Raw genomic sequence first — 72,089 nt, forward strand, 5'->3', positions numbered from 1 at the left:
CCCGCGAGGCAGTTTTACTGCTCGCGGGAAAAAGACGCCGACGCCTCCCATTGAAATCAATGGGAGGCGTTCTCGGGCCGTTTCTGCCGAGTTTTGCGACGCGGTTTCCGCGTCAAAAAACTCGGCAAAAGACCCCGTGTGAACATAGCCTTAATGTGTTTTATTTAAACTGCACCTCAACTGCTACATGTGAATATACCTTAACAGAACAAAATAGTCAAGCCTCCCTCCCCCACACAAAAACTATAACTAAACTTTTCCCTCGCATAACATCTACAGCTAAGCCCCCTTACCCTACACAACTGAACTCCCACGCGTTGAGGTCAAATCACGTTTTTTGCAACAGTAGTTGTAAAATTACTTTTAGAACCATGTGATTTGCCACGGATTTGCGAAAATCTCTGCAAATGAAAAACGCAATATGACCATAACCTGTGAACAGATGCTAAAGAAGTCCAAACACATGGAAAATACGGTCAAATCCCCCGCCCATACAAACTAATTAAAGACTATGTACACCTTTGAAAACTTTTTTCTTGTCTGACACGCTGGATCCACCTGTAATCGATCACATCTAAGTTATAAACTGTCAGCACCCGATGACACCGAACCCGTCAGATGCAGAATTCAGCGAATGCTGAATACAAAGCAGCTGTATTTCAAAAAGTAAAAATACATTTTAATAAAATGTAATTACAAAGTTGCACTAGTCACACTGATAAAGATTTTTATACAAAACAAAAGGTCACGTGTTCTGTGCAAGAGAATCACAGGGATTCTCTCCAACGCTCCCCTGCGCTACCCTTTACTCCCTGCGGCCCTAAACCACTAGAGAACCGGCCCGGGGCACGTGCCTCCCTGCCCCTAGTGAATCACCGATCAGGGAGCTCAGCTAAAACCTCCCTGCTCCACCATAGAATTCAATTGTATCTGCGTTCTGAGGACGCAGATATGTGGCAGTCCCTGGGGCACTGGGCCAAAAATCCGGCGACGTCACTTCCTATAACAGGCTCGGTTGAGAATCAACAGGTTGAACCAGCAAAGAAAGGCATTTCTAGCTCAGTAAAGAATAGTTGGGTGGAGCTGGCAAGACCACCAGGAACTCACTAGGATAGACCAGGCACCAGCAGGAAGCTTATTCTTGCTTCCAGTTACAGCCCTCTTAAAGGGGTTTTCCAATTCTTTTTTAAATCAATGCAATGTTCCTCTATTAATATATTAGTGCACTCTGACTATTTTTTTCTTGATAACAAATGGTTTTAGTAACATTACTCCCTATTGTTTACCTTGAGAGGTTTGTTTTGCTCAGTAAGTTCATTCCTCTTCTCTTCCTGTGTTTCTCCTCCCTGCATGCACTGCTCTAGTCCCAGCATGCAATGTGCATGCAGCAGTGCACTTGCTCCGCCTACTACACCCAGCTCTACTAACTTCTGCAATCTCAGTCTTCATTTTGGTGCTCTCATTCTATTACTGATAGCACAAGCTGAAATCACTGGATATCTGCGTTTTTAACCTCTTAACGCCGAAGGGCGGATATATCCGTCCTCAGCAGCAGCTAGTTCGCGCAGGAGGACGGATATATCCGTCCTGTGATGGCGCGGGTACTGCCAGTGTACCCACGCGATCAGCGGCAGGAGCACGGCTGTTATACACAGCCTGGCTCCTGCTGCAACTGCGGAAATCGAAGCGCGCTCCGATTCCAGCAGTTTAACCCATTAAATGCCGCTGTCAATAGTGACAGCGGCATCTAATGTGTTTGACAGAGGGAGGGAGCTCCCTCTGTCACCCCATCGGCGCCCCCGCAAAGAAATCGCGGGTCGCTGTCGGGTTTCCATGGCAGCGGGGGTCTAACAAAGACCCACAGGTCTGTCTTCAGCATCTGCCTGTTAGGCGATGCCGGAGGCATGACCTAACAGGTTGCCTGTCAGTTTTACACTGACAGTATACCAAAGCATTATTGCCTAAGTATACCAAAGCATTATATATGCGATCAGCACATCGCATAGTGAAGTCCCCTGGTGGGACTAAAAAAAAAAATGTCAATCCGTTAAATAAAGTTGGTGAAAAAAAAATAAAAAATTACAGTGAAAATCAAATAAAACTGTTTTATTTAGTAAAAGTGTCAAAACAAATCACACATACACATATATGGTATCCCCGCGATCGTAACAACTTGAACAATAAACTTGAACAATAAAATTAACACATTAATTAAACCGCCGAATGAACGGCGTAAAAAAAAAACGCAAAAAAACAGCGCCAAAATTCGCTCTTTTCTCCCATTCCCCCCATAAAAAATTAAATAAAAATTAATCTATAAGTCCTATGTACCCCAAAATAGTACTAATGAAAACTACACATTGTCCCGCAAAAATCAAGCCCACATACGGCCACATCGACGGAAAAATAAAAACGTTACGGCTCTTGGAATGCGGCGATGCAAAAACAAGTAATTTTTTTCTAAAAGGCTTTTTATTGTGCAAACGTAGGAAAACATATAAAACCTTTACATATTTGGTATCCCCGTAATCGTGCCGACCCACAGAATAAAGTTAACATGTTATTTACGCTGCATAGTAAACGGCGTAAACTTATAACGTGAAAATCAATGCTGGAATAGCTGCTTATTTTCAATTCTCTCCTAAAATAAAGTTAATAAAAGTTAATCAATATATTATAAGCATCTAAAAATGGTGACATTACAAAATACAACTCGTTCCGCAAAAAACAAGCCCTTATACGGCTATGTAGACGGAATTAAAAAAAAGTTACGACTCTTGGAATGCGACCGTGAAGAAACAAAAAATAATCCAAAGTTCATTAACGCGCAAAATGGCCTGGTCATTAAGGGGTTAAACGGTTTGAAGAGGTCTTGTGGTACCAAAACAGTGGAAACCCCTAAAAGGTGACCCCATTTTGGAAACTAGACCCCTTGAGGAATTCATTGTAGTTTTCATGGGGTGCATGCGGCTTTTTGATCAGTTTTTATTCTATTTTTAGGTGGCGCGGTGACTAAAAAACAGCAATTCTACTATTGTTTTTTTATTCTATTTTTGTTACAGCGTTCACCGTGCGCTATAAATGGCGTATTCACTTTATTCTCCGGGGCGATACGATTAGGGCTCATTTACACGAGCGTGTTATACGTCCGTACAACGCGCGTCGCAGGGACCTATGTTAGTCTTTGGGGCCGTGCAGACAGGTGCGTGATTTTCACGCAGCGTATGTCCGCTCCGTGAAACGCACGACGTCCTATATTTGTGCGCTGTTCGCGCATCACGCACCCATTGAAGTCAATGGGTGTGTGAAAACCACGCATGTCGCACGGAAGAAATTCCGTGGGACAAGCGTGGTTCGCGCAACAGCACTGTAAAGGATGAATGAAAACAGAAAAGCACCACGTTCTTTTCTGTTTACAAACATCCAAACGGAGTGTCATAATGATGGCGGCTGCGCGAAAACCACGCAGCCGCGCATCATAAAGGGCTGACACACGGAGCTGTTAAGTGCCTTTTGCGCACGCAAAACGCCGCTTTTTTTGCTTGCGCAAAACGCACGCGCTCGTGTAAACCCGGCCTTACGGTGACAGATGTTTATAGTTTTTTTTTATGTCTTATGGCGTTTGCACAATAAAATACGTTTTGTAAAAAATAATTTACTTTTTGTGTTACCTTATTCTAAGCGCCAGAACTTTATTATTTTTCCATCAATAAAGCCGTGCGAGGACTTATTTTTTGCGTAACGAACTGCAGTTTCGATCAGTACCATTTTTAGGTACATGCGACTTTTTGATCTATTTTTAATACATTTTTGGGGAGGTGAAGTGACCAAACAATTGTGATTGTGGTACGGTTTATTATTATTTTCTTTTACGGCGTTCACCGCGCAGGATAAATAACGAAATAATTTTGTAGTTCAGGCCGTTACGGACGCGGCGATACCAATTATGTTACATAGTTACATAGTTACATAGTTACATAGTTAGTACGGCTGAAAAAAGACACATGTCCATCAAGTTCAACCAAGGGAAGGGAAAAGGGAAGGAAAAATTTCTACACATAGGAGCTAATATTTTTTTGTTCTAGGAAATTATCTAACCCTTTTTTAAAGCCATCTACTGTCCCTGCTGTGACCAGCTCATGCGGTAGGCTATTCCATAAATTCACAGTTCTCACTGTAAAGAAGCCTTGTCGCCTCTGCAGCTTGAACCTTTTTTTCTCCAGACGGAGGGAGTGCCCCCTTGTTTTTTGAGGGGGTTTTACAAGGAACAGGATTTCACCATATTTTTTGTATGTGCCATTAATATATTTATATAAGTTAATCATGTCCCCCCTTAGTCTTCTTTTTTCAAGGCTAAATAGGTTTAATTCTTTCAATCTTTCCTCATAACTTAAATTCTCCATGCCCCTTATTAGCTTCGTTGCTCTTCTTTGTATTTTTTCCAACTCCAGGGCATCCTTTCTATGAACTGGAGCCCAGAACTGAACTGCATATTCTAGATGAGGCCTCACTAATGCTTTGTAAAGTGGCATTATTACATCCCTGTCCCGCGAGTCCATGCCTCTTTTAATACACGACAATATCCTGCTGGCCTTTGAAGCAGCTGATTGACACTGCATGCTGTTATTGAGTTTATGATTTACAAGTACACCCAGATCCTTCTCAACAAGTGAATCCGCCAGTGTAGCGCCCCCTAGGACATATGATGCATGCAGGTTGTTGGTACCAAGATGCATAACTTTACATTTATCTACATTAAACTTCATTTGCCAAGTGGACGCCCAAACACTTAGTTTGTTTAAATCTGCCTGTAATTCATGAACATCTTCCATAGTCTGAACTATATTACATAGCTTGGTGTCATCTGCAAAAATAGAAATAGTGCTATTAATCCCTTCCTCTATATCATTAATAAATAAGTTGAATAATATAGTTATTGTATATGTATAGTTTATTTGTTTGTTTATATATTTTTATTAATAATAAATGACTGACAAGGTAAAAAGGGGGATTTTTACTTTTAAAACTTTTATTTTCTTATTTTTACACATCTTTTTTTAACTTTTTTTTTACTGTATTACTTTGTCCCACTAGGGGACTTGAGGGCAGGAGGCCCTGATCGCTATTCTAATACACTGCACTACATGCGTAGTGCAGTGTATTAGAACTGTCAGCTACTCACTGACAGCAAGCATAGTCTATGGCATAGCCGGACGCCATTGTTTGGTGTCCGGTTGCCATAGTCACCATCGCCGGCCGCTATCACGTAGCAGGCCGGCGATGGCAGCTTAACCCCTAAAAAGCCGCGATCTCTATAGAACGCGGCTTTTAAGGGGTTAATCAGCGGGGACACAGCGATCGGTCCCCGCTGTAGGAGCTGAGACAGCAGCTGTCACAGCTCCTGTATGTGTCGGGAGGATGGCCGAAACGGCCGTTACTCCCGAGACGTACTATTATTTCATGGAGCGCGAACGCTATAGTTACCATGACCTAATAGTACGTCCAGGAGCGGGAAGGGGTTAAGGCTCCCTTCACATCACGTTGTTGCCCTAAGTTTATTCTGTACCTCAGGGAATCTCCTAACGTACACTATAAATAACGTAAACGATAATTCACAGGGCTCCATTATGTCCTTTTAGCCTCCGTCGGGCTGGTAGATGTCGGTTGACCTTATTTTTAAAGAAAGGAATAGCGTAGTACACTTTGCTATTCCATCCTGAGAGATTGCACAAAAAACAGTATACCGCTCCAGAAGAGGCCGTACTGCAGACAAAAAGAGAAAATAAGGGGAGGCCTCCATGACTGGAATAGTTGGGAGGGAATCAGAGTTGGCTGGCCTATGAGAGTCGGGGAAGGATGGTAGGAGGGCTTGAGGGAGGTAGGGGTGGGGATTGAAGGGGAGGTACCTGTTTCCTGTTGTGCTCTTCTCTCTTTTCGCCAGGACACAGAAGCAGGAGCATGTTCCCGCCCGCCCGCCCGCCCTGATGTGGAGTGGTAGATCGCGGCAGAAGGTTGCTGCGGGTGGTGGTTATTGTCAGCAGTTATTGTTTGCATATTAATGTATATCTACGGGGTGGTTAATTTTTGTCATTGCAGCTGCGGGGGGGAGTCCTTGAAGTAGGTCGTAAAAAGTGGTGGGGGGGAATGCATCACGGGATGCACCCCCAATTTGTCGGCTTCTTAGGGTGTTACCCCTTTTTGAAAGCTGGGTTATATATATGGTGGTCATCTGCAAAAGGTAATTGGTGCCCCCGGGCCGGGTTACGGCTGGGGGTAAGGTATTGGTGGGCAGATGGCCAAAATTAAGTATCGGTGGCTTCAAGGACTTGCCCCTGTCATTCTGGTTGGTTAATAATGTTGTGACCCTGATAGGGTCACAGTGGGTTATTTAATGTTATGATGAATCCCTTTTTGGGGATTAAAAAGTTATGGTATTTAAAAAATTTCATTGTTATTTAAATAATAAACGGCTGCTGTGGCCATAAAAATCCAACTCTGTTTCAGTGTCTGCTTTGGGAAGGGTAGTATTACATAGGGGAGAAGTGACTCGACTTATTGGAGTCATGACATTAGTATGTGGACAGTGATGTCAGGAGCTTCCCAATGCCGGAGTCCCCAGGCAGAGCATCACAAGTGCTCTACCCGTGGACTTTGTCCCTGGGAAAGCACCTGACATCGCTGTTCATATATGTAAAGTGACGTCGGGGGATTCTCCAGGGCCAGAATCCCTGGTCAGGGCGTTGCCGACGCTCCAGTCGTGTACTGCAGCTTTGCAGAGCTTGTGACGACGTCACTTTACGTATATGGATATCAGGAACTGCACCATAGTCCCTGGGCAGAGCGCTAGTAGAAGAAGGCTCTAGCCCTGGAAAAGCTCCATTCATGGACAGTGACTTCAGGAGTTTCCCCTGGGCCATTACCCGGGGCGACGTATCCCACTGTATGCCATACAGTGGAATACAGTTTGGCTAAATAGATCAAAATCCAGAGCATTAATCGGTCACTGACTGCTCCATGGTTTCGTTCACTGTAATTGACATCAGCACCAAAATGAGTTAATGCGTATAACATACAAACGTGAGTGCTACACTTTCCGTTGCCCGCCCCCGGTAATGGAGGGTGGGGGCCCCAGATATCTTGGCTGTATGGGGCCCAGAATTTCATGATGGTAGCCCTGTATAGATAGTGACGTCAGGGGCTCCTCTTGGAACGGAATCCCTGGCAAGATTATTGCCGCCACTCTGGCTGGGGATTCCGCTTCTGGAGAAGCCCCTGACGTCACTATCCATATACCCCCAAAGGCGCTATGTACAAGGAGGGGGGTGTAGCGCTATCTACAGGGGGGTGTGGCACTACCTACAAAAGGGGGGGCTATGCGGCAGTATCTCCTAGAGGGAGAGTGTGGCACTATCTACTAGGGCGGAGTGTGGCAATATCTACAGGGGGTGAGTTTGGCATTATCTACAAGGAGGTGTGGCACTATCTAATAGGGGGGAGTGTGGCAGTATATAGAAGGCAGGGTGGCACTATCTAATATGGGGGAGTGCGGTACTATCTACAGGGGGTGTGGGGGACATTATCTACAAGGGGGGACCTGTGTGGCAGTATCTACAAGTGTGGGTGTGTGGCACTATCTACAAGGGGAGGTGTATTGCACGATCTACAAGAAGTGGTTGTTCATTATCTCACCATATAGTCTCTTTAGCCTCAGTTATATAATCTGTATAATCTTAGTTAGGCACACTGACTTCTTTCATTTATTTCCTTTTAATTTATTGTCATGTTAACTACCTTTTATAACTATATTGCTTGGAAATTTCGAAATTGTTTTATACTCGACATACAAAAATTATTTTTAAAAAAGAAAACGTACACCTCATTGATTGGTAGAGAAAGCAAACATGGCGGGGGAGGAAGATATCAGGTAAGAAGTTCGGGGGGGACGGGACTTTGTCCCGGGTGCTGAAGAACCTAGCTACGCCTCTGAATACAGGAACCTTAGCTGGATAATTCTAGGTAGGTTGTTCCAATATTGCTCAGGCATGGGGTGTCCATTGAAGCAGACTAATATACCTGGTGATTGACAGGAATAGGCTGGGGATGGATTTGGGAGTACGCGCTGGCCATATAAGATGCAGGAAGTGAAACGCTCCACACCCCCCCCCCTTGTAGATCGCGCCACCGCCCACACCCTGCAGATAGCACCATTGGGACTCCCGCTAGGAGAAGAATCCCAAGCCAGAGCATAGGCCAGGGATTACGCTCCTAGAGGGTAGCCCTGATGTCACTCTCCACATATGGACAGTGACGTCAGTGGCTACTCCATGGCCGGAGATTCCGCTCCAGGGGAAGCCCCTGACATCAATGTCCATATTTCCACAGTGACCTCAGGGGTTTCCTCTAGAAGCAGAATCCCCAGCTAGATCATCGGCAACGGGTATTCCGCTCAATCGGTATGACCCTGGCATCACTGTCTATATATGGACAGTGATTTCAAGGGTTTCCCCAAGCACATCGCTTAAAGTAGCGCTGTGCCCAGGGAGTCCTCAACGAGCAGAGGAGCTCCCTCTGTTCTTCCGCTATGAACTAATTCTGAAGCAGGCAGCTGATACTCCCCTGCTTCAGCATTGGGTTTAACTGTATCTGCGTCCGGAGGATGCAGATACAGTTGACAGCGAAACATAGCCCAGGCCGCCCCGGCACAGTTGGAAGGTATAGTTACAGTATTTTATAACATTGAGGTAAGGATTTATCACAGCAGCAATTCTTGTTCACTGAAGTAGAATGTGTCCACAAGATGCTAAGGAACCCCACTAGATGGAGAAGTCGACAGACCATAATGGCTACTGGTGGTAAGTGGGAGCACAAAAAACATCCGTGCTTCAATAAATCCTAGACATGTGTAATACATTTTAGCTTAAAGAGGCTCTGTCACCAGATTTTGCAACCCCTATCTGCTATTCCAGCAGATAGGCGCTGCAATGTAGATTACAGTAACGTTTTTATTTTTAAAAAACGAGCATTTTTGGCCAAGTTATGACCATTTTTGTAGTTATGCAAATGAGGCTTGCAAAAGTCCAAGTGGGTGTGTATTATGTGCGTACATCGGGGCGTTTTTAATACTTTTACTAGCTGGGCTTTCTGACGAGAAGTATCATCCACTTCTCTTCAGAACGCCCAGCTTCTGCCAGATCACGCTGTGACGTCACTCACAGGTCCTGCATCGTGTCAGACGAGCGAGGACACATCGGCACCAGAGGCTACAGTTGATTCTGCAGCAGCATCAGCGTTTGCAGGTAAGTAGCTACATCGACTTACCTGCTAACGCCGATGCTGCTGCAGAATCAACTGAAGCCTCTGGTGCCGATGTGTCCTCGCTCGTCTGACACGATGCAGGACCTGTGAGTGACGTCACAGCGTGATCTGGCAGAAGCTGGGCGTTCTGAAGAGAAGTGGATGATACTTCTCGTCAGAAAGCCCAGCTAGTAAAAGTATTAAAAACGCCCCGATGTACGCACATAATACACGCCCACTTGGACTTTTACTTTTAAACACACCCACTTGGACTTTTGCAAGCCTCATTTGCATAACTACAAAAATGGTCATAACTTGGCCAAAAATGCTCGTTTTTTAAAAATAAAAACGTTACTGTAATCTACATTGCAGCGCCTATCTGCTGCAATAGCAGATAGGGGTTGCAAAATCTGGTGACAGAGCCTCTTTAAATGTGTTGGTACTGATTTCCTCAAGCTCATGATGGCACCAGCAGTTGGTGCTGTCATGTGATAGGAAGAAATAAAAAGGTGTGCGATGGCCAGCTATTAAGGGATGGGGGAAGGCCGTCTTTTTTTTTTTTTTTTTTTTAGCACTTTAAAACACGCCTAAGATATTTAGAATATTTTTAGACTACACATAGAGATCTTCTCTATATGCAGTACATGAGAAAAGTTACCGGTACCTACATTCCTCCTACCCATGACAAGTCTGTCCTAGGTGAGGCGAAAAGGTGTGGAATGGCTGGCTATTAAGCGGTAAAGGAGGCCAGGATTTTCTTTTTTTAAATTAACACTGAAGAATATGCCTAAGATAAATAGAATATTTTTATACTACACAGATATCTTCTCTACATGTAGTACATGAGAAAAAGTTACCAGTAATTACACTTCCACCTGCCCCTGACAAGTCGGTCATAGGTGAGGCGAAAAGGTGTGGAATGGCCGGCTATTATGGGGTGGAGTAGGGGTGAAAATTTTTCTTTTCTTAGAAAGTTTTAAAAAATATATATAGAAGTACAGGTTAATGCACAGTGCATTGACATGTACTTTTACTTTTTTTAAACTTCTAAGAAAAAAAACAAAATCCGGCCTCTACGATTTGATGCCTTTGCATATTTTTTTTCCGAAGGGAGATGCCTTTAGCACTTTCCTCCTGAGAAACAAAAAGGATGCCCGTTCATTATTTCCCTCAATAGAATGTCAAAGTACAGTCAAGCAGCCCTCATACATAATACATTGTAGGCAGATTCTGTCAAAATGTATCTAATGTACAGTGGCGGATTTGGCATTTCTGGGGCCCCAAGCAAAGTAGAGAGTGTCATACATAATGCTCCCCTGTCGATAGTGCCTTAAACAGGGCCCCCTGTAGATAGCGTCACACACGGGGCACCCTGTAGAAAGTGACACAAACAGTACCCGCTATACATAGTGCTACACAGTGCCCCTCTATAGAAAGTGCCCCATACATTACCCCTGTAGATAGTGTCACACACAGTACCCAAAACAAATAATAAATGTTATACTCACCCAGCCCCGTTCCCCCGACGAACAGAGCTGCACATAAGACCTCCTCAGCCATGTAAGGCCTGCAGCCTATGAGACTGGACTAGTGCATAGGCTGGAGAGATCCAATGATGTCGCAGGGATCCTATCCCATTATCTTAAACGTTGCAGGCCTAACTGAAGTCTTGGGTCCCAAGCAGTTGCGTAGTTTGCACGTTGGTAAAGTCTGCCACTACTAATGTATGTGGCCAGATTTAGAACCAGAATGTCCGCATCATATCACCAGAAAAACCGAGCAAAAAGCCCCAAACTCTAACGTGGTCATAGTGATATAATCAATAAGCCAATCCAAATAGAAAAATCACGACCATATACTGAATAAAATACAAATCATTATTGATGAACCATAAAATACACAAACAAATTAAAAAAACAGGACAAAAAACAGCCTTCACAGAAATGAAATGGAGTAAGAAAAACTGAGCAGTAAAGGGTCAAGGTAAATACAAGGTGTCAGGGTCCTTCAAGAGAACTACAGGCAGGGGCGTAACTAGGAAAGACTGGACGCCATAGCAAACTTTTCACTGGGCCCCCCCCCCAGGTGCCACACGCAGCCCTCCTTATAGATAGTGCCCTCTGTAGATTGTGCCATACAGCCCCCCCCGTAGACAGTGTCACACCCCACTTGTAGATAGCGCCCCACCTACTCCTTGTAGATAGTGCCATACAGCCCCCCTGTAGATATTGCCATAATCCCCCTGTACATAGCGCCATACAGCTCCCCCTGTATATATGCCACACAGCCCCCCATTAGTAGATAGTGCCACGGCCCTCCCTTGTAAATAGTGCCATAGAACCCCCCTAGTAGATAGTGTCAACCTGCTCCCCCACATGTATATAGTGCCACCCTGCTCCCCCGCTTGAATATAGTGCAACCACGCTGCCCCCTTGTATAAAGAGCCACCCTGCTCCCCCCCTTGTATATAGTGCCACCCTGCTCCCCCCACTTGTATATAGTGCCACCATGCTCCCCCCCTTGTATATAGTGCCACCATGCTCCCCCCCTTGTATATAGTGCCACCCTGCTCCCCCGCTTGAATATAGTGCAACCCTGCTCCCCAGTCTTGTATATAGTGCCACACAGCCCCACCAAAAATATATATTGTACTTACCTTACCCCATTCTTGCGATGGACGTAGCGCTGCACAGGCTCCGGTCAGGTCCCATGCGCAGACCTGCTTGATGCATTGACAATCATGCCAGCCTGCGCATGGAGTTTTCCCAGCACCTCTTAGGCTGCAGGCCACTCAGGGCCGATTCTAACTTTTCTGCTGCCTGAGGCGAAAATTGAAATGGCGCCCCCCCCCCCCTCCCCAGATTTTGATTGAAATCCCTGGCTGTTCTACATCACTACAAGCCTCCTCGAACTCTTGCGGATGCGCCGTTGCCTTGTCCTCCCCTGGCATACGCGGTGCAACAATAAAGCCGGGCAGAGTATAATGTGTGCCGTTTTCAAAGTTGATTTTATAGATTTTGCTGCATCTGAAAAAAGACATACATTTGGAAATAGTCAGGTCATGTATTACCGCATGGTGGCGGTTCAAGGGGTTAAAACTACAAGACAGGTTCCCATTAAATATACAATGAATTGAAAACAATTCCATCTGCCCAGCAATTGTTATTATAAATATATCCTATATAGTTACAGCTCCAGCACCATGCTCATACATATATACAGCACAAGAGCCAAGCTCACTACATAAATACAGCACCAGAACAAAGCTCAGTACATATAGACAGCACCAGAACAATGGACAGGTGTCTTTTTAAACCGTACTAACTACGTAACCAGACCCAAGCTCAGTACATATATACAGCACCAGAACAAATACAGCTCAATTTAGTACAAACCCTGCTGTATAGGTTTGTACGGCGTAAAATTACAGCTCCCAGCATGTTCTGAACAATGGTAAGGCTATGCTGGGAGATGATGTTTCACAAAAAAAAAAAATCATATCCTAATCATACCACCCATCCTCTCGTTGCAGATCCTACAATATTGATTAGAGGCAGAATAAACATTTACATTAAAGGGACAGTGTCATGAATATTTTTTTACATTTGTGTTTTTATTTAATAAAATATTATATTGACATTATTTAATTTTTCACACAGTTTTTTTTATTAACACTTTCTTACTTCACTGGGGGCAGCCATGTTTTATTTCATTTGTGTATGTGTCTCTTAACGACACATACACAGATGGAATGTGGCAGCACAGTGCATAGGACACAATGAACGGGAGCCATCCATTGCTTCTGCCATCTGGCTCTGTACTGCGCAGACGGAGTTCAGAGCCACACAGCAGAGAAGCTGGTTTGTAGGGAGATAGCAGGCGCCATTATGAAGACCGGCTGCACTACAGGTAGGGTATGTGCACACGATAGCTGCCTTTTACGTCTGAAATTACAGACTGTTTTCAGGAGAAAACAGCTCCGTCGTTCCAGACGTAAATGCTCCTCCTCGCATTTTGCGAGGCGTCACTGACGGCCCTAATCTTGAGCTGTTCTTCATTGAATTCAATGAAAAACGGCTCAAATTACGTTCAAAGAAGTGTCCTGCACTTTTGACGAGGCAGTCATTTTACGCGTCGTCGTTTGACAGGTGCGTGCTCTCAGGGCCGAGTGTGTGCCTGCGTGCCTGCTCTCAGGGCCGAGCGCGTGCCTGCTCTCAGGGCCGAGCGCGTGCCTGCTCTCAGGGCCGAGCGCGTGCCTGCTCTCAGGGCCGAGCGCGTGCCTGCTCTCAGGGCCGAGCGCGTGCCTGCTCTCAGGGCCGAGCGCGTGCCTGCGTGCGTGCTCTCAGGGCCGAGCGCGTGCCTGCGTGCTCGCTCTCAGGGCCGAGCGCGTGCCTGCGTGCTCTCAGGGCCGAGCGCGTGCCTGCGTGCTCTCAGGGCCGAGCGCGTGCCTGCGTGCTCTCAGGGCCGAGCGCGTGCTCTCAGGGCCGAGCGCGTGCCTGCGTGCTCTCAGGGCCGAGCGCGTGCCTGCGTGCTCTCAGGGCCGAGCGCGTGCCTGCGTGCTCTCAGGGCCGAGCGCGTGCCTGCGTGCTCTCAGGGCCGAGCGCGTGCCTGCGTGCTCTCAGGGCCGAGCGCGTGCCTGCGTGCTCTCAGGGCCGAGCGCGTGCCTGCGTGCTCTCAGGGCCGAGTGCGTGCGTACAGCAGGGCGGAGTGCGTGCCTGCGTGCGTACAGCAGGGCGGAGTGCGTGCCTGCGTGCGTACAGCAGGGCGGAGTGCGTGCAGTACAGCTGTGTGTGTAGTATGTGCAGTAGGGCTGTGTCCTATTTCTGTGCAGCAGAGCATGCACGGGCGCCGCAGATCCTTCATAGCCGCTTATCAGCTGTTTTGAAGAATCAGCGGCGAGCACCCCCCCCCCCCCCCACACACACAAATCCCCCCTAAACATGCAAAATCAAGCGTGATCAATCGTTTTTTTATGCGGTTTTTGGCACGTAAAATGCGCAAAAAAAAAATTGGCAAATACACGACGTGTGAACCTGTCAACTGAAAAGTCATTCACTTCACTTTCATCATTCTAATGCTATGTTCACACACAGTGTTTTCAGCTGTTTTTCGGGCCGTAAACGTCCAGAAAAACGGCTGAAAAATCAGAAGCAGAATGCCTACAAACATCTGCCCATTGGTTTCAATGGGCAATACGACGTTCTGTTCCGACGGGGCGTTTTTTTACGCAGCCGCTTTCCAAAAACGGCACGTAAAAAGACGCCCGCCAAAAAGAAGTGCATATCACTTCTTGGGAAATTTTTGGAGCCGTTTTTCATTGACTCTATAGAAAAACAGCTCCAAAAACGGCCGTAAAAAACGCCACCAAAAACGCAAGTTTGATTAAAAAATCAGAAGCTGTTTTCCCTTTGTTTAGTAAGCGTGTGAACATACCCTTAGCCTTTTGGTGTGTCCCATAGCTTCTGCCAGCTGCCATTTGTACAATCACCCCCAAATCGACAGCCGGACACTGCTTAGCAATTTGAAGACACCTTTTACATGCTTATATAGGAGGGGGGGGGGGGGGGGGTGAGATTCCCTCCTACATTTACGGCAGCTGTGAGTCAGGTTGCTTTGCCTTATTCACCTTGCTGTAATTCTGGGAAGTGCTCCCTCTGGTAGCCAACATAGGAAAACATGTCAAATTATTATTTAATTTTTAATACTTTCCACCATGTGGAAGGAAAAAATAAAAATAAAGCAAAAAAACTTTAAAAAAATAATAGAAATAAGCAACTTAAAGGGAATGTGCCCTCTTTTCTCTTTTTTTTTTTTTTTTTAAGTGATTCACCAGTGACATCTCAGATTCTAGTTAGTTTCCTCTTTTCTTCTCCATCCGGTCCAGACCTCTATGATGACTACTCCCAGCCACAACCCATTTCTGCAGTTTTCCACTCAGATCTCTTCAGCTTCTCACTTTTAAAACATTTCTGCACCTGTAAACGAAAATAAAATGCTCAACACCCCTAAATATAATAGCGCCATACACTGCACCTCTAGTTATAATAGCGCCATACACGGTGCCTATGATATAATAGTACCATACACGGTGTCCCACACACACACCGTGCCCCCTGTAGATAGTGCCCCCATAGCCCCCCTGTAGATAGTGACCCCCATAGAGCCTCTGTAGATAGTGCCCTACATACAGCCACCTGTAGGGATTGCCCCACATACAGCCCCCTTTAGAGAGTACCCACATGTGGGCTCCAGAGCTTTAAGGCAATAGTGCTAACCACTGAGCCACCATGCTGCCCCACATATAGTTCCCCCTATAGATAGTGCCTCACATAGAATACCCCCTGTATATAGTGTCCCACATATAGCTCCCCCTTTATATAGTGCTCCACATCTCCACATACAGACCCCCCTGTACATAAAGCCACTCACAGTTTAATTAGAAAAAAACACAACATTACATACATGATTCCGTTCCCACGCCGTCCGGTGGCAATGCAGACCTGCTCTCTTCTGAACAGGAATGCTGGGCCTTAACAACGCAAGTGGCGCGATGACATCATTGCGCCGCTAGAGTCTTTGAAAGGCGCTAATTTCGCAGGGCAAGTCATTTTGCTCTGCCAATCAGCGTCATTGTAAGGCGCTGAATGGTCGGCACAGATTGTGCCCGTCCATTCAGTGCTAATGCATGTTTTTGTAAGTGCGTGCTATAGACACAGGTACAATTAGTGCAAAAGGGGGTGGCGGCGGCTGGTTTCAATAGTGCCGCCGCCCCCTCCGAGAGGCAGCAGCAACCTATAATATTTATTTGTATCTACGCAGATACAAGTGAATCTGGCTGTTGCTACCACCAGGGCTAGCAATGCCACCGGGCATGAGGGGGCCCAGGCCATAAATGTTAGAGGCCGGGTGGCACGGGCCCTAGTGGTATCGCTACCGCTGTAGTAGCCATAGCGGCTGCTAGCTACGCCACCAGGCATGGGAGTGGTGACCCAGTGTCGACGGACCGCACGAGCCCCCTCAAGCCGCGGGGCCCGTAGCAGCCACTACAGCGGTAGTTACGCCACTGACTACAGGCATCGTATAATCAGGCTAGCCAGCACACATGTGGCTATACGCATAAACACGTACAAGTTGGTAGTAAAAAAATTGTACTTTAAGTTAATGGTAAAATAGTCGATACATTCAGTATTTAACCCCTTCCCTCTTTGGCCACTTTTGACCTTTCTGACATAGCCTCATTTTTCAAATCTGACATGAATCACTTTATGTGGTAATAACTTCGGAATGCTTTCACCTATCCAGGCGATTCGGAGATTGTTTTCTCGTGACACATTGGACTTTATATTACTGGCAAAATTTGCTCGATACATTCAGTACTTAAATGTGAAAAACACAAATTTAGCGAAAAATTGCAAAAATGTGCATTTTTCTCAATTTAAATGTATCTGCTTGTAAGACAGGCAGTTATACCACACATATAATAGTCGCTAATTAACATCCCCCACATGTCTACATTAGATTGGCATCGTTTTTTGAACATCCTTTTATTTTTCGAGGTTGTTACAAGGCTTAGAACTTTAGTAGCAATTTCTCACATTTCAAAAAGCTATTTTTACAGGGGCCAGTTCAGTTGTGAAGTGGCTTTTAGGGCCTTATATATTAGAAACCTCCAAAAAGTCACCCCATTTTAAAAACTCCACCCTCAAAGTATTCAAAACAGAATTTAGAAAGTTTAACCCTTTAGACATTTCACAGGAATTAAAGCAAACTAGAGGTGAAATTTACACATTTTATTTTTTGTTGTTACAGAAATTCATTTGTAATCCATTTTTTTGTAACACAAAGTTTTACCAGAGAAACACAAATCAATATTTATTGCCCAGGTTCTGCAGTTTTAGGAAATATCCCACATGTGGCTCTAGTGTGCTTACGGACTGAAATACAGGCCTCATAAGTAAAGGAGCACCTAGTGGATTTTGAACAGGCTTTTCTTTTAGAATATATTTTAGGCACCATGTCAGCTTTGAAGAGCTCTTGTGGTACCAAACAGTGGAAACCCCCCAAAGGTGACCCCATTTGGGAGACTACACCCCTCAAGGAATTTATTTAGGGGTATAGTATGCATTTTGACCAGACAGTTTTTTTGCGGAAATTTTTGGAAGTAGGCCATGAAAATTAAAATCTACATTCGTTCAAAGACAATGTAGGTTTAGCAATTTTTTTTTTTTTTCATTTCCAGAAGGACTAAAGGAGAAAAAGCACCACAACATTTGTATAGCAATTTCTCACGAGTAAAACAATACCCCACATGTGGTCATAAATGGCTGTTTGGACACACGGCAGGGCTTAGAAGGGAAAGAGCGCCGTTTGGCTTTTGGAGATCAAATTTAGCAGGAATGGTTTTCGGAGGCCATGTCGTATTTGCAAATCCCCTGAGGGGACAAAACAGTGGAAACCCCGCACAACTGGCCCCATTTTGGAAACTGCACCCCTTGAGGAAATTATCTAGGGGTGTAGTGAGCATTTTGACGGCGCAGGTTTTTTGCAGAAATTATTGGAAGTAGGCAGTGAACATGAAAATCTACATTCTTTCAAAGAAAATGTAGATTTAGCGATTTCTTTCGAATTTCCACAAGGACTAAAGAAGAAAAAGCCCTGCAAAATTTGTAAAGCAATTTGTCCCGAGTAAAATAGTACCCCACATGTGGTAATAAACGGCTGTTTGGACACACGGCAGGGCTGAGAAGGCAAAGAGCGCCATTTGGCTTTTGGAGATCAAATTTAGCAGGAATGGCAACGCCCATAAAGTTACCCCATTTTGGAAACTACACCCCTTGAAGAATTCATCTACGGGTGTAGTGATCATTTTGACACTACAGGTGTTTCATGGTATTTATTAGAAATGGGCAGTGAAAATAAAAACAAATCCTTTTTATTCAATAAGACATAGCTTTAGCTCAGAATTTTTCATTTTCTCAACAAATAAAGGAAAAGAAGAACCCAAACATTTGTAAAGCAACTTCTCTGGAGTACGGAAATACCCCATAGGTGGTCATAAACTGCTGTTTGGGTACACGGCAGGGTTCAGAAGAGAAGAAGCGGCATTTGGCTTTTGGAGCACAGATTTTGCTGGATTAGTTTCTTGACACCATGTCGCTTTTGCAAAGCCCCTAAGGTACCAGTACAGTGGAAACTGCCCAAAAGGGACTCCATTTGTGATACTGCACCCCTTGAGGAATTAATCTAGTGGTGTAGTGAGCATTTTGACCCCACAGCTGTTTCATAGATTTTATTTGAATTGGGCAGTGAAAATAAAAAAAACAAATTTCCAATAAGACGTAGCTTTAGTGCAAAATTTTCATTTTCTCAACAAATAAAGCAGAAAAAGAACACCAATATTTGTTAAGCAATTTCTCCCGAGTATGGCAATACCGCATATGTGGTTATAAACTAATGTTTGGGCACACGGCAGGGCTCAGTAGGGAAGGAGTGCCATTTGGCTTTCGGACTACAGATTTTGCTGGATTGGTTTCTGGTCGCTATGTAGCATTTGCAAAACCCCTGTGGGACCAAAACATTGGAAACCCCCAAAAGTGACCCCCATTTTGGAAACCACACCCCTCAAGGTATTCACCTAGGTGTGTAGTGAGCAGGTTAACCCCGCAGTTTTGTATAAATTAGTGTTCACTCGATGTTGCAGAGTAAAAATGAGATTTTTCAATAGATATGCCAATATGTGGTGCCCAGCTTGTGCCACCATAACAAGACAGCTCTCTAATTATTATGCGGTGTTTCCCGGTTTTAGAATCGCCCTACATGGGGCCCTAATCTTTTGCCTGGACATGTGACCAGGCTCAGGAGTGAAAGAGTACCATGCAAAATTGAAGCCTAATTTGGCAATTTACAAAGTATCGGTTCACAATTGCAGAGGCTCTGATGTAAAATAATAAAAGAAACCCCTGAGAAGTGACCCCATTTTGGAAACGACACTCCTCAAGGCATTTACTAAGGTGCGTAGTGAGCATTTTCATTCCAGAGCTCTTATCCATAAGTGATTGCGCTGCGGATGGTGCAAAGGAAAAATTTCAATTTTTCCCTAGATATGCAATTTTAGTGGTTGTGCCCAGCTTGTGCCACTGGAGACACACACACCAAAAACTCTTACGAGTTCTCCCGGGTATAGCGATGCCATATATGTGGAAGAAAACAGCTCAGAAGAGAGGGAGCGCTATAAAATAAAATATTGCATTGCAGGGCTGCCAATATGCTACAAACCACTAAGATCACTTCCGATGGCTGCGTCTAACAGGATAATGGCATGAATCAGAGTTAGCTCCAGTCCCTGCCATTACAGGTGGGCGTCAGCCGTAACATGTTGCTGGCACCCGCCACTGATGACACGGGCTCGGCTTCTGAGCCATCTTGCCGTCGGCTACGGAAGGCTTTCATACTAGGCACACCGGGAGGCCAGTATTAGGCCTCTGGTTGCCACTGCAGCTACCGGCACCCTGGCGATTTAGTTTCTCGGGTGGCAACATACAGCTGACACCTGGAGATGATGGCACAGTATGCCGTACTGATTTTTTTTTTTGCCTTCCTGATACTTTCAGTATACTCCATCTGAAACACAGAATGATTGTAACTCCCTCGTGACAACTTCTTATAATAAGAGTAAAATACAAAATAGCTCCATGCACTGTACCAAAATTGTGTCCTCTGAAAAATGCATTCCAAGCTCCCTATATCATGTAGTAACTTTTGCTTGGCAATACAATATCGCCCTCTTGTGGATAACGTTTATATTGCTGCAAACTGCTCACATTAAATGTGTCGTTTTATATGTATTGTCGCTGTTGCTGGGCTACAGGCCTTCAGAATCCTCTTCACTACATTTATAAAAGCTTGTGCTCTATTCCTAGCTCATTTTGCAGATCATGTGAATCTGTTCCTGGGAGAGGGTGTCACTGGGCTTGGCATACATGACACACATATTGCCCCTAATTTCTAGAGCAAACCTCTGCGTCTGCTCCATATTTAAAATAGCACACCTGAATAATCGGTTAGAACAGTCGTATATGTGCCAGAACTCCACTTACAATGCACCCTGCACCTTTTTTGTACATATGGTGTATCTGCACAATTTTCTGCACCACATGTACCCCATGTATCAGCCAAATAAGTTGTAAATATTCCTTAGTACTGGAATAATTCCAAATTTACTTAAACTAGCAACCGTATTGTGATAAATATGAGAAATTATATATTTTTTCAGAGCAATAGTCCTAAATTAAAAGCAGTGTAGTTAAAGGGGTTAATGGTTCCACCCTCGCTCTAGTCTAATGTAGTGAAGGGGCTGATGCAGAATGTGATGCCCATGGCTGTGGGCCGTCAGGCTCACTCACCTCCTCACGCCAGCAGCCATGGATCTGCGAGCACTGGCCCCAGTCTCCTCCTCAGAATACGCCAGCGCTCACCTCAGCCGGGTCCCGTAGGGTCGGCGCGCACCCTTGTGCCCGCTCTTAAAGGTGCAGCGCGTGCACCGGACTTATGGTTAATTAGCCCTAAAGTACCCTGGACTATAAGAAGGGCCCAGCCACTTCCTCCCACGCCTGAGCGTTGTTGTCGTACCCTTAGTTTGTCTATGCAAATGATCTCCTAGTGTTTTCCAGTTCCCAGTGTTTCCCGTACCTGTAACCTGTATCCCGTGCTGAGCTGAAATCGTGCTGTGCTGTATACCACGCCTGTCCTGCTACTCCACGCCTGACGTCTGCCTGCTGCCTAGTCCCAGCTGAGCCTGCCTTGCTACTGTATGTGCTGCCACCGGTACCCTATACGAACTATAGACTGTAACCTGCGACCTGTTGGCCAGCTGACATACCACCAAGGCGGTACGGCCCAGTGGGTCCACGAACCCAACGTGACACAGACATTCTCAATATACAGAAATAAATGAATAAATACAGATATATGTGTACTTGTTGTTATGCACACTTTTTTCAACAAAAGGGTCGGAGCTGGCTTAGTTTACGAGGAATCCCAAAGAACTCTGCAAAAATACACAGATAAATATATACTTAGCCGCACTGACGACCCAGAGAATCCATAAACTGAGTCCAATAGAACTGAAGGTGTCCTCGTTTTTTTTCTATAATCCACCTTGAGGAAAGGTAAAAAAAACACAAAGGTACTGGTGCAGCAGTTGTCAATGATGGCTGGGATTCGTAGTTCTACAGCGTCCCCGGCTTCTTCAGATGTTTTCCAATAGTCTTACTATAGAAGAGACGACAAATAGAGTAGCACTGTCAGTAACTTGTGGAAAAGCATAAGGTATTTATTTCTACTCGCAAAGTTTTAAAAAAAAAAAAAAACAGCATGAGATTAAAAACGTGGCACGCCAAGTCAGCCCGACCCTGGGTTTCGCCGAATCGGTTTCTTCCGGGGCATACAAGGCGTGTAACACACGTTTCTTATAAACCATTGAACAGACCTCCCTAAAAACTAATCAAGTTGTATGTGTAACATCTGTTGCACAAACATGACGTGTAGCCGCATCATATGTAGTATATAATAAATCGTAGAAAATTATAAAAAAAAAATGTACATATTTAAAAATTGTGCATACAGACGGAACATAGCAATACTAGAACAAACAAACAAAACATTCCTACAGGCAGCAATTGTACATACATTACAAAAAAAAAAATTTGCATTCACACTAGGGATACACGATGCATCCTATCCAAGGCTGGAGGGGAGTCAAGAGTACCATGTAAAATTAAGGCCTAATTTGGCAATTTACAAAGTATTGGATCAAAATTGCAGGGCTCTGATGTGAAATAATAAAAAAAAAGTGCTGAGAAGTGACCCCATTTTGGAAACTGCACCCCTCAAGGCATTTATTAAGGGGTGTACTGAGCATTTTCACCCGACTGGCCTTTTCCATGAATGATTGCGCTGCGAAAGGTGCAAAGTAAAAATTTCAATTTTTCCCTAGATATGCTATTTCAGTGGCAAATATGTCGTGCCCAGCTTGTGCCACTGGAGACACACACCCCAAAAATTGTTAAAAGGGTTCTCCCGGGTATGGCAATGCCATTTATGTAGAAGTAAACTGCTGTTTGGGCACGCAGTAGGGTTCAGAAGGGAGGGAGCGCCATTTGGCTTTTGGAGCATGGATTTTGCTTGGTAATAGTTTTGGTTGGAGTCTTACTGGTGTTTCCGTTTATAATGTGGGGGTACATGTAAGCCGGGCGGAGTATATAAGGGGCATAGTCAGGTGGTATAATAATGGGGTAGAAAAACACAAAATAATCCATAGATGTGTGTTACGCTGTGATACAATCCTTTCTGCACAGGCCGGTGTCGCACTAATAAATGGTCTTTACTTATTCCCCTTTTGGTCCACACTCGGCATCTTTGCAATTTGAGGAATTTTGCTGGGAAGTGTTGTCCTGGTATAATACGGGCACACTCGCTTCCAGCAGATATGTTTGGGCCCTCCCCTTCCTGGTTCCCTAATTTTAGGGGCCTTGATAATTCGCCACGTGAAACAGAAGAAATGTTCCCCTCGGGTCGGCACAACAGCATATTTTTATTTCCTGGCTTATTGGAGCCTTAACTAATTTTATTTTTTCATAGATGTAGTGGTATGAAGGCTGTTTTTATTTGCGGGACGAGCTGTAGTTATTATTGGTACCATTTTGGGGTACATACGACTTTTTGATCACTTGTGATCCTTTTTTTTTGGGAGGCAAGGTGACCAAAAAACAGCAATTCTGGCATATTTTTTTAGTTCTTTTTATACAGCGTTCACCACCGTTATAAGTTACATGTTACCTTTATTCTGCGGGTCAGGCCGATTCCGGCAATACCTAATTTATAGCACTTTTTTTATGTTTTACAACTTTTTGCACAATAAAATTACTTATGTAAAGAGAATGGATTTTTTTCTGTCGCCGAGTTGTGAGAGATAGAACGGTTTTAATTTTTTCGTCGACGGAGCTGTATGAGGGCTTGTTTTTAGCGAGACGAGTTATAGTTTTTATAGGTACATGCGACTTTTTGATCACTTTTTATTTCAATTTCTGGAAGACAAAGTGACCAAAAAAATATCAATTACGTCAGTATTTATTTTTTACATCGTTCACTGTGCGGAATAAATAAACATAATATTTTTATAGTTCAGGTCGTTACGGTCGCAGCGATACCAAATATGTATGGCTTTATTTATTTTTTTTCAATAATAAAGGACTTGATCAGGGAAAAAGGGCGATTGTGTTTTATTTTATTACTTGAAACTTTTATTGTATTTTTTAAAACTTTTATTTTTACACTTTTCTTTAGTCCCACTAGGGCACTTGAAGCTCCAACTGTTTGTTTGATGTTCTAATACATTGCACTACCTATGTAGTGCAATGTATGAGAACTGTCAGTTGTTCACTGACAGCAAGCCGATCAGGCTACGCCTCCGGACGGGGCATAATCGGCTTCCAAAATGGCAGATAGGAAGCCATTGTTAGGCCTCCTGTTGCCATAGTAGCAGTCGCCAGCCTTGCCATCGCATGGCAGGCTGCCGATTTCATAAAAACCACTTTGATGCAGCAATTGCATTGGATCGCTGCATTGAAGGGGTTAATGTCAGGAATCGGAGCTAGCTCCCGTTCCTGCCTTTACAGTGGGATGTCCGCTGTAACATACAGCGGACACACACTGCTGATGACGCCGGCTCAGCTTCTGAGCCGGCGCCATCTCGCCGATGGTACCGGAAGCCTTTTGGGCCCCGACGACGGGGCATAGGATTCCGTTACTGGCAGACCGGGAGGTAAGTATTAGGCCTCCGATCTCCTTTGCAGCCACCGGCAACCCAGCGATCATGTTGCTGGGGTGCCGGTGGCTATAAACTCCTAACATGCTGCAATCACTATTAAATGCTGCATGTGAGGGGTTAATCGGTCGGATCGGAGGCTAGCTCTGGTCCTGGCCGATACCTCAGGGTGCCAGCTGTAACATACAGCTGTCACCCGGCGGTGATGTCGCTGGCTCAGCTCCTAAGCCAGCTCAATCTCTTTCACGTAACTGTACGTGAAAATGCAGGAAGGGGTTAAATAAACTACTGTGATCATTCATTATGGAGCCTGAAAGACTTCCTTATGAATAATGTCTCAGCTGTACTCTCCGCTATGCGGCCTACTGAATATATACAGTCCATGATTCTGTAACAGAAGACATGACCCACTGGTAAGTAAACCACATTCCTCGCACTTGTTGACATCCTATATATTCCTATGTACCCCTGTACTTCAGGGCCCAGCTACCAGGAAAATGGATCTTCCTATATTATAATCCCAGCACTTGATCACGGATTACATTGCAAACACCAGTTTACTTCACTATATAATGAACGTTATCCTGACAGTAAAGTAAGCAGCACAAAGTTCTGTTTAACCCCTTCCCGATTTTACTTTTCGTTTTTTCCTCCCCACCTTCCAAAGGCCATAACGTCTATTTTTCCGTCGATCTAGTCCTATGAGGGCTTGATTTTTGCGGGACGAGTTGTAGTTTTTCGTAGCACCATTTATTTTGCCATATAATGTACTAGGAAACGGTAAAAAAAATATTTGTGGGGTAGAAAATAAAAAAAAACGCAATTCCTCCATGGTTTTTTGCGCGCCGTTTTTACGGAATTCACTGTGCAATTAAAACAATATGTTAACTTTATTCTGTGGGTCAATACGATTACGCAAATACCAAATATATATAGTTTTTTCTATATTTTACAAGTAAAAACCTAAGTGTTAAAAAGACAATTTATTTTGTTTCGCCATAACTTTTTTTTTTCCGTCGATTAAGCGGTATGACGGCATATTTTTTTGCGGGATAAGCTGTCGTTTTTAATAACACCATTTTGCCGTACATGCGACGGTTTGATCACTTTTTATTTCATTTTTTTGTGGGAGATTAGGTGACTGGCGTTTACAATTTTTTTTCTTTTACTGTGCGGGTTAAATAACGATATATTGCAATAGTTCAGACTTTTACGGACACGGCGATACCAATTATGTTTATTTATTTATTTTTTTACTATGCTCTGGGGGGAAAAATGGGAAAAGGGGTTTTTTTTTACTTTTATTTTAGTTTTTATTTTATTTTTTTTACACAAAAAAAAAACAAACTAATTTTTACTTTTTTTTATTAGTCCCCCTAGGGGACTTCAACCAGCGATCGTTAGATCGCTTGCACGCTATATGGCAATACTAATGTACCTTAATAGGCGCACAAAGATGGCGGACCTGGGGGCCTTCATTAGGCCCCCAGGCAGCCATAGCAACCATCGCCCCCCTGGCGTTTGCTTTGCGGGGAGGCGCGATGAGCTGCTAGAGGGGGTCGCCCCCATCTTTCTAACGATTTAAATGCTGCGGTCGCTATTGATCGCAAAATTTAACGAATGCGATGCCGCTCGTTACTCTGAAGTGTCGGCTGTATCAAACAGCAGACACTCGCATCGTATGGAGCTAGTTCACTCCGTGAGCCCGTTCAATACTTCCCATACCCGACTTTGGTGTATGGATAGGTCAAATGACGGAAAGCGGTTAAAGATAAGATATCAGCGTAAAACAAATGCAGCTATAGGTCAAATACTGGTATGCAACAAGTTAAAGGGGTTGTCCGAGATACCATCATATTTTCAAAAAGTTTTTCATACATTTCCCCTTATACAGACAACATAAATAAAGCAGTATATAAAAAAAAAATCCACTTATCACATATCTTCTTTGAATTTAGCGCCATTTGTTTACATGAACTCCAGGTCCGCTTTGTTGAGGTTTCCTTCTGATAATACTTATTTTCCCTGCATGCATTGCAGGCTGTAATGAGCGTGCATGTACAGCCTACCACGAGTTAATGTGTGCTGTCAGGGCCGATTCTAGCTTTTCTGCTTCCCCCCCCCCCCGCCTCCACACAAAAAAATAAAAAAAAAATAAATTGTAAGTAAGAAACAACTTGTAAAAGGAAACAAAAAAATTAAAGCTGTGTGAACAAAAAAAATACATTAGGGCCTGTTCACATCACCGTTCGCTTCCGTTCCGAGGTTCTGTCGGGTGAACCCCGCAACGGAAAGTGAAAGTGACAGCACAGCTTCCGTTTCAGTCACCATTGATCTCAATGTTGATGGAAACATCGCTAATGGCTTCCGTTCGTCACCATTCCGGCTGGTTTCCGGTTTTCCGACGGAATCAATAGCGGAGTCGACTACGGAACGGAATCGAACGGTGATGTGAACAGGCCCTTATTGAACATCATTGTTATAAACTGCAAGGTCTCATAATGCTACAGCCAATTGTGTAGTAAATATCCCTATATTGCCCCAGCTATAAATACTAGTAAATTGACCAGGGCAACGTGTATCCAAAATACAAACACAAAAATGAAAGAACAATGTCAGTGTTCAAACTTGTCAGGGCTCCTTTAATGGCTCTTTACAGTCAGTATAGTAACACATGCGGCACTTTACAGTCAGTATAGTAACACACGCGGCACTTTACAGTCAGTATAGTAACACACGCGGCACTTTACAGTCAGTATAGTAACGCACCCTGCTCTTTACAGTCAGTATAGTAACACACGCTGCACTTTACAGTCAGTATAGTAACGCACGCTGCTCTTTACAGTCAGTATAGTAACATATGCGGCACTTTACAGTCAGTATAGTAACGCACGCTGCTCTTTACAGTCAGTATAGTAACACACGCTGCACTTTACAGTCAGTATAGTAACACACGCGGCACTTTACAGTCAGTATAGTAACACATGCGGCACTTTACAGTCAGTATAGTAACACATGCGGCACTTTACAGTCAGTATAGTAACGCACGCTGCACTTTACAGTCAGTATAGTAACGCACGCTGCACTTTACAGTCAGTATAGTAACGCACGCTGCACTTTAAGTCAGTATAGTAACACATGCGGCACTTTACAGTCAGTATAGTAACGCATGCGGCAATTTACAGTCAGTATAGTAACACATGCGGCACTTTACAGTCAGTATAGTAACACATGCTGCTCTTTACAGTCAGTATAGTAACACATGCTGCTCTTTACAGTCAGTATAGTAACACACGCTGCACTTTAGTCAGTATAGTAACGCATTCTGCTCTTTACAGTCAGTATAGTAACACATGCGGCACTTTACAGTCAGTATAGTAACGCATGCTGCTCTTTACAGTCAGTATAGTAACGCACGCTGCACTTTACAGTCAGTATAGTAACGCATTCTGCTCTTTACAGTCAGTATAGTAACACATGCGGCACTTTACAGTCAGTATAGTAACGCACGCGGCAATTTACAGTCAGTATAGTAACGCACGCGGCAATTTACAGTCAGTATAGTAACGCACGCTGCACTTTACAGTCAGTATAGTAACACACGCTGCTCTTTACATTCAGTATAGTAACACACGCTGCTCTTTACAGTCAGTATAGTAACGCACGCTGCTCTTTGCAGTCAGTATAGTAACGCACGCTGCACTTTACAGTCAGTATAGTAACACATGCTGCACTTTACAGTCAGTATAGTAACACATGCTGCACTTTACAGTCAGTATAGTAACGCATGCTGCTCTTTACAGTCAGTATAGTAACACATGCGGCACTTTACAGTCAGTATAGTAACACATGCTGCACTTTACAGTCAGTATAGTAACACACGCTGCTCTTTACATTCAGTATAGTAACACATGCTGCACTTTACAGTCAGTATAGTAACACATGCTGCTCTTTACAGTCAGTATAGTAACACATGCTGCACTTTACAGTCAGTATAGTAACACATGCGGCACTTTACAGTCAGTATAGTAACGCATGCTGCTCTTTACAGTCAGTATAGTAACACATGCTGCTCTTTACAGTCAGTATAGTAACACATGCTGCTCTTTACAGTCAGTATAGTAACACATGCTGCTCTTTACAGTCAGTATAGTAACGCATGCTGCTCTTTACAGTCAGTATAGGAACACATGCGGCACTTTACAGTCAGTATAGTAACGCACGTTGCTCTTTACAGTCAGTATAGTAACGCACGCTGCTCTTTACAGTCAGTATAGTAACACACGTTGCTCTTTACAGTCAGTATAGTAACGCACGCTGCTCTTTACAGTCAGTATAGTAACACATGCTGCTCTTTACAGTCAGTATAGTAACACATGCGGCACTTTACAGTCAGCATAGTAACACATGCTGCTCTTTACAGTCAGTATAGTAACACATGCTGCTCTTTACAGTCAGTATAGTAACACATGCTGCACTTTACAGTCAGTATAGTAACACATGCTGCACTTTACAGTCAGTATAGTAACACATGCTGCACTTTACAGTCAGTATAGTAACACATGCGGCACTTTACAGTCAGTATAGTAACACATGCTGCACTTTACAGTCAGTATAGTAACACACGCTGCTCTTTACATTCAGTATAGTAACACATGCTGCTCTTTACAGTCAGTATAGTAACACATGCTGCACTTTACAGTCAGTATAGTAACGCATGCTGCTCTTTACAGTCAGTATAGTAACACATGCTGCTCTTTACAGTCAGTATAGTAACACATGCTGCTCTTTACAGTCAGTATAGTAACACATGCTGCTCTTTACAGTCAGTATAGTAACACATGCTGCTCTTTACAGTCAGTATAGTAACGCATGCTGCTCTTTACAGTCAGTATAGGAACACATGCGGCACTTTACAGTCAGTATAGTAACGCACGTTGCTCTTTACAGTCAGTATAGTAACGCACGCTGCTCTTTACAGTCAGTATAGTAACACACGTTGCTCTTTACAGTCAGTATAGTAACGCACGCTGCTCTTTACAGTCAGTATAGTAACACATGCTGCTCTTTACAGTCAGTATAGTAACACATGCGGCACTTTACAGTCAGCATAGTAACACATGCTGCTCTTTACAGTCAGTATAGTAACACACGTTGCTCTTTACAGTCAGTATAGTAACGCACGCTGCTCTTTACAGTCAGTATAGTAACACATGCTGCTCTTTACAGTCAGTATAGTAACACATGCTGCTCTTTACAGTCAGTATAGTAACACATGCGGCACTTTACAGTCAGTATAGTAACACATGCTGCACTTTACAGTCAGTATAGTAACACATGCGGCACTTTACAGTCAGCATAGTAACACATGCTGCTCTTTACAGTCAGTATAGTAACACATGCGGCACTTTACAGTCAGCATAGTAACACATGCGGCACTTTACAGTCAGCATAGTAACACATGCTGCACTTTACAGTCAGTATAGTAACACATGCTGCTCTTTACAGTCAGTATAGTAACACATGCTGCTCTTTACAGGCAGTATAGTAACCAGGGGCGTAGCTAGAGGCTCATGGGCCCCGATGCAAAAATTCTTACTGGGCCCCCCCCCCCCCGCAAACTTTTCATGGCCGACGGTCCGCTTTCAGCTGCATCGCTGGGTCTCCTAAGTGACCCAACAATGCAGCACTAGCAGCCGGGGCGTCACTAAGGCTGGGTTCACACACACTATTTACGGACGTAATTCGGGCGTGTTAGCATTGAATTACGTCCGAAAATGCGGCTCAAAAGCGTCGGCAAACATCTGCCCATTCATTTGAATGGGTCTTACGATGTTCTGTGCCGACGGTCATTTTTTTTTTACGCGCCGCTGTCAAAAGGCAGCGCGTAAAAAAGTGCCTGTCACTTCTTCAGACGTAAATGGAACCGTTTTCCATGGACTCCATGGAAAACCAGCTTCAATTACTTCCATAATGGACGCAGCAAAAGACGCCTGCACATGCCATTACGGCTGAAATTACGGTGCTGTTTTCTCCTGAAAACAGCACAGTAATTTCAGCCGTAACAGACGCTGCCGTGTGAACATACCCTCAGGGCTTAAAATGTCCGGGAAATAGCCCCAATACATATGTGTCCGCCCCCCAAAAAAGTGTGTATATGAGACAGCATAGCATATCTATAGCACTACGACCCTATAAACTATCGATAGGATTAGATACAGTGGCTGAGCAGACAGTATCACACATGATAGGATTAGATACAGTGGCTCAGCAGACAGTATCACACATGATAGGATTAGATACAGTGGCTCAGCAGACAGTATCACACATGATAGGATTAGATACAGTGGCCCAGCAGACAGTATCACACATGATAGGATTAGATACAGTGGCTCAGCAGACAGTACCACACATGATACGATTAGATACAGTGGCTCAGCAGACAGTACCACACATGATAGGATTAGATACAGTGGCTCAGCAGACAGTATCACACATGATAGGATTAGATACAGTGGCTCAGCAGACAGTATCACACATGATCGGATTAGATATAGGGCCCAGCAGACAGTATCATACATGATTGGATTAGATACACAGCTCAGCAGACTGTATCACACATGATAGGATTAGATACAGGGCCCAGCTCGCTGACATTGCGGCTCCAGCGCTGGACCCAGGATAGGTAAGAATAATAATTTTGCTTCTTTATGTGTTACTGATTATTTTTGTGTGTTTGTGTTTTTTTTACAGGTTCGGTTGTTGGACTTCGGATACGAGGACTTCAATGACAGCGTTTTTTTTATTCTCAATAAAATGGTTAATGTGGGTTGTGTTTTTTTGTTTCAATAAAATATTTTTTCTATGTGCTTGTATCTTTTTAAACTTTATTATCACCGCCTTAGTAATGGCCGCTGGCTGATTGACAACCTCCATTACTAAGGCGAGGCTTAATGTTAGCCAGTGCAGAGGCTACACTAACCCCCATTATTACCCCGGTACCCACCGCCACCAGGGGTACTGGGAAGAGCCGGGTACAAACCAGTACCCGACCATCTGTAGTGACGGGCAGGCACCGGGGTGGACGCAGGCTGGTAGTATTAGGCTGGGGAAGGCCAAAAACAGTGGCCCTTCCCACCCTTGTAATGCTGCCAGCTGCTGCTGTGTTGTATCTGGCTGGTTATGAAAATTGGGGGGGACCCGACATCGTTCTTTCCAATTATTATATTTTTTTTTTTAAATGACGTGGGGTCCCCCCCATTTTCATAACCAGCCAGATACAATAAAGCAGCAGCAGGCAGCATTACCAGGATGGGAAGGGCCACTGTTTTTGGCCTTTCCCCTCCTGATAATACCAGCCTGCGGCCACCCCAGTGGCCGACCATCACTACAGATGGTCAGGTACTGGATCGTACCCGGCTCTTCCCAGCACCCCTGGTGGCGGTGGGTACCGGGGTAATAAAGGGGGTTAGTGTTAGCCTCTGCATCCGCTAACACTAAGCCCCGCCTTAGCAATGTATGCTGTCAATAGCCGGCGGCCATTACTAAGGCGGTAGTAATATAGTTTAAAAAAAACCACAAAGACATAGAAAAAATATTTTATTGAAATAAAAAAAAAACCCACACAACCCTCATTAACCATTTTATTAATAAAAAAAAAAGCTGTCATCGAAGTAGTCCTGGAATCCGCCGTAGTCCAACGACCGAACCTGTAAGAAAACACACAAAAAATGATTAGTAACACATGTGTTAGGGTATGTGCACACACACTAATTACGTCTGTAATTGACGGACGTATTTCGGCTGCAAGTACCGGACCAAACACAGTGCAGGGAGCCGGGCTCCTAGCATTATAGTTATGTACGACGCTAGGAGTCCCTGCCTCGCTGCCGGACAACTGTCCCGTACTGAAAACATGTTTACAGTATGGGACAGTTGTCCTGCAGCGAGGCAGGGACTCCTAGCATCGTACATCACTATAATGCTAGGAGCCCGGCTCCCTGCACTGTGTTCGGTCCGGTACTTGCGGCCGAAATACGTCCGTCAATTACAGACGTAATTAGTGTCTGTGCACATACCCTAAGGCTTAGATACAGGGGCCATGTGTGATACTGTCTGTGGGACCCTGTATCTAAGCCTACCACAAGGTAGGCTTAGATACAGGGTCCAGCAGACAGTAATCTTATACAGTATAAGATTACTGTGTGCTGGGGCCCTGTATCTAAACCTACAGTGTGGTAGGCTTAGATACAGGGCCCAGCAGACAGGATCACGCATGGGCCATGTATCTAAGCCTACCATGTGATTGGCTTAGATACAGGGCCCAGCAGACAGGATCACGCATGGGCCATGTATCTAAGCCTACCATGTGATTGGCTTAGATACAGGGCCCAGCAGACAGGATCACACAATCTGTGATCCTGTCTCATGGGCCCCCTAAGCCTGCTACATCGTAGGCTTCGGGGTTGTGCAGTCCCTAAACATTGATGGCCTATCCACAGGATAGGCCATCAATAGCTGATGTGTCGCCCGGGACCCGCAAATCAGCTGTTTTGAAGGGGCCGCAGCACTCGTACGAGAGCTGCTTCCCCTTCATTTCACTACTCGCCCACACTGTGAATCGCCGACACCGATTCACAGTGTGACCGGAATGAAGTGACAGGAATGAAGGGGAGCAGCTCTCGTACGAGTGCTGCGGCCCCTTCAAAACAGCTGATTGGCGGGTCCCGGGAGTCGGACCCCGCCAGTCAGGGCTAACCTTACCTTCCTCTTCGGCCGCGGCGGGAGTTCTGTAGTCTCGATGCGGTGCGCTGCGCACAGCGCTTGACGTCAGGACCTCCGCTGCGATCCGGAACCAGGAAGGTAAGTAAAGTATGTTACTATAGTAACAGGGGCCCGCGGCCCGAGTTACTATAGTAACTTTTTATTGATGTGGTGCGGGGGGCCGTGGGCCCCCCTGGCTTCGGGGCCCGGTCGCAATTGCGACCGTAGCGACCCCTATAGCTACGCCAGTGATAGTAACACATGCTGCTCTTTACAGTCAGCATAGTAACACATGCTGCTCTTTACAGTCAGTATAGTAACACATGCTGCTCTTTACAGTCAGTATAGTAACACATGCTGCACTTTACAGTCAGTATGGTAACATGCTGCTCTTTACAGTCAGTATAGTAACACATGCTGCTCTTTACAGTCAGTATAGTAACACATGCTGCTCTTTACAGTCAGTATAGTAACGCACGCTGCTCTTTACAGTCAGTATGGTAACATGCTGCTCTTTACAGTCAGTATAGTAACACATGCTGCTCTTTACAGTCAGTATAGTAACACATGCTGCTCTTTACAGTCAGTATAGTAACGCATGCTGCACTTTACAGTCAGTATAGTAACACACGCTGCTCTTTACAGTCAGTATAGTAACGCACGCTGCTTTTTACAGTCAGTATAGTAACACATGCTGCACTTTACAGTCAGTATAGTAACACATGCTGCACTTTACAGTCAGTATAGTAACACATGCGGCACTTTACAGTCAGTATAGTAACGCACGCTGCTCTTTACAGTCAGTATAGTAACGCACGCTGCACTTTAGTCAGCATAGTAACACATGCTGCTCTTTACAGTCAGTATAGTAACACATGCTGCTCTTTACAGTCAGTATAGTAACACACGCTGCTCTTTACAGTCAGTATGGTAACATGCTGCTCTTTACAGTCAGTATAGTAACACATGCTGCTCTTTACAGTCAGTATAGTAACACATGCTGCTCTTTACAGTCAGTATAGTAACGCATGCTGCACTTTACAGTCAGTATAGTAACACACGCTGCTCTTTACAGTCAGTATAGTAACGCACGCTGCTTTTTACAGTCAGTATAGTAACACATGCGGCACTTTACAGTCAGTATAGTAACACATGCTGCTCTTTACAGTCAGTATAGTAACGCACGCTGCACTTTAGTCAGCATAGTAACACATGCGGCACTTTACAGTCAGTATAGTAACGCACGCTGCTCTTTACAGTCAGTATAGTAACGCACGCTGCACTTTAGTCAGCATAGTAACACATGCTGCTCTTTACAGTCAGTATAGTAACACATGCTGCTCTTTACAGTCAGTATAGTAACACATGCTGCTCTTTACAGTCAGTATCGTAACACATGCTGCACTTTACAGTCAGTATAGTAACACACGCTGCTCTTTACAGTCAGTATGGTAACATGCTGCTCTTTACAGTCAGTATAGTAACACATGCTGCTCTTTACAGTCAGTATAGTAACACATGCTGCTCTTTACAGTCAGTATAGTAACGCATGCTGCACTTTACAGTCAGTATAGTAACACACGCTGCTCTTTACAGTCAGTATAGTAACGCACGCTGCTTTTTACAGTCAGTATAGTAACACATGCGGCACTTTACAGTCAGTATAGTAACACATGCGGCACTTTACAGTCAGTATAGTAACACATGCGGCACTTGCTTTCTGTCCACGTCTGTTGGATCTGTACTACCAATCCGTAATATTTGTAAACCGAAACTGCTCAGACCAGACTAGGAATGAATGTGATCATCGAGCCAGTAATATAATCTGAAAACTATTCACTGCATGTTCAGGTCTTAAAGGGGTTGTCCCAAGATTAAATGTTATCCCCTCTCTACAGGATAGGAGATAACATGCTGATCAGTGGGGGTCCCTCGTACCCCTGAGTTAATGACGCTGCAGGTTAAGCATACACCCTGCTGCTCCAGTTACTCAGGGGTACAAGGGACCACCGTTCCAGTTATCAGTGGGGGTCCCAGTAGTTGGACCCCCACCGATCAGCATGTTATGTCCTGTAGACAGGGGATAACATTTAATCTTGGAACAACCCCTTTAACTGCAAGGGGCAAAAATGTATATTTAGAAAAAAAGGCATATGGAACAGTAGCAAAGCAAAAAATAAACCGCGCACAACCTATAAATAAATATGTACCAGCAGTGAATATACACCGCACAGATCCATATATAGCAGCAGTGAATATACCGCACATATAAATATATACCAGTAGTTTATCAGCCACAGTCCGCCCTTCTCCTCCTCTCATCCAATAACATGTGGAGGCTGAGGAGAGGTGCAGAGTTGCCATACTCACTCGTTAGACGCGCTCTCTGTATCGTGGTCCGCAGGGGCGTGCGCTTCTCCGCTGCAAGCTCTGTTGTGAACTTGTGATATTCTGCACACAGGGGCGGATATAGGATTGAAATCTAGGGCAGGGGTGGAAAAAACACAAACTGTGAACAGACCATATTTTCCCCCCTCCTCCCCCTAACACCACCCCTATTGAACTCTGTCACCTGTTAACGGAAAAATCATCTGTCAGAAGGAAAAATGTTTCCCCGATGAGTACAAGAAAGCCCCACCTGGGAATTAGACTTTCTTGTACTCCACAATGGGGAAACATTTTTTCCCTCTGGCGGTTACTTTTCAGTTGACAGGAAGCAGAGTTACATGAAGGGAAATTATTTTTCCTTGACCTCTAGTTTCTATTGTGGCGCAGGGGAGAAAAAAATATAGGTTTTATATTTGTAATACTGCTAACTTTTATTTTTTTGCTATGTTCGGCTGGACCATTTAGACTAAGGGTATGTGCACACGTAGTGACCAAAAACGTCTGAAAATACGGAGCTGTTATCAAGGGAAAACAGCCCCTGATTTTCAGACGTTTTTTGAGCAACTCGCGTTTTTTGCTGCGTTTTCACGGCGTTTTAACCGTCCGTTTTTGGAGATGTTTTCATTGGAGTCTATGAGAAAACGCCTCCAAAAACGTCCAAAGAAGTGTCCTGCACTTCTTTGACGAGGCAGTCATTTTACGCGTCGTCGTTTGACAGCTGTCAAACGACGACACGTAAATTACAGGTCGTTGGCACAGTACGTCGGCAAACCCATTCAAATGAATGGGCAGATGTTTGCCGACGTATTGGAGCCGTATTTTAAGGCGTAAATCGAGGCATAATACGCCTCGTTTACGCCTGAAAATAGGTCGTGTGAACCCAGCCTTAGTCATAGATTAGTTGGACTAATTCGATAATGTACGTTTTTTTTTTTTAATAAAATGGTGAAAGAGGGTTGTGCGGGGGAGTTTTTATTTCAATAAAAAATGTTTTCTTATGTCTTTGTTTTTTTTAAAATTATATTACCGGCCGGCCTTAGGTTGGATGGCGCACTGTGCGGGGGACTCTATTGCTGCCCTCTACAAATACTGGCAAATATACACACATATATATATATATATATATATACATACACACACACACACAGCATGTTAACATATACAGACACATATATATACACACACACACACACACACACACACACATACAGGCAGACAGAATGCATGTATACATATACAGACACATATATACACACACACACACACACACACACACACATATACAGACAGACAGAATGCATGTATACATATACAGACACATATTCACACACACACACACACACACACACACAGACACAAGGCATGTATACACATACCAACACATATATACACACATAGACGGACCCAAGGCATGTATACATATACAGACACATATACAGACAGACAGAATGCATGTATACATATACACACACACACACACACACACGCAAGGCATGTATACACATACCAACACATATATACACACATAGACGGACCCAAGGCATGTATACATATACAGACACATATATACACACACACATACAGACAGACACAAGGCATGTATGCATATACAGACACATATATATATATATATATATATATATATATATACACACACACACACACACACACACAGCATGTATACATATAGAGACACATATATACACACACATAGACAGACAGTCAGACACAAGGCATGTATACATATATACACACACACTCACAGGAACTTACCATCTCTCCAGCTGCACAGGTTTCTTGCAGGTCAGGCTGTGGGCGGAGCTTCCTCCTCGGCTCTGCACTTGCTTCCTCTGCTTCCTCAGTGTGTGTAACGAGGAGCAGAGAATATAGAGTCCAAAGCACGGCCTGCACAGTTGCGCCCCCTACATGGTGGGAGGATGCAGCACCATGTCGCACACCTCTAAGGCTGCCCAATGCAGTCAGTCAGATGCCCCCCTCTTGTCAGTATGGTAGCAGCCCATCACTTTTAAATTAGTGAGGGCAGGAGGCTGAGCGCAGTAATTGGCACTCTGCCGCTCTAGTCTTTATCAACGACTCAGCCTCCTGTCCTCAACTCATTACTTACAAGCTGCTTTTCTTTTCTTCAGGAGAGAGCGTTCGGCCGCTCCTCCCGCAGTCCTCCAGGTTCCCTATGCTCCTCTCTCGCGGCGCGTGCAGCGTCACAGAGGGGGAGTGTACTAGCATACGTGCGCCTATCGTGCTGCACGTCTGCTAGGTAAAGTACTCTCCCCTGCCTTCCCCACGCATCCCCCCTGGCCCTGCCACAATATGCCGCCCCCCGTTTTTAGCTCGGTGGCGCCGCTGCCTCACCTCGCCTAATGGCAGGTGCGGCCCTGTGTGCTGTCCTTGCTCGCCCCCGCTGACATCCGTCCCTGTACTTGTGTTTCCTTGCTGACATTCTTCCAGGATGAAAAGCAAATGTTATCCCCCCATTATGTTTACACACATTTTACATTTCTTTCCCTTTTCAAGTTTATAAACCTCTTCCTGTCTACCCTAACCCTCATCAACCCTCTTCTATCTCCTGTCTCTCTCCACTTACGTCCCCTCCGCTATGTGTAGGCTTTGGCAGTGTATGTAGTTTTAAAACAAATAAATGTGCCGGTGCAGAAATTATACCTAGACCGGGATAGTCATATGCAGGTGCCGTCCAAAATCACTGTGAACACGCACAGGCGCGCTCACAATGAACAACTACATAGGCTGGACGGGCACTAAACAAGCACCCACAGAAACGACACGTCATCAGTGACGTGTCGTATACCATCCGAGGTCTCTCTGGTCCGAGACCACCTGATAGGTATACGCCACGACAGTGGAGGAGGCTGAAAACGTGACGTCGGAGGTCATGTGATGATCAGGAAAAAGATGCCGCCACAGTGCCCTCTGCAGATGCCGCCACACCACCCCCCATCAGTAGATAGCTCCATTGGGGCTCCCTCTAGGAGTGGATTCCCCAGCCAGAGCGTTGCTGACGCTTTGGCCAGGGATTTCTCTACTGGAGGAGCCCCGGACGTCACTGTCCATACACAGTGACGTCAGGAGATCCTCCTGGACCGGTATGTGATGCCTGGGGCAACCCCAGAGCCTGTGTCCCAGAGCAGAGCACTAGTATAGGCTCTGCTCTGGAACTCTGGGGAATCCACAGACATCAGTGTCCATATATGGACAGTTATGTCAGGGGCTTGCCCAGAGCTGAAGTTCTGCAGTAGAGCCGCTTCTAGCACTCCGCCTGGGATTCCAGCTCTGATCCTGACATCACTGTTCACATATGGACAGAGATGTCATGGGCAACCCCAGAGCAGGAGTCCCAGGCAGCGCGCTAGTAGCGCTCCTACTGGGACTCCAGCTGTGCTCCTGACATCACTGTCCAGCTCTGGGGAAGCCCTAGACAATCGCTGTCCATATGTCGCAGATGTCAGGGAATTCCACAGAGTCCCAGGGCAGAGCCTATACTAGCGGTTCCGTGGGCCGGAAATGACAGCCTCAAGGGCGGCGTGCTTGAGACCCCTGATCTATGAGGTGGATGCGCTCATTAAAAGAATACATCTTAAGACCAAACTGTCACAAACCTGTGTCGCCAAACAATATGGAGTCTAATTCTCGCTGCTTCTGCAATGTTTTCTCCTTTTCCTTTTTCAGTCTCTTATCCTTTTCTCTCTGCCGCTCCTCCTCTTGCTCTCCCTCCAGTATGACCCTCAGGGTCTTCTCTTCTGCGTCATATAATGCACTACGCTTGTGCACCATTGATCGAAGCCTTATTATGTGATTTGTGAATGTTTCTTCAGCAGACAGTGGTGGACAGACGCCTGAAAACAAAACAGGTTAATGATTAGTTGTAATAAAAGATTCTCACTGGCAAACACAGCACTTGATCTAAGAGTTACCCAATGTAATCATCACATTGAATATTTAACCCCTTCCCACTGCTTGCATTCTGGGCCCTAATGACCAGGCCATTTTTTACATTTTTCCATTGTCACATTCGCAGAGCTATAACTTTTTTATTTTTGCGTCGACACATCTGTACAAGATCTTGTTTTTTGCGGGACAAGTTGTACTTTTTAATAGCACCATTTTGGGGTAGATATAATTTATTCATTAACTTTTATTAACTTTTTTGGGGGGTGGATAGAAGAAAACCTGAAATTTCACCACTCTTTTTTGCGCCCTAAATCTACGTTGTTTACCGTGTGGTATAAACAACACCACAACTTTATTCAACGGGTTGTTACAATTGCAAAGATACCAAATTTGTATAGATTTTGTATGTTTTACTACTTACACAGTAAAAACACTTCTTTTTCAAACTTATTTGTTCTTGCGTCTCCATATCTGAAGAGCCATAACGGTTTTATTGTTCCGCCGACGCAGTTGTATGAGGGCTTTTTTGTTGCGGGACAACTTGTAGTTTTTATTGGTACCATTTTGGAGTAGATGCGACTTTTTGATCACTTTTTATCACATTTTTTTAAAGTCAGGATTAACAGAAAACAGCAATTTTTCCATTGTTTTTTATTTTATTTTTTTACGGCGTTCACCGTGCGGGTTAAATAATGTAACAGCTTTATAGTTGGGGGTCGTTACGGACGCGGCGATAACAAATGTGTAACTTTTTTGCTTCATTGTGTTTTTTTTAATAGTAAAGCATTTTGTAAGGGGAAAAAGTGGGTTTTTCATTTTTTTATTACCTTTATTCAACTTATTTTACTTTTATACTAGTCCCACTAGGGGACTTCACTATGCGATCCTCCGATCGCTATTATAATACCGGCATGACTTAGCAGGCATTTACTACGGGCAGACCTGGGGGCCTTTATTAGGCCCACGGCTGCCATCGGAGACACAGACACTCGGCGATCTTATCAGTGGGAGAGAGAGGGAGCTCCCTCCCCCTCTCCAAAACCACTCAGATGCGGTGCACGCTATTCAGCACCGCATCTGAAGGGTTAAACGGGTGAGATCGATACTAATATCGATCTCACCCGGTCTAGCAGGGACGCCCCCAGCCCTCAGCTACCTCTGGCAGCTGAGAGCAGGGAGATTTGACGGCTCCCTGCTCTGTTTACTTTATTCTAATGCAGCGCCATGGAATGGCGGCGCTGTAGAATAAAGCCCACTAATGACCGCCGTGAAAAGGCTTATCGGCGGTCATTAAGGGGTTAAAAGGTATTTCCATCAGCTTCACTTGCACCAATAAATTACAAGAGATTCCTATAATTCACAAAGAGGGAGTATCATTTGTAAGAATCACAAGACCTGGGTCCCTGAGAAGTAATATCGTCAGGTAAAATCCATTGTTACTATATCTTAACCCCTTCAGGACACAGCCTGTTTTGGCCTTCAGGACACAGCCAATTTTTTCAAATCTGACATGTTTCACTTTATGTGGTAATAACTTCGGAATGCTTTTACCTATCCAAGCGATTCTGAGATTGTTTTCTCGTGACACATTGGACTTTATGTTACTGGCAAAATTTGCTCGATACATTAAGTATTTAATTGTGAAAAACACCAAAATTTAGCGAAAAATTGCAAAAATTAGCATTTTTCTAAAATTATATGTATCTGCTTGTAAGACAGATGGTAATACCACACAAAATTGTTGCTAATTAACATCCCCCATATGTCTACTTTAGATTGGCATTGTTTTTTGAACATCCTTTTATTTTTCTAGGACGTTACAAGGCTTAGAACTTTAGCAGCAATTTCTCACATTTTCAAGAAACTTTCAAAAGGCTATTTTTACAGGGACCAGTTCAGTTGTGAAGTGGAATTTAGGGCCTTATATATTAGAAACCCTCAATAAGTCACCCCATTTTAAAAACTTCACCCCTCAAAGTATTCAAAACAGCATTTAGAAAGTTTCTTAACCCTTTAGATGTTTCACAGGAATTAAGGCAAAAATTCATTTTTCATCTATTTTTTTTGTAATGCAGAAAGTTTTACCAGAGAAACGCAACTCAATATCTATTGCCCAGATTCTGCAGTTTTTAGAAATATCCCACATGTGGCCCTAGTGCACTTATTGACTGAAGCACCGGCCTCAGAAACAAAGGAACACCTAGAGGATTTTGGGGCCTCCTTTTTTGTTAGAAAATATTTTAGGCACCATGTCGGGTCTGAAAGGCTCTTGCGGCGCCAAAACAGTGGAAATCCCCCAAAAGTGACCCCATTTCGGAAACTATACCCCTTGAGGAAATTATCTAGGGGTATAGTGAGCATTTTGACCCCGCCGGTTTTTTGGAGAAATTATTGGAACTAGGCCGTGAAAATGAAAATCTACATTCTTTCAAAGAAAATGTAGGTTTAGCTAATTTTTTCTAATTTCCACAAGGACTAAAAGGAGAAAATGCACCACTACATTTGTAAAGCAATTTCTCCAGAGTAAAACAATACCCCACATGTGGTAATAAACGGCTGTTTGGACACACGGCAGGGCTTAGAAGGGAAAGAGCGCCATTTGGCTTTTGCAGCTCAAATTTAGCAGGAATGGTTTGCGGAGACCACGTCGCATTTGCAAAGCCCCTAAGGGACGAAAACAGTGAAAACACCAAAAAAGTGACTCCATTTAGGAAACTACACCCCTTGAAGAATCCATCTAGGGGTGTAGTGAGCATTTTGAACCCACAGGGGTTTCATAGATTTTATTAGAATTGGGCAGTGAAAATAAAAAAAAATCCTTTTTCTTCAATAAGACGTAGTTTTAGCTGAAAATGTTTCATTTTCTCAACAAATAAATGAAAAAAAGCACCACAACATTTGTAAAGCAACTTCTCCTGTGTATGGCAATACCACATATGTGGTCATAAACGGCTGTTTGGGCACAGAGTAGGGCTCAGAAGGGAAGGAGCGCCATTTGGCTTTTGGAGTACAGATTTTGCTGGATTGGTTTCTGGGCGCTATGTCGCATTTGCAAAGTCCCTGTGGGACCAAAACAGTGGATCCCCCCCAGAAGTGACCCCATTTTGGAAACTACACCCCTCAAGGTATTCACTTAGGGGTGTAGTGAGCTTATTAACACCACAGGTGATTGGCAGAAATTGGTGTGCACTCGATGTTGCAGACTGATAATGGGATTTTTTTCTATAGATATGCCAATATGTGGCGCCCAGCTTGTGCCACTGGAGACACACACCCCAAAAATTGTTAAAAGGGTTCTCCCGGGTATGGCGATGCCATATATGTGGAAGTAAACTGCTGTTTGGGCACACTGTAGGGTTCAGAAGGGAGGTAGCGCCATTTGGCTTTTGGAGCGTGGATTTTGCTTGTAGTAGTTATGTATTGAGTCTTACTGGTGTTTCCGTTTATAATGTGCGGGTACATGTAAGCCGGGCGGAGTATATAAGGGGCATAGTCAGGTGGTATAGTGGGATAAACAAAAACAATAAAATAATCCATAGATGTGTGTTACGCTGTGACACAATCCTTTCTGCACAGGCCGGTGTCGCACTGATATATGGCGTCCTTTCTTATGCCCCTTTTGGTCCACACTCCGCACCTTTGCAGTTTGAGGAATTTTGCTGAGAAGTGTTGTCCTGGTATAATACGGGCACCGTCGCTTCCAGCAGATATGTTTGGACCCTCCCCTTCCTGGTTCCCTAATTTTAGGGGCCTTGATAATTCGCCACGTGAAACAGAAGAAATGTTCCCCTCGGGTCGGCACAACTGCATATTTTTATTTCCTTATTGGAGCCTTAACTAATTTTGTTTTTCATAGACGTAGTGGTATGAGGGCTGTTTTTTTGCGGGACAAGCTGTAGTTTTTATTGGTACCATTTTGGGGTACATGCGACTTTTTGATCACTTGTTATCCTTTTTTTTTGGGAGGCAAGGTGACCAAAAAACAGCAATTCTGACATTATTTTTTTAAATTCTTTTTATACAGCGTTCACCACCGTTATAAGTTACATGTTACCTTTATTCTGCGGGTCAGTCCGATTCCGGTGATACCTAATTTATAGCACTTTTTTATGTTTTACAACTTTTTGCACAATAAAATAACTTATGTAAAGAGAATGGATTTTTTTCTGTCGCCATGTTGTAAGAGCCATAAAGTTTTAATTTTTCCGTTGACGGAGCTGTATGAGGGCTTATTTTTAGCGAGACGAGTTATAGTTTTTATAGGTACCATTTTTGGATACATGCGACTTTTTGATCACTTTTTATTTCAATTTTTGGAAGACAAAGTGACCAAAAAATAGCAATTATGTCAGTATTTTTTAGTTTTTTTTTTACGGCGTTCACTGTGCGGAATAAATAACATAATATTTTTATAGTTCAGGTCGTTACGGTCGCAGCGATACAAAATATGTATGGCTTTATTATTTTTTTCAATAATAAATGACTTGATAAAGGAAAAAGGGCGATTGTGTTTTGTGTTATTATTTGAAACTTTTATTGTATTTTTACAACTTTTATTTTTACTTTTTTTACACTTTTCTTTAGTCCCACTAGGGGACTTGAAGGTCCAACTGTTTGTTTGATGTTCTAATACATTGCACTACCCATGTAGTGCAATGTATTAGAACTGTCAGTTGTTCACTGACAGCAAGCCAATCAGGCTCCGCCTCCGGGCGGGGCCTAATCGGCTAACGTAATGGCAGATAGGAAGCCTTTGTTAGGCTTCCGGTTGCCATAGCAATCGCCCCCCCCCCCCCCGCAACAATCGGCACCCGCAATCGCGTAGCGGGGTGCCGATGTTGCTATAACAACTTAAATGCGGCGGTCACTATTGACTGCCGCAATTAAGGGGTTAATCGGTTCGGATCACCGCTGTGATCCAACCCGATGTTTTCCCCCAGTACTAAGGCTGCTAGTAGCAGCCTGTACTGGGAGATGCCGGGCTGCGGGGAGCGTCTGTGTGCTCTGTTAGGAGCACACGTGGATTAACGGGCTGCAGGCACAACGACCAGCTTTGTAGCCCGTTAATCTACGTGGGGTGGTCGTGAAGGGGTTAATAAAGTAATACCTGGAAGAAGGTAAATAACGCATCTCGTACCTTTTCTTCCAGCAGCTTCTTTTCTCAGCTTCCGCAGTTTCTCCAAAGACATCCAGCATTTTTCTCACCCTTTTTGCTTCTTCCTCACCTCCCCAAGCACACGGTCAGCGGTAGCTTTAAGCTCTCGCTCCTGTAAAAGGCCAGAACATGATTAAGACACTAAAATCAATTGTGGGAAGTTTGAAGGAACATTCCAGTGAACATGAGCGGTAGATTTTCCTGTCAGTAAAAGGGAATGTTCACAAGCACTATTTACGGATGTAATTCAGGCGTTTTTTGCTGGAATTACGGCCGAAAATACTGCTAGAAAGCGTCGGCAAACATCTGCCCATTCATTTGAATGGGTCTTACGATGTTCTGTGCCGACGGTCATTTTTTTTGACGTGCCGCTGTCAAAAGACGGCGCGTAAAAAAGACGCCCGCGTCAAAGAAGTGCCCGTCACTTCTTGGGACGTAATTGGAGCCGTTTTCCATTGAGACCATAGAAAAACAGCTCCAATTACGTCCGTAATGGACGCTGCGAAAAACGCCTGCACATGCCATTACGTCTGAAATTCAAGAGCGGTTTTCTCCTGAAAACAGCTCAGTAATTTCAGCCGTAACGGACGTGCACGTGTGAACATACTCTAATACATGCGCCACTTGTGGAGAGAGAAAAGGGACCATAGTAACGCGCAAAGGTGCATATTGACCACTCTCTTCTTCCATAGAATACATGCAATGTGAATGGGCATGTAAAGGGTAGCAATTTGAGGGATAGATACGTATTAGGGTATTGCGTAACATACAATTCCCTAATAGACAAACTTAGAAAACATCCAAAACAGGAAAATATCCTTAAACCGTTCCTGGATTATGTGAATGAAAATAAAATTCTGTGGCTTCAGCTGTGATAGAAAAAAACCCTGTTTCCAGTAACGGTCCATTTACATGTTGCGGTTGAGGTTTGGTAAGAACTGCATAAAAACTGATACATTTTTCTTTGCGGTTGATGAAAAAAAACGCAAGCACATGAAAAAAAAACACAAATCACAGAAGAAAAGCATGCGTTTTTTTTCTCTCAACGCAGTTCAAACCGCACCTCAATGTCTGAAGGGGCCCTAAACCAGATACTGAAACGGTTCGTACTTTTAGTTCATTCACATCTGCGTCGGAGGTTCAGTTAGGGGCCTCCGTCGAACATCTGGCAGATTACCGGAAACAATAGTGCAGCATGCTGCGCTATTTCCTCCAGTAAAACCACGGACACCCAAACGGAACCCATTAAAGTCAATGGGTTTCATCAGCCGATGGTATCCGTGGTGCAACAGAACCGTCACTTTCGGTTTTCCCTCTGACGGAGCAGAACAACAGAAACCCACAATGCAGGTGTGTACATAGCCTTAGGCCATGCTCACATCGGTGTCCGAGGCTCCGTTAGAAGCCGGTCACAGATTCCATTGTTTCTGCCTGACATAAAAGCGCAGCAAAAGCGACAGACACAATGACGGCACTGCCACAGAACCTATTAAAAGTAATGTGTTCCACCGGGAGCCATGTGTGTCCGACATGCGACAGATCCAGCGCTTCTGTTTTTCTGTTCCTATCAAGAAACAGACTAATGGAAAATCTAGCGCAGATGTAAACAGAGCCTTAGCAAGAGATTGACACTCACCCGTTTCTTCTCCTCTACCTTCTGGATACACTGCATTCTCCACAAGTCAATGCCGGCCTCCCTCTCTGCAGAACGCTCTGTTGCTGCCTTTTCTTCCTCCTCTTCTGCTATTCTCCTGCGCTGCCAGCGAAGCCTTTTCCTGCGCACTCCATCCAGTTTCCTCTTTACACCCTGGATATATCCAGGCTTCTCCAGCTCCTTCATTCTTCTCTCTAGATCTACCCGTACATCAGCTGCTTTTTTATAATCACATGTCCGTGGTTCTCCTTCCTTGTTGCTTTCAAGGCCTGGCACAAGGAATCTAGTTGTGACACCAATCGAAGGGCACCATGTATCAGCCCACGTGCGTCTGCTATCGAGTAGGCCCGAACTGCATCAGTCTTGGATGGAGGTTTCTTTCTGCGACATGATAAAAAGCTGGAAAGCCACTGCACAAAGACCTCTTTATCTGCAGGCCCACCTTTATCTATATCAGATTTCCTATCTAAATGCATGAAGTGGTCCTCAATGTGAGTGGTGGGAGTAGGCTCGGAAAAAAATGGGCTACCTTGATGCAGCAACAAGTTTGGGTCTCTTCGCCCATCTGGCACCTCATTATGAGGAAAAGGAGAATCAAGTTCAAAACGTCTACCACCAGACATTCTCGTAGGCATAATAGGATCCAGATCTGGTCTTCTATCTTGGTGTATGATAGACTGCTGCTGGCTGAGAAGATGGTGTGGATGATTTCCCAGTCTCTGGAGCCTGGAGACCTCCAAATCACCCTCCTCATGAGATCCACTAAAAACAGGACCTACCGGCGAGTGGAGAGCGTATGAAGGATTGGAGAGACTTCCATGAAGAGGAGGTAAATGATAGTGGCCTTGTTGTGGGTCATTAATATAAGGAGTGTTTTGTGTGTGTGCGGGCTGTAATTGTGGGGAGTATTGCTGGAGGCCTGGAGATGGTGCCCTGTAGCTGAACGTCTCAGGCACTGCTGGGGTGTTCAGATTATATATCCCGGCCTGGGAATCTGCACAAGACATACCACGTTGGGCCCCTTCATCTTGGTATGTGTGTTGCAGATTACTTCTGTTGTGGGGGAGGTCATGATGGAAACCTGCAGGCTGGGGGCCACTAAGAGGACCACTTGATCGGGAATCACATTGCTTTGCCATACCAGAGTACGGAGATATTGCTGGATTAGGACCTGTAGAACTGCTCGGACCACCGTGATGGAATAAGTCGGGCTGATAAGCGCCATGCTCACTCCTAGGCGGTGGCCTTTCTGAGTACATAGCGTCACTGGATATATGTTGGACCCCTTCACGGTCCTGTATACTAGACTGTCGCTCTCCTGGCTGGTAGTATATATTTTTGTGGTCCCCTTCACGGTGCTGTATACTAGACTGTCGCTCTCCTGACTGGTAGTATATATTTTTGTGGTCCCCTTCACGGTCCTGTATACTAGACTGTCACTCTCCTGACTGGTAGTATATATTTTCGTGGCTGTTTCGCCGCTGAGCCACGTCTTGACTTTCTCCTCTGTGGTCAGATACATTCTCTCGCGAACTTCCCTGATGAGACATAGCAGAGGTCTCAGCTCTATCAGCAGGTCTCATTTGATGGGGTCTCCCTTGGAAGGCGGCCTCTGGAGTCTGAGCATGAAGCGACTGTGGAGTGGCATTATATTGTATCGCACCCTGTAGTAGCTCGGGTGCCCTTTGCTGTGAAGTGTCTGGGAGGGAGCCATCGTTCCGTATAATGGCTGGCTGCAGAGGACCATGGTGAGGTATGCCAGGCCTCGTACCTCCATGTGGGAATAGTTGTGGCCGCAGAGGTCCATGCTGCGATATACCCCGGGGACCTCCACGTTGTTGCGGCTCATGACCGTGATACTCATGCTGTGTAAAATCTAAGTGGCCCTCCCTCTGCTCCGAGCCATCCTGTGGCAAAAAACCAGGCCACCCGACTTCATGAGGCGACCTAGTCTCCCTGTCAGCTCTGCGCCGCCGTCCGGATAGAATACACGGGGGAGCGCCCCTCTATGCTGCGGCCCCTCATGACTGAACCTCGGTTGTAGCGGCAGCGGGTGGTTAGCAAAGCTCGGTCTATCCCGCGTCCCATTTTCTGCCGGCCGCGGCCTTCTCTCCATGACAACAAGGAAGATAGCGAAACCAAGTACATCCGAAGCCTTAAGGGGATTTGCAATAGCGACACCTTCCGGATAGGAGGAAACATCACCAGCGGCTCGTGTTACTGCGAGCGAATAGCGATGCATTGTGTGACCACCAGTGTTGCATTCCCGGTGACTCTACTGTAATCTTAAAATGTGCTTTACCTGCTTCATACTGCATAATATTAACTCACTTTTATTCCTTATTTTACTCAACGTGGGTGAAAGAACAGGTAGCATCAATACCAGGCCTGGTGCACATCCTGAACTAAGACCGATCTTACTTCTAGGGGAGAATATTTCAATACATTGATGCAGTGGCGGATTATCATATGAGCAGTTCCGGCGGCCGCCCGGGGCCCACGGCTCCCATGGCCGCCCGGATCCCATGGCCCCCCGAACCGCACATAATTTTAAAAAAGCTACATTGCAGCGCGCTAGCGCCGCTAATGGGGAGAAGGGGCGGGCTGAGAGTGAATAAGGCCGCACCGTCCACCCTGCTGCCTTTATGAGGGGGCGGCGGCGCAACTGAAACCAGCCGCCGCCATCCCGTCCTGCACTAATTCTACCTGCGTCTATAGAACGCAGGTACAATTACATGCATATTAACTGAATGGCCGGGTACGTTCCGTGCCCGACCATTCAGCACCTTACAATGACCCTGATTGGCAGGGCAGAATGAGATGTCCCACCAATCAGCGCCTTTTAACTTGTTGAAAGGCGCTGATGGGCGTGGGAAGTCATTCTGCCCTGCCAATCTGCGCCTTTTAACGACACAAGCGGCGCGATGGCGTCGCTCAGCCCCAGCAGACATGCTCAGAAGAGAGCAGGCCTGCATTGACACAGGACGGTGTGGGAACGGGATCACGGTGAGTATGTAAATTTTGTTTTCAACTAAAAAGTGTGGACGGCATTATATACAGGAGGGGGGTCTGTATCTGGGGCACAATCTACAGGGCAGGCTTTATGTGGGACACAATTTACAGGGGAGGCTTTATGTGGGACACCATCTACAGGGGGCTTTTTGTGGGACACAATCTACAGGGGGACTATATGTAGGGCACTATATACAGGGTGCGCTATATGTAGAGCGCAATCTACAGGGGGCTATATGTGGGGCAAAATCTACAGGGGAGGCTTTATGTGGGACACAATCTACAGGGGGACTATATGTAGGGCACTATATACAGGGGTAGCTATATCTAGAGCGCTATCTTCAGGGGGCTATATGTGGGGCACTATCTACAGGGGGCACTATGGCGGCACTATCTACAGGGAGCACTATGTATGTGTGTGGGTCACAGTGTATGGTGCTATTATAATCAGGGACACAGTGTATGGCGTTATTATAATTAGAGGTGCAGTGTATGGTAATATTATATATAGGGACGTATTGTGCGGCACCATGATAACTTTATCTTTGTTTATAGATGCAGAAATGTTTGAAAAGTGAGAAGCCCAAGACATCTGAGCGGAAGAAATGGGTCGTGGCCAGGAGAAGTCATAGAGGTCTGGACCGGATGGAGAAGAAAAAAGAAGAACCAGAATCTGAAATGAAGTCACCGGTAAGTCACTTAATGAAAATTTTTATTCTACCTCTAATCAGTACTGTAGTCACTGTATGATCTGCAGCGAGATGATGGGTGGTATGATATTTTTTGGGGGGAAACAGCAACTCACAGCATATCGTTACCATTGTTTGGGCCATGCTGGGAGCTGTAGTTTTATCCATACAAAACTATACAGCAGGGGTTGCACTAAATTGAGCTATATTTGTGCTGGTGCTGTATTTATGTACTGAGCTTGGTTCTGGGGATGTATATATGTACTTGGCTCGGTTCTGGGGCTTAATTTATGTACTGAGCTTGGTTCTGGGGCTGTATTTATGTACTGAGATTGGTTCTGGGGCTGTATATTTGTACTGAGATTGGTTCTGGTGTTGTATATATGTAGTGAGCTTTGTTCTAGTGCTGTATATATGTACTGAGCTTGGTTGTGGTACTGTATATATGTACTCAGCTTGGTTCTGGTATTGTATTTATGTGCTGAGCTTGGTTCTGGTACACTGTTTCCGTAAGTCCCATACAGCTGAATGGTAGTTACGGAAACAGCGTGCTCGCATTCTACGCTGCTTCCCTAACTGCCATTCACTACTATGAGTTACGGAAAGTTCATGGTCAGGAAGTGGCCGAGAGGCAGCGATAGCAGAAAGAGGTAGAACAGGGTTTAGGGGGCCCGATTTTAGAGATAGATGTGAGTCCCACCTCTGGGAACTGCACCTATCTGACAGGATCCACAGGATATGTCATAAATTTCCCTCTCGGGAAAACCCCTTTAAAGTGGAAATAAACTTCTAAAAAACGTCTGACATATCATAATGACATGTCAGAAGTTTTGATTGGTGGTGGTCCGAGCACTGAGATGACAGGTGACCGCTGTGCCACTTAGTTTCTGATCTGCTTTTCTCAGAAAGCCGAGCAAGCGGTGTACGGACGTACACCACTCTGACAAATGCCGATCAGTAGCGAAGCGGCGCAGCATTCAATCATGCCTCCTCACTTTAGCGATCGGTGGGGGTCTCAGTGCTCGAACCTCCCACCGATTAAAAGTTCTGACATATCACTATAACATGTTAAAAGTTTAGTTACACTTTAAAGAGAGGTGTTATCATTTTTTTTATTATTATTATTTTTTATTTTTTTTTTAAATAAAACAGTCTATCAGTGTGTTTGGTGCAGCTTTCTAAATACTTTTTTTTATTAAAAATGATTTTTACTTTTTGAGATACAACTGCTTTATATCCTGAATACAGAGCAGCTGTATCTAGTGCTAAAACATGTATCCGTCAGGTCAGTGGCACTGACGGGTACAGTGTCAGCGGCTTGGGGGGTTGAATTGCGTCTGAGGGGGAAGGAGGGGGCCCAAGTTGTGTCAACAGCCCGGGGCCCATGGTACACTTAATCTGCTACTGCATTGATGTATGGAAGCACAGAGAGCCTACGGCGCTGCAGTATGTAGCCAGGAAAAGCACCTGGGCCCTGGTAAGGACAGATTCACACAGAGCAGAAACGCTGCGGACTTGTGCATGATAAATCTGCAGCGGATTACAGGGCCAGCCATGTTATATGACATTTAAACAAAGCTCATCTACATGCTGCAAAGTTTATCCACAGAAATTGACCTGCGGAGTGTATTTTAGAATCCTCAGCATGTCAATGTTCACCTCTTTTAAATGTAGAGGGGTGAAGTCCGCAGCATGCAGTGTGCCGGGAATTCGCTGTAAAATCTGAAGGTGGATATTTCTGCCACTTGCTGATTTACCCAGAAACACTTTGGTCTAAGGAAACGCTCTTTAATTCATCAATTAATCTCATAGGCTAAAACGAATTGAAAAGCAGCCTCACACTTAGGGTATGTTCACACGACAGCGTCCATAACGGCTGAAATTACGGGGATGTTTTCAGGAGGAAACATCCCCGTAATTTCAGCCGTAATGGCATGTGCAGGCGCTTGAACGCCGCGTCCATTACGGACGTAATTTGTTCTGCTTTTCATTGGAGTCAATGAATAACGGCTCCAATTACGCCCAAAGAAGTGACAGGTCACTTCTTTGACGCGGGCGTCTATTTACGCGCCGTCATTTGACAGCGGCGCGTAAATATACGCCTCGTGTGAACAGACAAACGTCAGCCCATTGCTTTCAATGGGCAGATGTTTGTCAACGCTATCGAGGCACTTTTTTCGGACGTAATTCGGGGCAAAAACGCCCAAATTTCGTCCGTAATTAGTGTGTGTGAACATACCCTAAGGCTGGGTTCACACACCCTATTTACGGACGTAATTCAGGCGTTTTAGCCTCGAATTACGTCCGAAAATACGGCTTTAAAGCGTAGGCAAACATCTGCCCATTCATTTGAATGGGTTTTACAATGTTCTGTGCCGACGGTAATTTTTTTTACGCGCTGCTGTCAAAATACGGCGCGTAAAAAAGATGCCCGCGTCAAAGAAGTTCCTGTCACTTCTTGAGACGTAATTGGAGCCGTTTTCCATTGAGACCATAGAAAAACAGCTCCAATTACGTCCGTAATGGACGCAGCGAAAAACGCCTGCACATGCCATTACGTCTGAAATTCCGGAGCTGTTTTCTCCTGAACATACCCTCAGGGCTCATGCACACAGCCGCGTTTTTCGTCAGTGTGCTATCCGGATTTTTTTGCACACCAACCCCTTCATTTCTATGGGCTATGCACACATCACGTTTTTTTACAGATCCATTGTTCAGTTTCACAAATTATAGATCACGTCCTATCCTTGTCCATTTTTATAGATCTATGCCACCATTCAAGTTAATTGGTCTCCGAAACTAATAGGCAGCACATGTAAGATAGGAAAACACCTAGGAAATCCGATCACATGACTTTCCTAAGGCCTCATGCACACTTCCATCACCGTTTTTCACGGATCCGTGTGTCCGTTATCTGATGAGTGTGGTTCCCGTGTGTACACTTCCGTGTTTCCGTTTCCGAGCGCCTCGCATAGTAATCACTGTCCAACGGTAGTCACTGTAAAGGGTGCTGAAAGAGTTAAGTGCTGGATAGAGAGAAGGAGGTAAGAGATAAGGGGAGACCCAGCAGGCTGGCAGGCATTGAAATGTCACAAAACAATACAAATTTGCGGTTAAGCAAAAGAGAGAGAAGTGCCTTTATTTCCAGCCGGCTATAGTAATAGGTATATGTTAAAAAATAACTTTTATTATTTAGGATTAAATGTAACTAGGACAACATAAACAATGTTTAACCCCTTCCCGACATTTGCCGTACATGTACGTCATGGAAAGCATTGACTTCCCGCAAAATGCCGTACATGTACGTCAAATGTTTGGCACCGGCTCAGAAACTGAGTCGGTGCCATCATCACCGGATCTCAGCTGTATCTTACAGCTGACATCCGACTGTAACGGCGGGGACCGAAATTAGCTTCGATCCCCGCCATTAACCCCTTAAGTGCAGCGCACAAACGCGATCGCTGCACTTAAGGTGTTTGCAGCTCATCGGAGCCCCAGCAATGAAATTGCCGGGGTTCCAGTGGCTGCAATGGCAACCGGAGGCCTAATCCTGGCCTCCCGGTCTGCCTAGCACCGAAGCCGGTCAAGATCCGCCCGGCGGCGGAGCCTGATCGGCTTCCGTAGCTGCCGGCAAGATGGCGCCGGGTCAGGAGCTGATCCGGCGTCATCAGCGGTGGAAGTCAGCTGTACTGTACAGCTGACATCCACCTGTAACGGCAGGAACCGGAGCTAGCTCCGATCCCTGCCATTAACCCCTTCGATGCAGCAATCGAAAGCGATTGCTGCATCGTAGCGGTTACTAGCAGATCGCCAGCCCTGACAGGCAATCGGGACTGGCGACTGCTGTTATGGCAACAGGAGACACAATGGTCTCCTGCTCTGCCATTACGGAAGCCGATTTAGGCCCTGCCGGGAGGCGAAGCCTAATCGGCTTGCTGTCAGTGAATGACTGACAGATCTAATACATTGCACTACATAGGTAGTGCAATGTATTAGAAAAAAAAAATCTGACCGTTGGACCTTCAAGTCCCCTAGTGGGACTTGAGAAAAAGTGTAAAAAAAAGTATAAAAAAGTGTAAAAAAAAGTGCAAAAAATAAAAGTTTGAAAACAATAAAAGTTTCAAGTAATCAAATAAAACACAATCCCCCTTTTACTCTTATCAAGTCCTTTATTATTGAAAAATAATAATAAACCATATGTATTTGGTATCGCCACGACCGTAACGACCTGAGGTATCAAAATATTGTATTATTTATTGCACGCGGTGAACAGCGTAAAAAAACACGTAAAAAACTTTACCAGAGTTTCTGTTTTTTAGTCACTTTGCCCTACAAATATTAGAATAAAAAGTGATCAAAAAGTCGCGCGTATCCAAAAATGGTACCTATAAAAACTATAGCTCGTCCCGCAAAAAACAAGCCCTCATACAACTCCGTCGACAAAAAAATTAAAACGTTATGGTTCTCACAACTTGGCGACAGAAAAAAAATACATTCTTTTTACAAAAGTAATTTTATTGTGAAAAAAGTTGTAAAACATAAAAAAATGCTATAAATTAGGTATCGCCGGAATCGTACGGACCTGCAGAATAAAGTTAACATGTAATTTATAACGCATGGTGAACGCTGTATAAAAAAAACGAAAAAAGCTGTGCCAGAATTGCATTTTTTTGTTTACCTGGCATCCCAAAAAATAGGATAAAAGGTGATCAAAAAGTCACATGTACCCCAAAATGGTACCAATAATAACTACAGCTCGTCCCGCAACAAACCAGCCCTCATACCGCTACGTCTATGAAAAATAAAATTAGTTATGGCTCCAATAAGTCAGGAAATAAAAAAATATGCAGTTGTGCCCGAGGGGAACATATCAAGGACCTAAAATTAGGGAACCAGGAAAGGGAGGGCCCAAACATATCCGCTGGAAGCGACGGTGCCCGTATTATACCAGGACAACACTTCCCAGCAAAATTCCTCAAACTACAAAGGTGCAGAGTGTGGACCAAAAGGGGGATAAGAAATGACACCATTTATCAGTGCGACACTGGCCTGTGCGGAAAGGATTGCTTCACAGCGTAAGGGGAGATTCACACGAACGTTGCGTTTTTGCGCGCGCAAACAACGCAGCGTTTTGCGAGCGCAAAAACCATTTGACAGCTGCGTGTGTCATGCGTGTCTGATGCGCGGCTGCGTGATTTTCGCGCAGCCGGCATCATAGAGATGAGGCTTGTCAACGCCCGTCACTGTCCAAGGTGCTGAAAGAGCTAAATCTTTCAGCACCCTCGACAGTGAATGCCGAACACAACAGCGAAAAACCTGTAAAAAAAAAAGATAAAGTTCCTACTTACCGAGAACTTCCCGGCCGTTGCCTTGGTGACGCGTCCTTGGTGACGCGTCCTTGGTGACGCGCCTCTCTTGACATCGGGCCCCACCTCCCTGGATGACGCAGCAGTCCAAGTGACCGCTGCAGCCTGTGATTGGCTGCAGCCTGTGCTTGGCCTGTGATTGGCTGGAGCTGTCACTTGAACTGAAGTGTCATCCCGGGAGGTCGGACTGCAGGAAGGAGACAGGAGTAATCGGTAAGTTAGAACTTCGGTTTTTTTTTACAGGTTAATGTATTTTGGGATCGCAAGTCACTGTCCATGGTGCTGAAACAGTTTAACTCTTTCAGCACCATGGACAGTGACTATCTCCTGACGTCGCGTACCGATAATTTTTTTGCCGGGATCGGCCAAAACGAGTTTGGCCGAACCCGGTGAAGTTCGGTACGCTTGTCCGGCTTCGCTCATCGCAAAGACACTCCGTTTGGATGTTCGGAAACAGAAAAGCACGTGGTGCTTTTCGGTTTTCATTCATCCTTTTCACTGCTGTTGCGCGAATCACGCTCGTCCCACGGAAGTGCTTCCGTGTGGTGCGCGTGATTTTCACGCACCCATTGACTTCAATGGGTGCGTGATGCGCGAAATACGCAGAGTTATTGAACCTGTTGCGCTTTTTGCGCAGCAGACAAACGCTGCGCAAAAAGCACGGACTGTCTGTACTGCCCCATAGACTTGTATTGGTCCATGCGTGCCGCGTGAAAACCACGCGGCCCGCACGGACCGAATACACGCTCGTGTGAATCCCCCCTAACACACATCTATGGATTATTTTATTTTTTTCATACCACCTGACTATGCCCCTTATATACTCCGCCCCGCTTACATGTACCCCCACATTATAAAACACCAGCAATACTCAAACAAATTTAGTACCAAGCAAAATCCGCTCTCCAAAAGCCAAATGGTGCTCCCTCGGCTCTGAACCCTACAGCGTGCCCAAACAGCAGTTTCCGTCAACATAAATGGCATTGCCATACCCGGGAGAACCCTTTTAACAATTTTTGGGGTGTGTGTCTCCAGTGGCACAAGCTGGGCACGACATATTTGCCACCGAAATAGCATATCTAGGGAAAAATTTACATTTTTACTTTGCACCTTCCGCAGCGCAATCATTCATGGAAAAGGCCAGTCGGGTGAAAATGCTCAGTACAACCCTTAATAAATGCCTTGAGGGGTGCAGTTTCCATAATGGGGTCACTTCTCAGGGGTTTCTTTTTATTATTTCACATCTGAGCCTCTGCAGTTGTGAACCAATACTTTGTAAATCGCCAAATTAGGCCTCCACTCCGCATTGTACTCTCTCACTCCTGAGCCCTGTCGGACGTCCAGGCAAAAGATTAGGGCCACATGTAGGGTGTTTCTAAAACCGGGAAACACCGCATAATAATTAGAGGGCTGTCTTGTTATGGTGGCACAAGCCGGACACCACATATTGGCATATCTATGGAAGAAAATCCCATTTTCACTCTGCAACATCGAGTGAACACTAATTTCTACAAAACACCTGCAGGGTTAAAATGCTTACCACACCCCTTGGTAAATGCATTGAGGGGTGTCGTTTCCAAAATGGGGTCACTTCTGGGGGGTTTCCACAGTTTTGGGCCCACAGGCGCCCAGAAACCAATCCAGCAACATCTGCACTCCAAATGGCGGTCCTTTCCTTCTGATCCCTGCCGTTTGCCCAAACAGCAGTCTATGACCACATATGGGGTATTGCCGTACTCGGGAGAAATTGCTTTACAAATTTTGGGTTCTTTTTTTCCTTTATTTGTTGAGAAAATGAAAAAATTTGCGCTAAAGCTACGTCTTATTGAAGAAAAAGTACTGTTTTTATTTTCACTGCCTAATTCTAATAAATTCTATGAAACATCTGTGGGGTCAAAATGCTTACTACACCCCTAGATGAATTCCTCAAGAGGTGTAGTTTCCTAAATGGAGTCCCTTTTTGTTCGTTTTCATTGTTTTGTCCCCTCAGGGGCTTTGCAAATGTGACCTAGCCTCCGCAAACCATTCCTGCTAAATGTGATCTCAAAAAGCCAAATAGTGCTCTTTCCCTTCTAAGCCCTGCCGTGTGTCCAAACAGCCGTTTATTACCACATGTGGGGTATTGTTTTACTCGGGAGAAATTGCTTTACAAATTTTGTGGTGCTTTTTCTCCTTCAGTCCTTCTGGAAATGAGAAAAAATTAGCTAAACCTAGATTTTTTTTGAAAAAATTTAGATTATTATTTTCAGGGCCTACTTCCAATGTGTCACGAGAAAACAATCTCAGAATCGCCAGGATAGGTGAAAGCATTTCAACGTTATTACCACATAAAGTGAAACATGTCAGATTTGAAAAATGAGGCTCTGTCAGGAAGGTCAAAAGTGGCTAAAGAGGGAAGGGGTTAAAAGTTAGCCAAAGTTCACTGACAGGAATGAAATTTGCATCAGTCAGATGCAATCGATATGCAATAAAGTCTGTCTAGGCTTGTGTCTCCTGCGGCGTCTGCAGAACGCCGGGTTACACAGATAAGTAGCAACTATGTCTAAGTCAGTGAAACATATGAGATTAAAAAGTGGTAGGAAGCCCCCCCGACATGTTTCGCTGCATACGCAGCGTCCTCAGGGGTTCAATGGAGCCTTTATTGCTCCTTTAGTAGGGAGCCATGCAACCTCTGTGTGCACGAAGATATCCTTCCCTAAAACCATTAAATAACCCCCCCCTCCCCCTCCGTACATACAGAGTCTGATGTAGTGCACCACGAATAAACTCAGAGGCATACGAGAATAAAGCAGAGGGCTCGTGCCCTATTACACATCCACACAAAACAGATGCTTTGTTTACACTGGGTTGTGGCACTCCATCTGGGGTTCCAGCAAGCTTTCCAATTATTTTTATAGGCAAGCACAGCACAGTCTGCAGCGCCAATCTTGCCCTCAAAAATACTGGAGCCCAAGTTTTTCCTTTTGTAGTTTATTTTGAATCCATTTTTTTGTACCATAGAAGGTTTTACCAGAGAAATGCAACTCAATATTTATTGCCCCGGTTCTGCAATTTTAGGAAATATCCCACATGTGGCTTTAGTGTGCTACTGGACTGAAGCACCGGCCTCCGAAGCAAAAGCAGCACCTAGTGGATTTTGGGCCTCCTTTTTATTAGAATATATTTTAGGCACCATGTCAGCTTTGAAGAGGTCTTGTGGAACTAAAACAGTGGAAACCCCCCAAAAGTGACCCCATTTGGGAAACTTCACCCCTCGAGGAATTTATTTAGGGGTGTAGCAAGCATTTTGACCCACCAGTGTTTTTTGCAAACATTTTTGGAACTAGGCCATGAATATGAAAATCTACATTTTTTCAAATTAAATGTAGGTTTAGCTAATTTTTTTTCATTTCCAAAAGAACTAAAATAGAAAAAGCACCACAGCATTTGTAGAGCAATTTCTCCCGAGTAAAACAATACCCCACATGTGGTAATAAACGGTTGTTTGGACGCACGGCAGGGCTTAGAAGGGAAAGAGCGCCATTTGGCTCTTGGAGCTTAAATTTAGCAGGAATGGTTTGCGGAGGCCATGTCGCATTTGCAAAGCCCCTGAGGGGACAAAACAGTGGATACCCCCACGAAGTGACCCCAAGGACTGAAGGAGAAAAAGCACCATAAAATTTGTAAAGCTATTTCTCCCGAGTAAAACAATACCCCACATGTGGTCATAAACATCTGTTTGGACACACGGTATGGCTCAGAATGGAAGGAGCACCATTTGGATTTTGGAATGGTTTCCGGACGCCTGTCACATTTGCTGAGCCCCTGTAGTACTAGTACAGTGGAAACACCCCAAAAGTGACTCCATTTGGCAAACTGCACCCCCTGAGGAATCATCTAGGGGTATAGTGAAAATGTTGATCCCAAAGGTTTTTTGCTGAATTAATTAGAATTAAGCCATGAAAATGAAAAATATTTATTCTTTCCAACAAGATGTAGTTTTAGATCAACATTTTTCATTTTTACAAGGAATAAAGAAGAAAAAGCACGCCAACATTTGTAAAGAAATTTCTCCCGAGTACGGTAACATTCAGAGCATTCAGAAGAAAAGGAGCGGTATTTATCTTTTGGAGCGTAGATTTTGCTGGAATGGTTTGCGGACAGCATGTTGCATTTGCAAAACCACTGATGTACCAAACAAAAGTGACCCCGATTTAAAAACTACACCCATAAAGGCATTTATCAAGGGGTGTAGTGAGAATTTACACTCCACGGGTGTTTTTCAGAAATGAATATGCAGTGGATGGTGCAAAGTGAAAATTGCAATTTTTCCACTGATCTGCCTATTCACCGCACAATATGCTGTGCTCCTAGAGAATCTTACCCCATAAATTGTTAAGCGGGTTCTCCCGGGTATGGTAATGCCTTACTTGTGGCCATAAATTGCTGTTTGGGCACACTGTAGGGCTAAGAAGGGAAAGACCGCCATTTTGAGCATGGATTTTGCTTGGTAGTAGTTCTGTTTGGGGTTTTGCTGATATTTCAGTTTATAATGTGGTGGCGTATGTAATGTGTGCGGACTACATCAGGGCATAATAAGAGGGTATAATAATTGGGTAAATAATACAATTATCCATAGATGTGTGTTACGCTGTGAAGCGATCCATTATGCACAGGCCGGTGTCACACTGATAAACGGTTTTCTTTCTTATCCCCCTTTTGTAACGCTCTGCACCTTTTGGGGACTTTTTCTCCTTCGTAGTTTGGGAAATATTACTGGGAAAGTTTTGCGCTGGTATAATACGGGCGCCCTCGCTTCCAGCAGATGTGCTATGTCCCTTCCCTTTTCTAGTTCCTAAATACTAGGGCCCCGAAACTGAAGGAATGTGCCCCTCCGGCCTGCGCATTGAGATGTTTTTCATCACCGCATTACTAGTGCCATAACTTTTTTATTTTTCAGTTGATTGAGCGGTGTGCGGGCTTGTTTTTTGCGAGACGGGCTGTAGATTTTATTGGTATCATTTTAGAACACATACGACTTTTTGATCACTTTTTATTTCATTTTTTGATAAAGGAAATTATAAAAAACAAGCAATTCTGGAATAGTTTTTTATTGGGTTTTTTTTTCAGCATCCACAGTGCGCCCTAAATTACATGTTAGCTTTATTCTGCGGGTCGATACGATTACGGCGATACCAAATTTATATAGTTTTTTTTATGTATTGCAGCTTTTGCACAATAAATTTAAATTTTTTATAAAATCATTTGTTTTCTGTGTCGCCATATTCTTTGACCCATAACTTTTTTATTTTTGCGTGCACAAAGCGTTGTGTGGGATTATTTTTTGCGGGACGGGTTGCCGTTTTTATTAGTACTATTTTGGAGTAAATGTGACTTTTTGATCACTTTTTATAGTATTTATTGGAAGGAGATGTGACCTAAAAACAAAGATTCTGGCGTTGTTTTTCATGTTTTTTTTTACCGCGTTCACCGTGCAGGATAAATTACATAATAGTTTTGTAGTTTGGGTCGTTACGGACGCGGTGATACCAATTATGTATAGTTTTTTAAATTTTTACGTTTTTTCCCATAATAAAAGTCTTACTATGGGAAAAAAAATCTAGCTTTATTTTTATTTGAAACGTGTGTTTTTATTGTTTTACCACCTTTGTATTAACTTTTTTTTACTTGTTCCACTAGGGGACTTGAGGGCCTGATGCCCCAATCGCTACTCTAATATACTGCACTACTTACGTAGTGCAGTGTATTAGCGCTGTCAGTTATTCACTGACAGCAAGCCTATAAGGACGCGCCGCAGGCGGGTCCTCATCGGCTCCCGTACAAGGCAGACTCGAACGCCATTTTTTGGCGTCCGATTGCCACAGCAACCCAGCGATTTCGTCACTGGGTTGCCGGTCGGGTTAAATATTGAGCGCAGCATCTGAGGGGTTAATCAGCCGGATCGGAGAATAGCTCCGGTCCTGGCAGTTGCAGGAGGGTGCCAGCTGTATAATACAGCTGTCACCCCGTGGTGATGGTGGCGGCTCTGCTTCTGAGCCCGCACCATCACTGCGACGTAACTGTACTGCGCTTTGCGGGAACACCTTTCCGGCAGCGCCGTATATATACGGCGGATTTCAGGAAGGGGTTAAAAATAAAATTTGTGTTCAGTCACCATATTCTTTTTTATAAATTCTTTTATTTTCCATTTTTCAAACACCAAGAAGGAAGTGCAGACATAAACAGCACTGACATCGGCTCACAGGCCAGCATTTATAATTACAATATATGCCAGAGATACCATACAAAACCATGACATTCTGCTGCATCACTGTTGACGGGTCAGATAATTTATACATCCTGAACCAGCAGCCATGCATAAAAACCCAAGTAAGAACAATGTAGAAGTATAGAAAAGCAGGAAAAAAGAGGGAGCAGAGAGAAGAAAACTGACCTCCTACATTTAAATCTAGGAATTATACTCCGGAGGCCATAAGGCCCTGTTCACACGGAGTTTTTTGACACGTTTTTTGACGCGGAAAACGCGTCGGAAAACGCGCCAAAAACGACCCAAAATGACTCCCATTGATTTCAATGGGAGACGGAGGCGTTTTTTTACCGCGAGTAAAAAAAACGCCTCGCGGCAAAAAGAAGGGACATGACCCTTCTTGATGTGGTTTCCGCGTCCAAAACCGCATTGAAAGCAATGGGGATACGTAAAAAAACACCTCGAACTAGTGAGGTGTTTTCTGACGAGTATATTGCCGAGTGTTTTGGAGGAGTTTCTTGCAGGAGTCGTCTCCTGCTGCTAGTCCAGCCCAGCAAGGGGCTGTCATTTCCTGTCTGCTCGTGGAGCCTGAAAAACATCGTGGACAGAACTCAGGGATACAGAAAACCGAAGTCCTGCATCCAAATACAAGTAAGTGCACTTGCTCCTATGTTCCATACATGCTATACATGTATGGAGCTGTGCATTTTTTTTTTTAGATTTTTTTTTTTTAATTTTTTTTTTCAATTTTTTTATTTTTAATTTTTTTATTTTGTTATGCAGTTGTTCATGTATGTCATCTCTTTTTTTTTTTTTTTTTAACATTTCAGGAACAGAAATGACGACAGCAGAGGTGTACCACCGAATGGACATTGATGTTGGGAAATTGATTCAAGAAGTAAGTATACTTTTTTTTTTTTAATGTGGGCCTGTTCACATCAGCGTGGTTTCCGCTGAGGGGTTCCGTCGGTGCTTTCAGTCAGGGGAACCCCTCAACGGAAAGGCAAGTGTGAAGTGGTGACAGATCCGTTGCTAATGGTTTCTGTTTGTCCCCGTTGTGCAAAGGGTTCTGTCGTTTCGACTGAACCAATACCGCAGTGTAGGGAATCCCATTAGCAACGGAAAGGCAAGTGTGAAGTAAGTTCCGTTTGCATCACCATTCATTTCAATGACAGAAGGATGTCAGGCTGGGTTCACACGACCATGTTACGTCCGTAATGTACGGAACGTATTTCAGCCGGAATACCCGGACCGAAGACAGTGCAGGGAGCCGGGCTCCTAGCATCATAGTGATGTACGACGCTAGGAGTCCCTGCCTCGCTGCAGGACAACTGTCCCGTACTGTAATCATGATTACAGTACGGGACAGTAGTTCCACGCAGAGGCAGGGACTCCTAGCGTCGTACATCACTATGATGCTAGGAGCCCGGCTCCCTGCACTGTCTTCGGTCCGGGTCTTCCGTTCCGTACATTATGGACGTAACATGGTTGTGTGAACCCAGCCTCATGCGTGTGAAAACCTCGGCAAAAACAGCCTGAAAAACCGCCTGGAAAACCACGTCAAAAACCACGTCAAAAACCACATCAAACATGAAAACCTCCAGGGTCAGTTTTTACAGGAGGAATTTTCCTCCTGCAAAAAACTCTGTGTGAACAGGGCCCAATAGTCCTATACTCCACTGACGACTGAAAGCGAATCCACTCACGCCATGTTTTGAGAAATTTAGCATGGGCCCCTCTCATTGATGCCGTGAGGTCCTCCATTCTCATGATCTCCTGAATCTTGCCGAACCACATGCCCACAGTTGGCAGACAGTCACCATATTCTGAGAGCCATAACTTTTATTTTTCCGTTGATTGAGCGGTATGAGGGCTAATTTTTTGGCGAAGCAAACTGTAGTTTCTATTGGTACCATTTCGGGCTACATGAGACTTTTTGATCACTTTATTTAATTTATTGTGGGATATAAAGTGACCAAAAACAGCTGCAATTCCGGCGGTATAATTTTTATATGACTTTCACCGTGCAGGTTAAATAACGTTATTGTAAAGGAACTGCCAGGCACAACTTCACTTGTTGAGAAGGATCTGGGTGTACTTGTAAATCATAAACTAAATAACAGCATGCAGTGTCAATCAGCTGCTTCAAAGGCCAGCAGGATATTGTCGTGTATTAAAAGAGGCATGGACTCGCGGGACAGGGATGTAATATTACCACTTTACAAAGCATTAGTGAGGCCTCATCTAGAATATGCAGTTCAGTTCTGGGCTCCAGTTCATAGAAAGGATGCCCTGGAGTTGGAAAAAATACAAAGAAGAGCAACGAAGCTAATTAGGGACATGGAGAATTTAAGTTATGAGGAAAGATTGAAAGAATTAAACCTATTTAGCCTTGAAAAAAGACGACTAAGGGAGGACATGATTAACTTATATAAATATATTAATGGCACATACAAAAAATATGGTGAAATCCTGTTCCTTGTAAAACCCCCTCAAAAAACAAGGGGGCACTCCCTCCGTCTGGAGAAAAAAAGGTTCAAGCTTCAGGGGCGACAAGCCTTCTTTACAGTGAGAACTGTGAATCTATGGAATAGCCTACCGCAGGAGCTGGTCACAGCAGGGACAGTAGATGGCTTTAAAAAAGGGTTAGATAATTTCCTAGAACAAAAAAATATTAGCTCCTATGTGTAGAAATTTTTCCTTCCCTTTTCCCTTCCCTTGGTTGAACTTGATGGACATGTGTCTTTTTTCAGCCGTACTAACTATGTAACTATGTAACTATGTAACTTCTGTGTATACGCCCATAGGTAATCAGTCTGCACCTGAGTCTATGTCTCTGAGACTGACTCCATCTTCCACCACTCAGGATGGCAGGCTTAGGAGTGGGAGAGCCTATCGCAGCCTGGCCAGACGGAGCTAGCTCCCGCTCTCTGTCTATTTATACCTGCCTTTCCTGTTCCTCCTTTGCTTGTGATTCTTCTCGTGTGGTTTCCTGGCCCTGCTACAGCTCCTAACTATTTGACCCTGCTCCATACTGACCCTGGCTTACTGACTACTCTCCTGCTCTGCGTTTGGTACCCCGTACACTCCTGGTTTGACTCGGCTCGTTCACCACTCTTGTTGCTCACGGTGTTGCCGTAGGCAATTGCCCCATTTCCCTTAGCTTTGTGTACCCTTGTCTGTTTGTCTCGTGCACTTACTGAGCGTAGGGACCGTCGCCCAGTTGTACCCCGTCGCCTAGGGCGGGTCGTTGCAAGTAGGCAGGGACTGAGTGGTGGGTAGATTAGGGCTCACTGTCTGTTTCCCTACCCCCCTGTCATTACAGTTATATTATAATAGTTCGGACTTTTACGGACACTGATACAAATTGTGTTTATTTTTTAAATTACTTTAGAGGGTAAAGGGACCTGAACCAGCGATCCTTAGTATAGTACTAACATGCAAAATGTCCAAACATCGTCGTCGTCCCCCGCACCACGACGTGCTATTTAGGGATGCAGGATGCATGGAAACTTCGATACTGTGCGTCCCCAAACGGTTTGATACCGTTGTTTCATGTATTTCGATACTAAGCTGTGCGGCCGCACAGCTCAGTATAGTAACGCATGAATGTATGAGAGGGGGGCTGCGGCTGTGTGATACAGCCATTGCCCCGCTCCTGAGTCCTGACAACGGCGGAGATCAGAGAAACCTCTCATGTCGCCGTTATTCCCCTTTATGCTGCGATCAAAGCTGACTGCAGCATTCAGGGGAAAATGAGAAAGGGGGATGCTTCTGGATTGCGTCACAGGGAATTCCAGGGCCATACCCAGTGGCGGATCATCATTAGGGCGGTTCGGGCGGCGGCCCGGGGCCCAGGGCTCGAACCCCCTCATGCCCAGTGGCGTCGCTAGCACCGGAGGGAGCCCCGGTGCCAGGACCGCACCAGTCATGAGACGAGGTGAGCTTCGCTCCTACTTAGCAGCCGTGGTCTGTGCTGAAACTCCCCCTCCAGCCCCCCTTCCCTGCTCTACACATCTCTCCTCCTAGCAGTCGGGACATGGGGGAGGGGAGACAGTCTGCGGGCTCTTTGTCAGGCTGTGAGCAGGAGAAACGCTGTGTGAAGACTCCCACCACATCAACCTGCTGAACGCCCTTCACAAATGACACTCTACACGGGGTTATGTGTGTGGCGCTCTCTACAGGGGTGTGTGTGTGGTGCTATCTACAGGGTGTGTGTGTGGCGCTGTCTACATGGGGGGTTGGCGCTATCTACAGGGGGCACTGTGTATGTGGTGCTTTACTTTACAGTGTGTGACACAATTATATTCAGGGGCGCAGTGCATGGTGATATTATATTTAAGGGCTTCAGAAATGGGTCATGGCCAGGAGAAGTCGTCATGAGCAGGGGCGTAACTAGGAAAGACTGGGCCCCATAGCAAACTCTTTACTGGGGCTCCCCCTCCGCTGGGTATCACACAACCCCCCTTGTAGATAGTGCCTCCCTATAGATTCCATCACACAGCGCCCCCTATAGATAGCGCCATACACAGCCCCCTGCAGATAGCACCATACACAGCCCCCTGTAGATAGCGCCATACACAGCCCCCTGTAGATAGCGCCATACACAGCCTCCTGTAGATAGCTCCATACACAGACCCCTGTAGATAACGCCCTACAGCCCCCCCTGTAGATAACGCCATACAGACCCCCCTGTAGATAATGCCATACAGACCCCACTATAGATAACGCCATACAGACACCCACTGTAGATAATGCCATACAGACCCCAACCGTAGATAGCGCCATACAGAGTCCCCCCCTGTAGATAACGCCATACAAAGTCCCCCCTGTAGATAATGCCATACAGACCCCCCTATAGATAACGTCATACAGACACCCACTGTAGATAACGCCATACAGACCCCCTGTAGATAACGCCATACAGAGTCCCCCCTGTAGATAACGCCATACAGAACCCCCCTGTAGATAACACCATACAGACCCCCCTGCAGATAACACCATACAGAAACCCCCTGTAGATAACGCCAAACAGACCCCCCCTGTAGATAACGCCATACAGACCCCCCCCTGTAGATAACGCCATACAGACCCCCCCTGTAGATAACGCCATACAGACACCCACTGTAGATAACACCATACAGACACCCACTGTAGATAACGCCATACAGACACCCACTGTAGATAACGCCATACACAGCCCCCTGTAGATAGCGCCATACACAGCCTCCTGTAGATATCTCCATACACAGACTCCTGTAGATAATGCCCTACAGCGCCCCTGTAGATAACGTATTACAGCCCCAAATTCCCCCTATAGATAATGCCATACAGCCCCCTGTAGATAACGCCATACAGACCCCCCTGTAGATAACGCCATACAGACCCCCCCCTGTAGATAACGCCATACAGACCCCCCTGTAGATAACGCCATACAGCCCCCTGTAGATAACCCCATACAGCCCCCTGTAGATAACGTCTTACAGCCCCAAATTCCCCCTGTAGATAACGCCATACAGCCCCCCTGTAGATAACGCCATACAGACCCCCTGTAGATAACGCCATTCAGCCCCCCTGTAGATAACGCCATACAGACCCCCCTGTAGATAACACCATACAGACCCCCTGTAGATAACGCCATACAGACCCCCCTGTAGATAACGCCATACAGACACCCCCCGTAGATAACGCCATACATAGTCCCCCCTGTAGATAACGCCATACAGAGTCCCCCCTGTAGATAACGCCATACAGAGCCCCCCTGTAGATAACGCCATACAGAGCCCCCCCTGTAGACAACGCCATACAGAGTCCCCCCTGTAGACAACGCCATACAGAGCCCCCCCTGTAGACAACGCCATACAAAGTCCCCCCTGTAGATAACGCCATACAAAGTCCCCCCTGTAGATAACGCCATACAAATCCCCCTGCAGATAACACCATACAGAAACCCCCCTGTAGACAACGCCATACAGACCCCCCTATAGATAATGCCATACAGACCCCCCCCCTATAGATAACGCCATACAGACACCCACTGTAGATAACGCCATACAGACCCCCCTGTAGATAACGCCATACAAAGTCCCCCCTGTAGATAACGCCATACAGAGTCCCCCCTGTAGATAACGCCATACAGAACCCCCCCTGTAGATAACACCATACAAATCCCCCTGCAGATAACACCATACAGAACCCCCCTTGCAGATAACACCATACAGAAACCCGCCTGTAGATAACGCCATACAGCCCCCTGTAGATAACGCCATACAGCCACCCCTTTAGATAACGCCAATTAGACCCCCCCTGTAGATAACCCCATACAAACACCCCCTGTAGATAACACCATACAAATCCCCCTGCAGATAACACCATACAGAACCCCCCCTGCAGATAACACCATACAGAAATCCCCCTGTAGATAACGCCATACAGACCCCCCCCCCTGTAGATAACGCCATATAGCCCCCCCTCGCAAAAAAAGAAAACGGCCTATAGTTTGTCCTACAAAAGAGATGTATCCCCTATCCACAGGATAGGGGATACATGTGTGCTCGCTGGCAGCGATAAGGAGAACAGGGGACCGAAAGTCCCCCAATGTTCTCCATGACAAACCTCGGACTTCCAGCGTCTGCGCAGTTCAATAAAAATGAAAGGAGTGCTGGTCACGCATGCGCACAAGCATGACCAGTGCGCAAGTCATTTCTATGGAGCTGCAGACAGACTCCGGAAGTCCGAGGTTTGTCATGGAGAACTTCGGGGGACTTTCGGTCCCCTGTTCTCCTTATCGCTGGGCGTCCCAGCGATCACACATGTATCCCCTATCCTGTGGATAGGGGATGCATGTCTTTTGTAGAAACAACCCCTTCAGTTGCGTCGCTCTGTAGCAGCCATAGCAGCTGCTAGCGGAGCCTCCGGCCATGGGAGGGGGGGCCGTGCCGGCGGGTGGCATGGGCCCCTCATGCTGTGGGCCCCGTAGCAGCCGATACGGCTGCTATAGCGGTAGTTACGCCACTGGTCATGAGCTCTGGACCAGATGGAGAAGAAAAGAGGAAAAGAAACTACTAGCATCTGAGATGTCGTCACCTGTGAGTCACTGGATTTGTAGAGAATCTGTCTCCTCTCTTGATTTGTTTATTATAGGAAACCCTTGTATTCCACATAACGTCTTTGTGCAGTCCAGGACTGATAGAAAAATTGGTGTTACCAATCCCCTTGTCAAGAGGATGTGTCCCTGCACAGTGTGATACTGTCAGTTTGTAGGGACACAGCCCTGTGAAAGGGGAATCGTAACACCCATTTGTTAATGCTTGTGCAAAAAGGTAGTGTTAGCAATAGTTACGGCGCGGCAGGGTGGCAGTGGAGAAGGGGGGCCCAAGTTTGGGTAACAGCCCAGGGCCCTTGGTCTTCTTAATCCACGACTGGCCATACCACATATGGCCAGACAGCCCAGAGTCTATTGAAGGACCCCAGTGCTGTCTTACAATATTTCCTGTTAGGGCATACTATCCGTACACAGGCTAATGTACTGGCATATGGATATATGGCAGTACATTAAAGTTTAAGAATAAAGTAAAAACATAAAGTAATATTAAATTTAAAAAAATACACATACACCTTTTTTTTACAATAAACATTAAAATAAGTCTCAATACATAAAACATACACATATTCGGTATTGGCGCAGCCGTAATGACCTGCACAACCATTTTTTTGTGTCATTTATGATGTGTACGCTGTAAAAAAACCAAAAAAAAACTTCTTTCACTTACTAATGTAAGGCACGAGGTGTGATGATGAATTTAACCTCCATGTGCCTCACATTAATAGTAATTAATCCCATCATGTACCTTACACATTAACCCATTGTGACTGAGAAACATAATGGGGTTAATTACTATTAATGTGAGGCACATTTCATCATCACACCTCGCGCCTCATATCACAAAATGGAAGAACTTTTTTTTTTATTACTGTTGGCAAAGTATCGTTTTGGTATCGAAATCGCAATACTACACAAAGTATCGGTATCAAAGTCCAAATTCTGGTATCGTGACATCCCTAGTTGCTTGTTCTGCTCACTTTGTGGTGGGTGGGCCGGCATCTCTACGTCTGTCAGGTCTTGGTGCTGTTGCTTTGTAAGCAGGTAGCCATGTACTGTAAGCAGGTAACCATGTACTGTAAGCAGGTAGCCATGTACTGTAAGCAGGTAGCCATGTACTGTATTGACCTGTGTGCCTGCCTGCCTATTCCCTCCATCCCAGTTTTATACAGTGTTATTTACTTATAAATTGCTTCTGTATTGAGACATATATCTACATATATATATATATCTATATAGTCGTCCAATAAGAGGCAGCACTCCAATTGATAGTGAAAAAATGGCCTTTTTATTAGCCCTTGTGCGACGTTTCGGCTCTTTGCACGGAGCCTTTTTCAAGCATACAGTCAGTGTAAAAACATGTGCAATATATGGAGACCAGACAATTGATCTCATTAACCAGTGATTAACATAAGATTTAAAAATAGACTAAAGTACAGTCATAATATTTCTGATAATATATGTAAGTATGACAAAAGGCACATAGTAATCGTCACAACAATAGAGATCACCATGTACATAACAATATAAGTGCTGATTAGTGTACATAACAATAAATGTTCACAGGTGTAAACAATACATAGTAAATTAACCCCTTAGTGACCAGCCCATTTTAGGCCCTAATGACCAAGCTATTTTATTCGTTTTTCTATAGTCGCATTCAAAGAGCTAAAACTTTTTTATTTTTTCGTCTACATAGCTGTATGAGGACTTGTTTTTTGCGGGATTAGTTGTATTTTTTTAATAGCACCATTTTAGGGTATATATAGTTTTTTTTATTAACTTTTTTGGGGGGGATTATAAAAAAAACCTGAAATTCCACCATTGTTCTATGCGTTTTTAAATTGACGCCGTTCACTGTGCGGCGTAAATAACATGTTACCTTTATTCTATGGGTCGGTATGATTACGGCGATACCACATATGTAGAGGTATTTTATGTTTTACGACTTTTGCACAATAAAAACACTAAAATTATTTGTTTTTGCATCGTTGCTTTCCAAGAGCCGTAACTTTTTTATTTTTCCTTCAATGTAGTGATTTTTTTTGCTTGTTTTCTGTGGGACGAGACGTAGTTTTGATTGGTACTGTTTTGGGGTGTATGGAACTTATTGATTCATTTTTATTATGACTTTTTTGGGGGGCATTGGAAAAAAATTGCAATTTCGCCATTGTGTTTTGCGGGTTTTTTTACGGTGTTCACCTTGCGGTTTGAATTACATATTAACTTTATTAACTGAGTCATTACGGTCGCGGCGATACCATATATGTGTACTTTTATTTATTTTTTACACTTTTACTAAGTAAAACCACTTTTTATGGAAAAAAATGGTTTGATTTATTTTTTTACTGTCATTTTTACTATTAATCTTTATTTCACATTTATTATTTATTTCATTAGTCCCACTAGGGGACTTTACTGTGTGATCTTCAGATCGCTGCTATAATGCTTTGGTATACTTCATATACCAGTGCATTATTGCCTGTCAGTGTAAATCTGACAGGCAATCTATTAGGACGTGCCTCCGGCGCGTCCTAATAGGCATAGGTCCAGGGCAGACCTGGGGGCTTTTATCAAGCCCCCGGCTGCCATTACACCCCATCGGAGATCCGCGATTGCATTTGCGGGCCGCCAATGGGTGACAGGGGGAGCTCTCTCCCTCTGTAAACAAGTTAAATGCTGCGGTCGCTATTGACAGCGGCATTTAACAGGTTAAACGGCCACGATCGATGTAAACTTCGATCGCGGGTATTGGAGCAGGAGCCCAGCTGTCACCAGACAGCAGAGCCCCAGCTCCTGCCTGCACGGGACACCCGTGCAGGACTTAGACTAGGCTCACGTGAAAAGGCGTCAGCCTAGCCTATGGCCCCTTAGTGACTCACGTGAAAAGGCGTATTGGTGGTCACTAAGGGGTTAAAAATATTGGACATGTGTTTACCTTGGGTCCATGTACCGGAGCACATTTCCGGTGCCTTAAAGAGTGAGCGGCGCTTATCTATGACATATATCAATGGAGCTGGAGCGCTATTCCGCGCATGCGCATGACAACTTTGATGCCGACAGTGGCCATCTTTGTGCAGGAATCACGATTTGTAATAGCTATATTGTATTGAACAGCGCAGACGTAATAGAATATTACTACCTAGTTATAGCTATACAAAATTATTGATAGCTTCCTAGATGATCAAATTTGGAATATGAGACAGCCTAAATAACTAACTATATAAAATGTAAAGCGCTATTCAGCGCATGCGTGTAAGGATTTTGAGGCCAACAGTGGCCATTTTGGTAAACTAAACTTTAACTCGGACGGAGTGTACTATGACAAACTCAATAACCCAAGTATGATTGTATAATTATAATAGTTTATATATGTAGAGGATAATCATCTAATTAGTTAGGCCCCATGCACAAGACCGTAAAAACTCCCGTAATTACGGGCCCATAGACTTCTATTGGCCACGGGTACCACCGCGTATGCTTACGGGAAGGTGCCCGTGCCGTTGAAAAAGAAAGAACATGTCCTATTTCAGGCCGTAATTACGGCACGGGCAGCACATAGAAGTCTATGGGGCTCCCGTAATTACGGGTGACTACGTGTGTGCACCCGTAATTACGGGAGCGTTGCTAAGCCACGTCAGTAAATAGTCACTGTCCAGGGTGCTGAAAGA

General features: G+C 44.8%; 1 protein-coding gene across 1 annotated transcript; it reads right to left on the reverse strand.

The window, feature by feature from the left end:
* Positions 1 to 16,703: 16,703 nt before the first annotated feature.
* On the reverse strand, positions 16,704 to 48,144 carry LOC142749807 (programmed cell death protein 7-like). The gene is made up of 5 exons (XM_075858278.1): positions 45,985 to 48,144; positions 44,331 to 44,460; positions 38,902 to 39,138; positions 35,252 to 35,363; positions 16,704 to 21,564 (listed from the first exon to the last, which is right to left on the reverse strand). Exons 2-5 carry the CDS (start codon positions 44,380 to 44,382, stop codon positions 21,522 to 21,524), a joined length of 444 nt encoding a protein of 147 aa, XP_075714393.1. The 5' UTR covers positions 44,383 to 44,460; positions 45,985 to 48,144; the 3' UTR covers positions 16,704 to 21,521.
* Between the last annotated feature and the right edge of the window lie 23,945 nt (positions 48,145 to 72,089).

The sequence above is a fragment of the Rhinoderma darwinii genome, chromosome 3 (genome assembly GCF_050947455.1).
Source record: "Rhinoderma darwinii isolate aRhiDar2 chromosome 3, aRhiDar2.hap1, whole genome shotgun sequence".
Lineage (NCBI taxonomy): Eukaryota > Metazoa > Chordata > Amphibia > Anura > Rhinodermatidae > Rhinoderma > Rhinoderma darwinii.

Bases quoted from the DNA above. Each gene is read 5' to 3' on its own strand.
- LOC142749807 (XM_075858278.1), bottom strand. From the start codon at position 44,382: ATGTCTTTGGAGAAACTGCGGAAGCTGAGAAAAGAAGCTGCTGGAAGA. The intron at 39,139-44,330 runs GTACGAGATGCG...TTTTGTTTTCAG, and splicing joins AGAAGCTGCTGGAAGAAAAG to GCGTCTGTCCACCACTGTCT. The intron at 21,565-35,251 runs GTGAGTATGGCA...TCTCTTCTATAG, and splicing joins ACAGAGAGCGCGTCTAACGA to TAAGACTATTGGAAAACATC.